Raw genomic sequence first — 72,089 nt, 5'->3', positions numbered from 1 at the left:
GAGTGAGTGATTCATTTTACAAGCTGGTTGCACAGGCAGTGTTAAGTGCAGACAACATATTTCATAAATGAAATACATGCTTAATGGCTGTAAAGCAGTTTATGAGGGTACTTAAAAGTCTGCTCTCTGAAAATGTTAGTGTAATCGTAAGGGTGCTTGAAATAATATTTTTTTTAAATACAAACAGGTTTATTTATAAATTGATTTGTAGACTATTAGTTGTACATTCGTTGTATGATGAGCTTCGTGGCACAGATACAAACCTTGCTGATGTCTCTGAGAGTTTACCCAGTACTATATCATGTTTACAGCTCAATTATTTAGACGTAGAACCTTTAAGTATTCCTTATATGAACCCTCAGTTTGGAAAGATGGGACTCCTCTGAAATACATTTATAATTCCTTTATCACAATCAGTGGAAGCATGGCCACGTCCAAATCTTAAGATTCGTGCTTGCTGCCATGGAGCCAACATAGAAGCTGTGCCCTACCAATTTCACAGATTCCCTCAATTTCAAGGACTTTGCTGTTATGATGATACACTCACAACCCTGGACTTCAGGAGAGCAGACTTTGGCTCTTCAGGGACCTGCTTGGTAGAGTACCATGGGACAAGGACAAAGCCCTGGAGGGAAGTGGGTCCCAGAAAATTGGTTAATGCTCAAGGATCACCTCCTCCCAGCTCAGGATGGTGGATCCCAACAAAGAGGAAGTCAGGCAAAAACGGCATGGTCTACATGGATGAACAAGTAGCTCCTGAACAAACTCGCACCCAGAAAGGAAGCCTACAGAGAGTGGAAGCAAGGACAGGTAGCCTGGGAGGAATACAGAGGAATTGTCTGAACAGCCAGGCATCAGGTTAGGAAAGCTAAAGCCCTGATAGAATTAGATCTGGCCAGGGATGTCAAGGGCAACAAGAAAAGCTTCTGTAGGTACATCACTGATAACAGGAAGACTAGGGAAAATGTGGGCCCTCTCTGGAAGGAAATAGGAGACCTGATTACCCAGGATATGGAGAAGCCTGAGGTGTTCAAAGAATTTTTTCCTTCAGTCTTCACCGGCAAGTGCTCCAGCCACACCGTCCAAGTTGCAGACAGCAAAGGCAGAGACTGGGGGAATGAAGAACCACCCACTGTAGGGGAAGATCAGATTCGAGACTATCTAAGGAACCTGAAGGTGTACAACTCCATGGGACCTGATGAGTTGCAACTTTGGGTCCTGAGGGAACTGACAGATGAAGTTGCTAAGCCACTATCCACCGTATTTGAGAAGTCATGGCAGCCCGCTGAAGTTACCACTGACTGGAAAAGGGGAAACAGAACTCCTGGTTTTAAAAAGGGTAAAATGGAACACCTGGGGAACTACAGGCCATTCGGTTTTATCTCTGTGCCCGACAAGATCACAGAGCAGATCCTCCTGGAAACCATGACAAAGCACATGGAAAATGAGGAAGTTGCTGGTGACAACCAACATGGCTTCACTAAGGGCAAATCATGCCTGACAAATCTGGTGGCCTTCTATGATGGTGTTGCTGCATTGGTGGATAAGGGAAGAGCAACTGATGTCACCTGGATGTCATCATTAAGCAAGTGGAGGAAAAGAAGGTTATCAGGAGTAGTCAACATGGATCCACCAAGGGGAAATTGTGCTTGACCAATCTGATATCTTTCTACAATGGCATAAATGGCTGGGCAGATCAGGGGAGAGCAGTGGAAGTCGTCAACCTCGACTGCAGCAAGGCTTTTGACACTGTCTCCCATAACATCCTCATACGCAAGTTCAGGAAGTTTGGGCTGGATGAGTGGACAGCGAGGTGGGTTGAGAACTGGCTGAATGGCAGAGCTCAGAGGGTTGTCATCAGCGGCACTGAGTCTAGTTGGAGGCCTGTAACTAGTGGTGTCCCCCAGGAGTCAGGACTGGGCCCAGTCTTGTTCGACTTATTCATCAATGACCTGGATGAAGGGACAGAATGTACCCTCAGCAAGTTTGCTGATGACACAAAACTGGGAGGGGTGTCAGGATACAGCGGAACACTGTGCTGCCATTTAGTTAGACCTGGACAGACTGGAAAGTTGGGCAGAGAGGAACCTGATGAAGTTCAATAAAGGGCAAGTGCAGGGTCCTGCACCTGGGGAGGAACAACCCCATGCACCAGCACAGGCTTGGGGCTGACCTGCTGGAGAGCAGCTCTGCGGAGAGGGACCTGGGAGTGCTGGTGGACGAGAAGCTGACCGTGAGCCAGCAGTGTGCGCTGGTTGCCAAGAAGGCCAGTGGGATCCTGGGGTGTATTAGGAAGAGTGTGGCCAGCAGATCGAGGGAGGTTCTCCTCCCCCTCTACTCTGCCCTAGTGAGGCCCCATCTGGAGTACTGCATGCATTCGTTTCACACGAGGAAGATCTTCTTCACTCTGAGGGTGATGGAGCACTGGAACAGGATGCCCAGAGAGGTTGTGGAGTCTCCTTCTCTGGAGGTATTCAAAACCTCCTGGACGAGGTCCTGTGCAACCTGCTCTAGGTGACCCTGCTTTGGCAGGGGGGTTGGGCTAGATGACCCACAGAGGTCCCTTCCAACCTGCAGGATTCTGTGATTCTGTGATCTACCTGGACTTCAGCAAAGTATTTGACACTGCCGTTCATGACATTCTTGTGTCTAAATTAGAGAGACATGGATTTGATGGATGGACCACGCAGTGCATAAGGAATTGGCTAGATGGTTGCACTCAAAGAGTTGTGTTCAATGCCTCAATGTCAAAGTGGAGACCAGTGACAAGCAGTGTTCATCAGGGATCAGTATTGGGACTGGTGCTGTTTGAAGTCTTTGTCGGGGACATGGACTGTGTGACTGAATGCACCTGCAGCAAGTTTGCCATTGACACCAAGCTGCATGGTGCAGTCAACAGGCTGGAGGGAAGGATGCCATCCAGAGGAACCTCGACAGTCTTGAGAGATGCGACAGTGTGAAACTCAAGGAGTTCAACAAGGCCAAATGCAAGGTCGTGTGCCTGGATCAGGGCAATCCTAAGCACAAATACAGGCTGGGTGAAGAATGGATTGAGAGCAGCCCTGAGGGTGAGGACTCAGGGGTACAGGTTGATGAGAAGCTCAACATGACCTGGGCAATGTGTGCTTGCAGCCCAGAAGGCCAATTGTATCCTGGGCTGCATGGAAAGAAGCCTGGCCAGTAGGTAGAGGGACGAGATTCTGCCCCTCTACTCTGCTCTTGTGAGACCCCACCTGGAGTGCTGCGTCCAGTTCTGTAGCCCTCAGCACAGGAAAGACATGGACCTGTTGGAGCAGCTCCAGAGAAGGACTAAAGACATGATGAGAGGGACGGAACACCTCTCCTGTGAGGAAAGGCTGAGAGAGGTGGGGTTGTTCAGCCTGCAGAGGAGAAGGCTGTGGGGAGGCCTTATAGGAGCCTTCCAGCACCTGAAGGGGGCCTACAAGAAAACTGGAGAGGGACACTTTACAAGGATTAGGACAAAGGGTAATGGCTTCAAGCTGAAAGATTAGATATAATGAAGAAATTCTTTACCGTAAGGTTGATGAGGCACTGGAACAGGTTGCTCAGAGAAATTGTGGATGCCCTGTCCGTGGAAGTGTTCAAGGCCAGATTGGATGGGGCTTTGAGCAATCTTGTGTAGTGGACGGTGTCCCTGCCCATGACAAGGGGTTTGGAACTAGATGATCTTTAAGGTCCCTTGCAACCCAAACCATTCAATGATTCTATGATTCTATACATGAAGACATGGCGTGATATGTAGAGGATATAACACATTTATAAAGCTATGCAAAACCAAAAAAAAGCAACATTGAAAGGCAATAATTACTGATGTATCTCTATGACTGACTTTCTCCCTCCTTCCTTTTCTTATGCATACACTGCTTGGCTGTGCTGTGCCTCTGCTCTCCTCTTGTCCCTGCTCCTTACAGCCAGGAACTGTCACTTACCATGGAGTCACAGAATGGTTTGCATTGGAAGGGATCTTTAAAGGTCATCTAGTGCAACCCTCCTGCAATGAGCAGGGACATCTTCAACTAGATCAGATTGCTCAGACCCCCGTCCAATCTGACCTTGAATGTTTCCAGGGATGGGGCATCTACCACTTCTCTGGGCAATGTGTTCCAGTGTTTCAACACCCTCATCATAAAAAATTTCTTCCTTGTATATATTCTGAATCTATCCTCTTTCACTGTAAGATCATTACCACTTGTCCTATTGCTAGAGGCCCTATTAAAAAAACCTGTTCTCATCTTGCTTATAAGCATCCTTTAAGTATTGAAAGGCTGCAATAAGGTCTCCCTGGAGCTTTCTCTTCTCCTAGCTAAACAACTCCAGCTCTCAGCCTGTCCTCATAGGAGAGGTGTTCTATCCCTCTTGCATGGCCTTTCATCTCTGTTGTGATGGGAGACTATTGGGATAGAGCTGGACATTAATGAGGAGATGAGACAGACCCCTGCTCTCAGCGATAACCCTATAAAGCCTTACAGATGAACCCAAAGTTTAATAATATCACAATACCTGGAGATACCATGAGAGTGTTTTTAGAGTTGGCTTCCATGGCATCTCTGTCATGGATAATTCAAATGATGCTGCTCATCCATGCTGGTCCATACTGTCTTAGCTCATTTCCACTATTACTACAAACTCCAACATTGAAATTGCAGGTTAAAAGACAAAAGTTGCTCAGAGACCAGAAGGAATGAAGTCTGGTTTCGTGCAGGCTTCTAGGCATTTTACCACTTAGCTCATTTCCACTATTACTACAAACTCCAACATTGAAATTGCAGGTTAAAAGACAAAAGTTGCTCAGAGACCAGAAGGAATGAAGTCTGGTTTCGTGCAGGCTTCTAGGCATTTCACCACTATCTCCTTCACTACAACTATCATGGCTGTCTGCTGTAGTGGTACTGCTCCTCATCAGTAAGAGACAGCGCTCTGTCTCTGGTGATTGCTCTGCCAGCTGACTGCTGCCGCCAAAAAGTAGAACACACTGTCTTTGTGGTTTCCTTTTCATGTCATTACTTACACAAGCTCTTTCATCTACTTGATCATGAAGCTTGTTCAGAACTTGCTTACATTTAGAACTGTAACTTCCTTCTTCAAATTTGGTCAGAAATTACAAATTAAAAAACATTATATCCATATGAGGCCAGACTAATAAACAACTCCAGTGTCTACCTCTACTTTAATTGAGAAAAGAAGCAGAAGGTCTGTTGTAATTCAGGAACAGTCCCATGGAGCTGTGTAGAAACAAAGACTGATTCTTGTGCTAAAATACTGTTTCAATATGTGACAGGGTATCTCTTGCAATTCTATTGCAGACTCTTGCTGTCACAAGTTACACAAAACTCTGTATTATCTTGTGCCTTCAGGCTTTAAGCTGAGTAAGTATTTAATCTACACAGATTCTTGCAAAAAATAATATTGACATTGGAGTCAAAGCTTGATGATTCATGGATACTTTAAAAATAGGAAAAAAGAAAAAGGAAGGTCTCCAGAACATACATGAGTCACATACAATATAGTTTGTGTTGCATGACGTATTTCTACATTTACTGCAGTGTATCTGATTACAGGTCTGAACGCCAGCCTTCCTTACTCATAACTTCTGAAATACTGGCTTTTATGGGTGGGTGTCAATGTTTATTCCAGAACAAACCCCTAAACAGCATTTGAATTCTCAGTTCAGTGTCTTACAGTTAGATGCTGTAAGATGCTGGTAAGGTCACTGCGCTGATAATATGAATTGGTCAGTATGATGTCTGTGTGTCTTGATACACATTCAGGAATTGCTGCATGGTCTCTCTCCTGGGGTCAGGCAACTACAAATGGCCTCCTGGCCTTCAGAGTAAGAAAGGTGCAGACTGTAAACAACTCATCATTGTAAAAACAAGAGGACAGTGCAGCATTTTGGGGCAATGTACCCAGGGCAGTCAGAGAAAGGTCTGGCATGCTGCATGTGCAGCTGATGCATGCAACCTAGCATCTTACAGAAGAATAGGTATATCACTTCACTGACATGCCAGACATGTCACAAAACCGTCTAATGTTATTTCACCATGTGGTAGCAATCTGTATAAATTGGGTTTGCAGTGTGCCCATGTTATATGATAGATAGCTTACCCATGGAGAGCTCAGGGGATGGCTAAGCTGTCTGTGCCTTACACATTCAGCTAAGGGACATTTTATTTCTCACACAATGCTGGTCTTGGTTCTCTGCTGTATTCTGTACCTGGTAAAGAAGCCCAGTGCACGATGGAAAGGCAACAAGTTGTATGTGTAATATGGTTCAAAGAATTAAAGGTGATTAATGCCTGCTTTTTAGACGAGGAGATATGTAAGTTTACCCTTCCACCACAACTGCAAGTAGTGCCTCCTATAGCCGAAAAGAGATACTCTGCACTAGCTACTCTTTTCTTCAGTTGCACAGAGGTATGCAGGCACCTCTTTGGGACAGTGACTTTTATCATTACTGTTGTGAAAGTCATATCCAAATAATTTCACTGCCTGTTAATCTGTCATCCTGCATTGGCGGCAAGATATATTATCTCAATGTTTACTATTTTCCCTGTTACTGTTATTTTGTTCTTATGGCATCATGTGCTGTTCACTTCTAAGAAAGCTCATTGAGGCTAATCCAGCAAAGCTCTAACTGAAGCCAAGGTTTGTGTGACCAGAGAGAGATGGAGTCGTGCCAGCATTTTCCCCTGTCAGATTCCATTGTGAGAAAAGGGAAAGGTGACTTAGAATCATAGAATCATAGAAAGTTTTGGGTTGGAAGGGACCCCTAGAGGTCATCTAGTCCAACCCCCCCGCAGCGAGCAGGGACACCACTAACTAGATCAGGTTGCTCAGAGCCCTGTCCAACCTGGTCTTGAATGTTTCCAGGGATGGGGCCTCCACTACCTCTCTGGGCAACCCGTTCCAGTGTTTCACAACCCTCATTGTAAAGAATTTCTTCCTTATATCTAGACTAAACTTACCCTGTTTTAGTTTAAAACCATTACCCCTCATCCTGTCACTGCTGTCTCTACTAAAAAGATTGTCCCCATCTTTCCTATAGGCTCCCTTTAAGTACTGAAATGCTGCAATCAGGTCTCCCCGCAGCCTTCTCTTCTCCAGGCTGAACAAGCCCAACTCTCTCAGCCTGTCCTCATAGGAGAGGTGCTCCAGCCCTCGGATCATTTTTGTAGCCCTCCTTTGGACCTGCTCCAACAGTTCCATGTCCTTCTCGTGCTGAGGGCTCCAGAGCTGAACGCAGTACTCCAGGTGAGGTCTCACCAGAGCAGAGTAGAGGGGCAGAATCACCTCTCTCGACCTGCTGGCCACGCTTCTCCTGATGCAGCCCAGGACACGGTTGGCCCTCTGGGCTGCCAGCGCACATTGCCGGCTCAAGTCCAGCCTTTCGTCTATCGGTACCCCCAAGTCCCTCTCAGCAGAGCTACTCTCGATCCTTCCATCCCCCAGCCTGTGTTGACACCGGGGATTACCCCAACCCAGGTGTAGGACCTTGCACTTGGCCGTGTTGAACCTCATGAGGTTCACACAGGCCCACCTCTCCAGCTTGTCCAGGTCCCTCTGGATGGCATCCCGTCCTTCTGGTGTCTCGACCGTACCACTCAGCTTGGTGTCATCTGCAAACTTGCTGAGGGTACACTCGATGTCGTTGTCTATGTCATTGATGAATATATTGAACAGCACCGGTCCCAATACGGACCCCTGAGGGACTCTGCTCGTCACTGGTCTCCATCTGGACATTGAGCCGTTGACCACTACCCTTTGGCTGCGACCATCCAACCAATTCCTTATCCACAGAACGGTCCACCCATCAAATCCGTGGCTCTCCAATTTAGAGAGAAGGATGTTGTGGGGGACCGTGTCAAAGGCTTTACAAAAATCCAGATAGATGACATCCATAGGTTTTCGCTTGTCCACCCTTGTTGTTACTACTTACTGTAGTCCTAAATAGAGAGCAGCTCCAAAAATTACATAGTCCAAAACAAAGGAGAAAAAAATCCAGCAAGAAGGAGAACAGCTTGTCTGGTTGAAATCGTTCTTAGCTCTTTGTCCAGTATCTATGATTATGTTTTCTAGCTTCTTTTGTTCAGTTCTTTCTATTTTGAGAACGCTGCCCTGACAACTCCTTTAATTGTTATTAAAGTCCATGAGCAATGATATATAAGAACTCTTCGTTTAACTCTTTTATTTTTCCCAGTTGGTTTATTGTAGACTTGCTTACGTATACTTTGTGCTGCAAAAGACCTTGAACACCTGTTCCTTTAAATGAAGTCTCCTGCTAGTTAACACACTTATTAGAGCTTTGTCTACATCTAACCCAGGCTAGTTATTTCTCTTTCCTATTCCTGTTTCTTCATCTTCTCTGAAGTAACATTTATTTCTTAGATTTAATCAATTTTAGGTCACAGACGAAGTGACAGAGCAGTTTCACATAAAAATACTCAGAGATAATGGCATCTAACACTGTCCTCTGTGTTTTAATAAATAAATCAACACAAAAAACAAATGGTGACTTAAGCAAAATACCTTCAATATAGTATTTCCATTCATTTTCATTAGAAATACTCAATGTGTCCATCTTGAAAAGCTCTGTATAAAACTGGGGGGGGGGGGAGCGTGGTTAAATTGCATTTAACTGCAATTACAGGGAAATTAATACTTCCTCTTAGGTAAGTTTTCTCTGTTAATGGCTAGCCAAAATTTCATGCTGATTAACTTCTGTATAATTGCTTAGACCAATGCAAGAGGAAGCACAAATAGCATCAAATCCAAATACGTTTGAAAGTTTGTATGATGTTGATGGAAATTACTACACCAAGTGCAAGCTGTTTTGCAAAGGCTTTTAATCCTGAATGAAAAAATCCAAACCAACCAACCAACACCCCCCTCCCAAAAAAAAACCAACCAACAGTCTAGTCTGTTCACGTTTCCAATCAGCTGTGCAGCAGATTTTATCTACTGGACTCCTGTAACAAAATCATGACTTTAGTTACGTTAGTGGGAAAGTTCTATAAACTCATTGAAAGGTAAGATTTGCCTGTGGAACAGTTTCATTGCAGCTGATCTAAATGTCTGTCTCAAAGTCTGTTAAACCCAGTGATGGTTTGTCATTGCTTCAGATGATTTAATGTCCAGAGAGACCGTTCATCATCAAATCTGATCTCCATAGCCAAAACCCCATAATTTCTTTTTAGAATCCTTTCAATTTTTGGAATTGGAAATTATTTTTAGCCTGGTTTTACCAGCTTCAGGGAATAAACCAATCTGTGGCTTGTTGCAAGAATTAACTAGTCATCATTAACAAGCAATTGCCCAAATGGAAAGAAAAGCTCTAAATAGAGACACACATTTAGTGTAGTCAATTGGTGCTGGACAAAAGGGTTGATAGTTACACAGTGTTTTGCTGGTTCCAACTTGTTACCAACATGTTAGACCCAAGTATTTAACAACAGCATACCCAGAAGTGATGAGATCCTGGCAGCTTTGCAGCTACTGGTTATTTGCATTCTGACATCAATAGTGATTTTGTTAACAGAAGACTTCTTCCCAAAGGCTTTGCCAAATGGCTTGCTTTGAAAAGCTAACCCTTATAAGCAGTTTCATTTAAATAAAAGTGGGCATAATAAATTATGTGAAGAATCAAAGAAATTGAATTGTTCAAGGAGATGTATAAAAACAACACAGTGGAAAATCAAACTGTGTCTTCCTTCCTTTGGTTTCATACTGATTTTAAGGAAAAGCAGCAGCAATTTACTTTCCTGGTTTTCTTGCTCATAAATTCTCAGTTTTCCTTAACAATTAGAGCCTTGCTCCATTGCAAACAGGGTTGGTTTATTTATGGAAAATTTAAACTCATGGAGATAAATGGGTAGTTGCTCCCAACAATTAAATTTTATTTGAGAACTTGTGTTAATATATCCGAAGTCTTTCTGCCAGTCACTTGTTCTGATGCACAAAAGAGCACATACTTTTTACCTGTAGGTCCTACACCAAAGAAAATGTTCACATGACATGGCATAAAACTGAAATGACTCACCAGTAAGTGTCCTAGCCTTGTGTCAGTCTGCAACCAACAGTTACACTGATGCTGAAATGGGACGGATGAGGGATTGCTTATGTCCTTGATGGTAAGAAGAAGCAGAGCATATGAAGGACTGACACAGAAAGGAACAAATGTCAGCCTTAGTTCTCTAAATAACTGGAACTGCACCCAGAAATATACACAAAATTAAGTTCCCTTCTCTTCTGTCTAGTTGCTTCATCTCTGAATGCTCTGTTGGCCCATATACAATGGTGACAGACAGCTTTAATTAAGACATTAAACTTTAAGTTGTTCTGATTATTGTTTTCCAACTACTGGATTTTTTACCTGATTCCATCCTTTTTTGCATTTGATTGTTTCCTGCAATGTAGTCTAACAATACATCCCTGCTATAACAGCAGCGTTGGATGGCTAAATAGATTTTCCATTAGTCTGTACAGATGGATGTCCTACAGGCAATCATGTCTACTGTTTTGCCATCAGTACACTAATTGTAGTGGGAGAGGGATCTTCATCACACAAATGGGAAAGGCTTTAGGATACCTCCTGGTACCTCTCTTCACAGAGGCCTCCAAACATTTCTATTTTTCTGCAGTCACCACTAATCTTACTGTGACCACTACTGTTCTTACTCCTCTGCAGCTACAGATAATAAGTATGAAGAGCAAGCAGAAAATCCTTTTTCCTTGCATCACAAAAGACAGCAGAAAACAATACAGCCTTAGTATCAAATAACATCAATAATCTCTGGCATATCTGTGCAGTAAAAAACTGGGAAACTGAAAGCAGTTCTTAACATGACAACCTGTGGTTGCAGGACCTTTAGCTACCCACTATATGGTCTTTGCTTCCTGTTTATATCCACGCTCCAGCTGCAAATGGATCATTGTGGCCATCTGGTTAACTCTAGCAGTGAAGGCACCACAGGGTAGGCTTCAGTGCAAATTGCTTGTCTCTCATATAGACTCTCCCATCTATCCTCAGCTGCTGAACTCCTGGTGCTCTTTCTAGTCCAAGCTAGCTAGATAAATTGCTTTAACCCGCTTAGAATCTAGGACATGAGCATCACACTACCTTTCTGGCATGCAGGGCCGGAGAGACATGATTTGCTTTCTAAAGATCCATGGTCACAGAAATGCAGAATGGCTGAAGTTGGAATGAACTTCGAGATCATCTGGTCCAATCCCCCTACTCGAGGAGGGTCACCTAGAACCAGCTGTGTGGTAGCATGTCCAGACAGCTTTTGAATATCTCAAAGGATGGAGACTCCACAACTTCCCTGGACAACCTGTGCCTAGTGCTCAGCTACCCTGACAGTGAAAATGTGTTTCCTGATGCTTATGAGGAACCCCATGTGTTTCAGTTTGTGCTCATTGACTCTGGTCCAGTCACTGGGCACCACTGAAAAGAGCATGGCTCTGTTTTCTTTACAATACCTTCAGGTATTTATATACATTAATAAGTTTCCCCCTGAATCTTCTCTTCACCATGCTGAACTCTCCCCTTACTGGAGATCCTTCTGACTCTGCTCGATTTATAACCATTTAAATCAATCAGTGATCTTTCTTTTGGAATAATCTCTTCTTCCAAAACTTTTCAACCTGCTTGTTCACATTGTCTGCATTACTGTTCTGGTTAATAAGAACAGTTGTGTGAATAAATCTTTCCCTCCCCTAAAGGCATATCTGCTCAAGCACCTTTTTGGTTTTCATTCTGCAATAACTATCTTTGAATTATGGAATTACAGTGAGGAATTGTTGGTGTGATGATGATGAACAGAAAGTTTGGATTTCTGGAGAAGCTGGATGAACTCTGAAGGTGTTTATGTCTTCATCATATAATCCTAAAAAGCAAGTAAGCAAGCTGAAAACTGAGGAGTAAAGAAAGGGGAAGTATTTTGTGTAAAGCAAGTTTTAAAAAAATTTTTCAGGAAATATTAGTGAAGGGGGACATTAGTGAAGTTTGTGAAAGGCCATTTGGTTGTTTACAAGTAAAATTATATGTCCACTGTAGATTGAGCAGTTTCCTCTTTCTTGAAATGTCTTGTAAGTGATGCTAACATGCACTTAATGCAAACAACTACGATGAAGACTTTAAAAAACTGGATCATCTAAATCTGCACTGAAGCACAAGCCTCATATTCAAAATTACTTTGTTCAGCAGTTCCTCTCCTAGCAATCCTCATATTTAGCCACTGAACAAACACTTTGGCATTAATATTTTACCCCATGCACTCACAAACAAGCAGCTGAAGTGTTCCCTAACCTGTATAGATTTACTCTAACCACGATTGCTTGAAATCTGGGGCAACCTGCATTCATGTCCCACTCTCCACTTGAACATTTTCACTTTATCACCCAGGAAACTGCATTTGGACTTTTTTGATAAAAGGCTGTGCTACTTCTGAGGCCTTTTATATAGTTGATCTCTTGAGGTTTTTGAATCATAAGGAGATTTTGAACAAGGTGTTTAATCCATTCTAGTTCGGCATGGTCTCTGTCATGATCTTGTGTTGTGTCTACATAACAGACCTTATAGCCAGTCTATAAATAGCTTGTCCCAGTCTTGAATGTACATGTTACCCCTTTATCACTGATGGTCAGGCAGCATCTTAATATAATCTTAAGAAAACATTTCAAGTATCTTTAATTGCTCTTACTTCAAGGCTACAGAACCAGTACTGTTTAGGAGTTTGTGCCTTTAGAGGCCACTCTCTCTATGGCCTGATAATCATGCTTACATCCTTGCACAGTGCTAATTTCCAATATTCAGGTTGCAGGCTTTATAACAAATTTAAATTACAAACAAAGCAAAGTGTTCATGAAAAGAGCATTAGCTGCATAAGCTAGAAATGCAGAAACTGAATATGTGACATGCAAATTATGGAACTGCAAGTGCTTTCAAATTAAGCCACTAATCTGCAGTGTAAACATAGTGAAATGCTGCAAAAAACTTCCTTCGAATGTAGCAGGAAAATGCTGTATAGCTACTATATAAAGGGCTTTACTTCTTATTGTGTCTACTGAAAACAGGAAATAGAGTTGAGAAGGCTGGAGAATCCTTAGCAAGGAATCAAACACCTGACATTCATTTAGTTTTGTGGCTTGTGATCTCTTTGGTATGGAACTACCAATCTTTGCATGAAAACCAAGATTTTGCATGTTACACTTTACTCCATTTGGTTAATTTGGTAAACACCAAGTTATCTTCAAGGTTCTTTTAAACATGGTTCTAAACAAATCTTTGCATAACCACTGAAGTACCTCTATTCTACAAGTGGTTGTGATCTCCTGTTTGCTGAGACACAGACTTGCTGCTAGGCCTCTGCCCACACAGAATTGGGTACTGCACACAAAACTGCCATTTTCTTGAACTTCACAGTGTGAGGACAAGATCCTCTAGAGCTCCAGAAAATGGACAAAAGGTAGTTATCATATCCTATTAGATCCTCAGCTGTCCAGGGTCCTAACAAGATGGTGAAACCTCTCCTTTACATCCTTGAACATGCATGTTTTTGCTCATTTATGACCAAGACACTACTCTGACCCTGCAGCGCTAGATCCTGGTGGGAGAGCAGCAGATGTCCCTCCTGGCCCTTCTCTTGCCCTCCTGGTCTTCTTTTAATCCAGTTGGGAAATGCAGCTGTTACTAGTAAAAACAGTGATAGGCAACACTGCCTGAATGAAACTAAGGCTCTGACCATCCTCTAGGCATTCAGGCAGAGGAAGAAGGCATCTGTGAAATGGACTGGCTGCACAGAAGAGTACCTGAGGAGGTTTACTCCTCTTATGCCTGTAGTACGGCAGTAGCAACAACTTATGCTAACAAATGGTGCCATTTTGAAAGCTGTTTCCTTCCCACAGCAGAAAGGAAAGTGGAATAATGGCAGAATTTTCCATTTGAGATCATTAGTAGTTATTCTAGGCACACCAGAATGTCCTATGTTACGGTAAATAGAATTATTTTGTAATTATGTCAAAAAAAAAACCAAAACAAAACAACAGAGCATTTAAAATGAAATATGAAAATACTTTGAAAACTCTGGATTATGTATTTCTCATGCAAAGTCAATTTGATCCATTTCAATAACATAGAATTGAAATAATAACTTTAAAAAAAACTTTAATGCCTAACTGTAAATTTGACCAGGCTTATTCAAAATGAACCTGAGTCAATATCCCTGCTATCAGTAACAGAAGTTTTCTAGATTCGGCTTGTATGTCATGCTGTCCATTTTCTGCGGAAAAAAATATTTCATTTAAGACATCTGATACAAATCCCATTCACATTAATGGATGGATTCTCTCTGACATATAAATTTGGGTTCAGGCACGGAAGGACCTACCACATCCTTAATTGGCTGGAGAACTGATTAACAGAGCAAGGTGATGGAATGAAAAAATATAGCAAAACAGAATGATGCTTTACTTTCACCCCTGGAACAAATACAGCTGTGGAAATGCTGCAACAGTGATTCATTGTTGTTCCAATGTACTGAGAAGTCAAAAGTCTGCAGTTTGGCTTAGAAACATTTACTTCTTCACAGGTAATTCTTCTTGGTAGCACTTGGAGTACCAGAAAATTACACATTGAATTAAACCAGTCATATTCATGTAGCTGCAGTAAATGGATGGTGTTGCACTGGAGTACAAAGAATTACACAGTGCAAGAACTTCCTTAATAAATTTGTTTTAAAAAATCAGTGTTGTATCATGCCCTTTATAATAAGTGGTATCTGAATGCTGCCTCCTTTGATCAAATATAACTGTGGGCCCAAATGATGTGTTCTGGAAAATCAAATGTGCCAGTACTTGGAGAACTGGTTTCTCTGTTGAAGACCATGTACAAATTACTATTCATACAGTGGTACTACTGCCAGAAGGCCCCTTGCAGAATGTGTAGGATAAATTGCAAGGTAGTGTGAATGGCTATATTATGTCACATCAAAGTTGGCTTTAGCCCAATATCCTGTTTCTGATGGGGCCTGAAAGGAAATAACAAGGTAAGCATTCATGGTAGTTCCCCTAACTGATTTCAGTCACCGGTGTTAATAAACATTTCAGCTCCTGTCCTTGCTAGAAAGGAAGACTTCTGTATGATGACTTCTCCTGTCTACACAAGAATAAAAGTCAGAGGCCTCTTTGTATTGAAGTTCAATCATGTCTCAGTTAATTAAATAATATTCTTTAGTTAATTAGACTCCCTTGTGCTGGCATGGCTTGAACATGAAGGTAGATAAGGTCTTTGTCTGAAATATGCTTGTGTGTACACTGTACATTTTTGGAAGATCAGTCATCTGCAAAAATTTGTGCCTGAGGAGTGAGATGACTGAATACCTAGGATCTGGCAACTACAGATATCTGTGAGTAAGGTTAGATGATGGACAGACAGTCCTGGGGAAACAGGGTTTCAAAAATTGCTAAGGGAGCAGATCACAAACTGTACTAAATTGCAATGAGACTTGCAGTGTTAAATCGCAAAGGATCTGTACGTTTGCACAATTTCACATAGCTACTTTTCAATACCTTTTACCAACTTTTTCTTTTCCTGGCAATTATAAAGCTTCTTGAATGTGGAGATTAAGTACCATGATCATATTATAATGATCAATTTGCTTTTTATTTCTGAACAGGTTTTACAGGCCAACTGTAATCTGAGCATTTTAAAGCTTTTCCCTTGAAACATGCCATCATTACATTCATTAAAATATTCCCTGTGGAGTCAGCTTTTATCAAGTAAATTACAGGGACTACCATCCAATTGGCATTTCACAACTTTTGATCATATATTTCCTTATTCAGCATTGTCAGGAAGAATTTATAGATGTTATGTAAGATTGTACTTCACCAAGCTGCTGTTTGTTAAAACAGGCTGAGTGTATCTCCAGGTAAAAATAAATTGCATTCAAGTTAAAGAAAGAGGGATGTGGATTTTAAAAATGTTATAGTGAGCTTAGAATACAGTACACACTACCTGCTTTTTAATTGCCCAAAGAGCACTAGAATAAAGGTTTGTGAAGCGTTTGTGCAGGTGTGTGATGAGAAAAACTACTCAAGATTTTGCTTGTCTTAGAAAGATTTCATTGCATACAATGAAGTCATCTGTGTTGAAAACAAAGTGGTCTCTACCCTTTTCTGAAAACTTTGGTGGGTGATATTCTTGTAGTTGAGTTCACAAACTTAGCTCAATAGTCTTTCACTTAATAATCTTTCCCCCTCAGATTGCTTTCTCCAGCCATCAGCTGAAACCTTTGTGCTATATGAACTTGTAGAAACACGTATCTAGAATTGCCGTCTCCTTGATACCTGGAAAGTCAGTCAGAATCCTGAACATTTCCTTGTTAATTTTTCCCTGGCCAAATTCAGCTTGCTTGACCCTGCATCCTACCAATGCCAGTGAACATACTACATGCAACAGTACCGTTCACACCTGGGTAGCAGTTAGTTTGCATTTGTGGATGAATAAAATGTAAGATTTGGCTTCTGCACTGTAAAACAGGAAAATTTTTTAGGTTTGTGTATTTTGCTACGTGAATGTAAATGTTCACTATTTACAAGTGTCAGGAATACAATAAAGAATGCTTTTTGGTTACGTGACCAAAAGACATTGCGTACAGGTGCAGCATAAGCTTATTGAATCACATAACCTCTGGCAACTCTATTTCACAAATAAGCATTTAATAGGGAGTGACAGAAAATGAGTTGTTACATTATAATGTGAAGTTCAACCTTGTAACCCTGACCTCTGGATACAGTGGAACATGAATTGTAGTGTCATTTCATTTCTCAGTATCAGATTGCCAAGAAATTGAATATTGTCCCTACAACCTCTTTGAAGTTAGCTGCTGTTTTAAACGAAACTGTAAAAACCCACTCTACTCAGAAAATGCAGCACATAGCTCTTATTTTCTATCTTCTCTGACTTTTCTCAGATGACAACGGAACAAATATAGGACTCCTGTTTCCCCCTAGTCCATCTACTCCGACCTAGAATGGGAAATCTTTTCAGGTTAAACTCCTAGTTAAATATACAGTGCCAAGTGGGACATACAAAGGAGGATTTTAGCAAATGCTGATGAAAAGGAGGCAGCTGCAGGAGCAGCAAACTAGCTCCAAGGAACAGGGATCCTGTTTTCATGCAGATGTTTCTATTAATAAGGAATGAAGAAGAAAATCACAGAAAATCATAATTTATGTAAAATGTCTCTAAAATGTTTTTATTCTTTGAGATGTCAGCAACTCTTCAGTGCTTGATGCCTCCCTATATGGGTATTGCAGTATTACTCACAGCTACATGTATTTTTAATACCCATAACATAGTAATTGATCTTTCTGATTACATCAGTGTGCTTTAGTATAACATGCTGAGACAAACACAGAAATAAGCTTGATGGCAAAAAATGCTCTGAAGACTCAATAATTGACTGTTAAGCCTAGAATTAAACAAAAGGAGATCATAAACCAGCATGATAAAATATGCTAAATGATTGCAAAGAGGTTTGAGGAGGTAACTTCTAAACAACTTTGACATTCCTCTGGGTCAATTCTGCCATCCTCAGTCATGCTGAGTAGTATTTTGTTCCGCTAATGGCCCTGATCTGGTCAGTGGGAATCTGCAAAATAAGGCACAACTTGGTGTGAGCCAACATGGCAAAAATGGGTCCAAGCTTTACTGTATTTATATGTTTATAAGCTTATTTGTAGTTACCTGGGGAAATGGTTTGTTGGTACTGACTTTTTGATACAAAAAAATGAATTAAACCTGAGTGTATTTTTCAAGAACCTGCTTCTTCCACTGGGATTTCTTTGCATCATGAGCAAAAGGATTGCAGCCTGACTAGATATCCATATGATCTTCATCAGTCTGATGTTTAAGGCCAAATAAGTATGAATTCCTTGGAAAGAAAGGAGTATGGTTCTCACTTGATAGCCAAGGAGCTGAGGCACACACTAGATGGAAGATTTGAAGAACAAAAGACGTTGAGGCAAGGGGAAAGGCTAGTGTCCTACACTTCTAGAGGAGGCAATTTTCTTTGGTGTTATAGTCAATTTTTATTGTCTTTTGCCATGGTGAGGATTAAAATGCTTACTCAAAGGGCTTTGAACTTTTTCGTTTCATCAGTCTGCAGGCACAATCTAGTTCACTTTTATTAATCTACATCAGTTGACATACTTAAGAAACATGAACTTCTGTTATTCAGAGTTCATTGCCTTTCTGGTAGTTACAGCTTTGCTGTAAAATCCAGTAATTTGTAAATGATCTGGATTTCTCTCTTGTTTATTCTGAAAACTAATGATAACAATCTAGTGCTCTCTCCATTGAGCTTGGTACTGTAGGCCATATTATCAGAAAGATTTTCATAATAAAAGCGCTTATTCATAGTTGTTTGATCAAATAGTGCTTTTAAAGAGGTAGGAAAGGGTTTTAAGTGTGATAGGAAATGAGAAAATGAGAAAATAAGTGTCATACTTGAGGAAGGTCCTAGTTTAGTGTGACACACAACAGACCTTTTCACTATGCTATTACAAGGCACACATTGATCCCTAGCTTGTCACATTAGCCTGTTGATGACTTTGCCTGCCTGATGTATCAGTTTATTCTTTTTTATTATTATTCTGCATTTCTTTTTAATCCAGTAGCCTGTGTGGAAAGGTAGACACTAGAGTCCAACTAGAGTCAGTGCTGCTGATGACAACCCTCTGAGCTCTGCCATTCAGCCAGTTCTCAACCCACCTCGCTGTCCACTCATCCAGCCCAAACTTCCTGAGCTTGAGTATGAGGATGTTATGGGAGACAGTCTCAAAAGCCTTGCTGCAGTCAAGGTTGACAACATCCACTGCTCTCCCCTGATCTACCCAGCCATTTATGCCATTGTAGAAAGCTATCAGATTGGTCAAGCACAATTTCCCCTTGGTGGATCCATGTTGACTACTCCTGATAACCTTCTTTTCCTCCACTTGCTTAATGAAGACCTCCAGAATGAGCTTCTCCATCACCTTTCCCGGGATGGAGGTTCCCTGGGTCCTCCTTCTTGCCCTTGTTGAAGATTGTAGTGAGATTGGCTTTTCACCAGTCCTCAGGCACCTCTCCTGTCCTCCAGGACGTTTCAAAGATGATGGAGAGTGGCTCAGCAATGACATCTCCTAGCTCCCTCAGTACTTGCAGTATTTCTGAATGTCTGAAGTCATATTTTGGTCTCTCAGCCTTTGCCTGGCCTTGCAGAGTAGGAATTTAATAATTGTCAGCCACTCACTGTGCTGTAGATTTGACAACACTTATGTTTCCTCCTTTCAGTAGTCTCTCTTCGAGCAACATTTCCAAAGAAAGTATTTTTATTTATAATATCTCTTTTTTTTTCCAATGCTTTGCTAAAGGTACTACACACACACTTTTCTCCAAGTTAAAGAGGCTGATCTTTAATGGACAAAAATGAAACATGCTGAAATCTATCCCATGGTGCGTATTTTTCTCCTGCAGGAAATTGTGTACTCACATGTTTTCAAGGAAGCATTCTTTGCCAGCACAGACTGGCCCCAGATCATGTCTAGCCCATCAAATCCTTTGCAGATCTCCCTCTCTTAGGTTCTTTGGTTTGGACTTTCAGGTGAAGACTGCCAAAGATACTTGATGCAGGATTGAAACCGCAGGTTGCAGTTGTATTTACATACTCTGTGTGTATATAATAGATATAAAAATGAACATATAGATAGATGACACATATAAACATACAAAAAACCCTTATTCTGTGCCAGGGTGTTAACTGTGTGTTATGGACTGTGTGTTGAAATACTCTTCTCTCCTCTCTTAGAACAACTCAACAGGTCTCCTCAGAAGGCTTGTGCACAGAACACCTGGTGATATGCTTCTTAAGTGCTCCCCATCTGACCTGTACAATTGTCATAAAGTACAATTGTCACGATCATTCATTAAATGTCAAACCAGATTGACCTGAACTGCATGTTGGCACAGCTCAGGAATTGATCACTCTCTGTATCATCTTCAATGTAGATAACAGTCTCTGTTACACCAAGAACAGGAATCTACCATGAATCCCATCCTTTTTTTTCTAATCTTATATTAGCTTCAGACTGAGAGAACAATGTGAAGAAACACTTTTTGCTGGCTTCGGTGTCTTCTCCTCTTCTGTTCATTAGTAGAAAGTTATCTGCAAAGAGAAGAACCTGTTAGTAGGTAAATGGGCAGCATGTAATGCTCAATGTAATGAGCATGACATGACCTGTAGCTGCCAACTTGGAAAAGCTAAACTCAGAGATGTGCCTGAAACATTACTTATCCCTGAGAAATGGGACTATACTTTAAAAAAGGTAATAAGGAGAACCCTTTAAAAAAGGCAATTACCATTTAAAAAGAGTAATAAGGAGGACCCTGGGAACTACTGACCAATATGCTTCACTTCAGAGCCCAGTAAGATTATGAAACAGATCCTCCTGGAAGTTATGTTGAATCATATGGAACACAAGGAGGTGATGATAGACAGCCAACAGAGCTTCACAAAGAGCAAATCATGCCTGACCAACTTTGTGGCCTTCTATGATGTAGTGACTGGTTTGGTGGGTAAGGCAAAAGCTGTTGATGTCATTACCTGGACTTCTGTAAGGCCTTTGGTACAGTCCATCACAGCATTCTTTTATTTAAATTGAAGAGAAATGGGTTTGATGGATGGACAATTCAATGGATAAAGAATTAGCTGGATGACAGCATCCGAAGAATTACAGTCAGTGGCTCAATGACCAAGTGGAAAATGGTAATGAGTGGTATCTCTCAAGGGTCTGTATTTGAACAAATAGCATTTAATATCTTCATCAATGACATAGATAGTGGGATTGAGTGCACCCTCAGCAAGTTTGCAAGTGACACCAAGCTAAGTGGTGCTGTTGATATTCTTGAGGGAAGCGAAGTCATCCCTTGACAGGTTGGAGGAGTGGGCCCATGTGAACCTCATGAAGTTCAACATGACCAAGTGCAAGGTCCTGCACTTCAGGCTGGGCAACACCCACTGTCAGTACAGACTGGGGGATGACTGGATTAAGAGCTGTGCTGCAGAGGAGGACTTCGGAATACATAGTGTATGAAAAGTTGGACACAAGCTGGCAATGTGTACTTACAGCCCAGAAATCCAATCATATCCTGGGCTGCATCAAAAGAACTGTGACCAGCAGGTGGAGGGAGGAGATTCTCCCCCTCTATTCTGCTCTCATGAGACCACACTTGGAGTATTGCGTCCAGCTCTGCGGTCCTCACTGCAAGAAAGACAAGGACCTGTTAGAGTGAGTCTAGACAAAGGCCACAAAAATGATCTGTGGGCTGGAACAGCTGTCCTGTGAAGAAAGACAGAGAGTTGGGGTTGTTCCGCCTGGAGAGGATAAGGCTCTTGGGAGACCTTATTGTAGGTACTTGTATTGGGATTACATGACAAGGTTTTGGTAACAGTGGGGCTGCAGGGTGGCACCCATCAGAAGATGACAGAAGCTGCCACCATGTTGGACAGAGCCAGTTCCAGCCGTCTCCAAGACAGAGTCACCTTTCACTAAAGTTGAGCATATCAACAATGTTGCTAGGACCTCTGTGCTAACATGTTTAAGAAAGGGTAAAAACTGCTACACAAGAGAAACTGGGAGAGAGGAATATGTGAGAGAAACAACTTTGCAGACATCAACGTCAGTGAAAAAGGAGGGGGAGGCACCAGAGCAAAGATTTCCCTGCAGCCCCTGATGAAGACTATGCATAAGCAAGTTGTCCCCTTGTAGCCTGTGGAGAACCACAGTGGAGCAGATATCCACCCTGCACCCCGTGGAGGACCCCATGCCAGAACAGGTGGATGTGCCCTGAAGGAGGCTGTGACCCCATGGACAGCCCACACAGGAGCAGACAACTGGCAAGAACTGCAGTCTGTGGAGAGGAGCCCATGCCAGAGCAGGTTTTCTGGCAGGACTTGTGACCCCATGGGGGACCCACATTGGAGCAGTCAGTTCCTGAAGGACTCTGCCTCATGGAAAGGACCCAAGCTAGTGTAGTTCTTGAAGAACTACAGACCATGGCAAGGAGCCTTGTTGGAGAACTTACTGAAGGACTGTATCCTGTTGGTGGTACCCTATGCTGGAGCAGGGCAATAGCTTGAGGAGGAAGGAGTGACAGAGACAAAGCGTGATGAACTGACCACACCACCCATTTCCCATTCTCCTGCACCGCTCAAGGACAGGAGTTAAAGACATCCAGAATGAAGATGAGCCCAGAAAGAAGGGGTGCGGGAAAGGTGTTTTTAAATTTTGTCTTATTTCTTGTTATCCTACTCTGTTTGAATGGCAATAAATTAAATTAATTTCCCCAAGTTGAGTCTCTTTTGCCTGTTACAATAATTAGTAAATGATCTCCCTATCCATGTCTCAATTCATCAGCCTTTCATAGTATCATCCCCTGTCCAGTTGAGGAAAAGAAGTGACAGAAAGGCTTGATGGGTACCTGGTAGCCAGCCAAGGTCAACCCACCACACTATTCAATACTTGTGAGGGCTTATAAGAAAAATAGAGAAAGACTTTTTACCAGGACCTGTAGTTAAAAGATGAGAGGCAATGATTTTAAACTGAAAGTGGGTAGGTTTAGAATGGATTTAAGGAAAACATTGTTTACCATAAAGGATGTGAGATACTGGAACAGGTTGCCCAGAGAAGTTGTGGATGTGCCATCATTGGAAGTGTTCAAGCTCAGGTTGGTCAGAGCTTTGAGCAATCAAATCTAATGAAAGATGTCCCTGCCCATGACAGAGGTGGGTAGACTAGGTCATTTTTAAAGGCCACTTCCGATGCAAACCATTCTACGATTCTGTGATTCTGTCATTTGGAGGTATGGATATGATGGCGGTGGGAGCCACAGAAGAAATGGAGATAAATGTATTATGTTAAGAGAAGAAGCCTGTAAAACTATGCTTTTTTACCTACCTCAGTGAAGAGTTTCATCTGCAATTATCAGACAGAAGTTACACCTTCCTTTGTGAAGACAGAGAAGAAACTGTTCAGCTATATAAGAATGGGCATCTGTCCCCTTTTACATGCTCTAGAGGATCCCACATGGCTTCCAGAAGCCCCTTCAGAGTCTACAGGTCTCCCTGAAAACCATCTACAAACTTGCAAAGACATCTTGATACCGAAAGATGGTCAAAATAGTGTTACACACCTATGTTTACTCACTCTCAAAATACTCTGTGCTGTACAGGCCTCAGCTACTTTTCCTTCCTCAAATATCTATCACTCCTCCAAAAGTCATCCAAGTCCAAACTGCTTCTTTATGTAAAACTCTTGAGTCATCCTGTCAGGAGACAGGATCAACACAGCAGGGTTTCATATCATGTGAGTAGAGCTGCAGCTGGTGAACCAACACCTTGCCAAAGAGGACAGTTTGCAAGTCATTTACAAACCAGTGTTTATCAGACAAATCAGTCTAATGCACAAACCCATGCAAGTCCTGATCCATTCCTAAATAATCTACACTGACAATAGATGCTAAGCTTGATGAATTAGAAAGACAATGAATTCCATGTTAAGCCTGATAATGTGGATAATTCACTGTCAATATTTTGACAGGTGATATTGTAAAGTATGAGATTTTTCTGGCTAATACATACCCACTGAAGAGATGTCATATAGATAACTCAAATTATCTACTTTTACTGCAGAAGATCTTGAGCACAGTTTACTAATAGTGCCCTTCCAGACATTTGAACAATGGGTGCTGGCCAGAGCCATCTATTTAAAAAAGCAGGGCCTGAAAAGGCATAATTAACCTGCTGAGCATGTCACCATGGCCCACTCCCTCTCTCTGCTGTGTAGAGAAATGACACTTGCAAAAGCATCATTAAATCCAATTACATTCTAAGTAGGACAGACTGCTAGAAGACTCTCTTATTCAAGATTTTTCCTCCTTTGTTCGTCCACAGGATGTGTTATGTCCCAGTTCTCCAGGTCCTGAACAGGTTGTTTTCATACATGGGCAGAAAAGTAAAGGGGTTTTTGCATAATACATTATCATATCAGTATTATTAATACTTAAAATGGCATTTACATTAGTAAGCAAGCTGAATAATTAAAAAAATGTAAATTTAGACTCCCAAGAAGCAATAACTTTGAATATAAGTTTTATGAGAGACATTTTAATTCTTTATTTATAAAGTGGTGACAATTAAAATGAGCAAAATTTAGTAAAAAAGTGTAAGAGATGACCTACAGTCATTTTGTTTTGAGTAAATTTTGATGTGGTGACATAGCACAGCTTTTATATAGAAGTAAACTTGCATTAGCGCTCTCTGTCATTAGTAGATCGAGCTATTATCTGCAGTGGACTGAAATTTAAATTACTTCTATAACCCTCAGGTGTAGAGGATAATAGTACTGTAAGCACGCCCTTACATTTATAAGATGGCTTCTGTACAGCAAAGAGTGAGTGGTGTACTTGCCTTGATGTGAATTCAAAGTCAGGGTGAGCAGCTTTTGCAAAGTTCAGCAATCTGCAGGCTTGGACTTCAGAAGAAGTCTGGGATGGGATGAATAAGTGTGGGAATAAGAGCAAGAAAGGATATAAGGGCATGAGGAAAAGGGACCATCTTGTTCTTAATTTTTTCTTTAGCAATGGTACAGAAACTTGTATGGGACACTTCTGACTGGAACATTTGGTGAAGTCAATGGAACTTTTATCAGTACTTCTTTCTCTCTCTTTGAGAGACTGTTCACCTTCATTCCCTTGTTCTTCAGAGATAGATGGGTGGCTGCCAGTACCATTGCTGCGACTTGGAAGGAGAAGGTTTCCTGTGCTCTGTGCCTCTGAGAAGGGAGATGACATTGGTCTGAACATGATAGCAGCAAACCATTGAATTTTGCTGAGAATCTACTGCACTTCCATGCTGGCTTTGCCTGTCACTCTGCCTGTGTGCTGATGGAGTACGACCAGGCCAGCAACCTGATATATACTTCCACTTTCATGTCAAATGTCATATGTCAGCTTGAGGGGAATCTGCTCTAGATGTCCTCGTGGTGTTGTTAATGTACTTTCCCTGCAGATGCCAGCTCCAACCACAACCTCTTACCATTTCTTACCCAACTGTTCAAGTAATTAAAAGACCCACAAGTAGAAAATAACCAAGAAAATAGGTGAAATTTCTTTGCTAGTCTGGGCTTCCCATGGGAGGTCTAATTGGCTCCCTCTGTAATCCCGGTAACAGCTCCCACTGATTTCCAGAGCTGGATTTGTCTTTGTATTTCCTCCTCTTCAAGGAGCTACTGGGAGGAATCCCATGGGCCAGGGCTCTCGAAGGCAGGGGGGTCCAAGAGTGCTGGTCGCTCTTTAAACATCACTTCCTCCATGCTCAGGAGCTGTGCATCCCCCTGAGAAAGAAATTGAGCAAAGGAAGCAGGAGACCTGCATGGTTGAACAAGGAGCTTCTAGTGGAGATCAGGTGGAAGAGAAAGGTCCATGGAATGTGGAAGGAGGGACAGGCCACTTGGGAAGAATACAGGAATGTGGTCAGAGCATGCAGGGATGCGACGAGAAAGGCCAAGGCCCACCTGGAATTGAATCTGGCAAGGGATGTCAAAAACAACAAGAAGGGCTTCTTCAACTACATCAGCAGCAAAAGGAAGGCTAGGGATGATGTGGGGCTGCTGCTGAATGAGGCGGGTGTCCTGGTGACGGAGGATGCTGAGAAGGCAGAGCTACTGAATGCCTTCTTTGCTTCGGTCTTCAGTGCTAAGACTGGCCATCAGGAATCTCAGGCCCCGGAGATAAGAGAAGAAGCCTACAGAGAGGACGACTTTCCCTTGGTCGAGGAGGACTGTGTGAGGGATCGCTTAAGCGATCTGCATGTCCACAAATCCATGGTCCCCAATGGAATGCACCCACGAGTGCTGAGGGAGCTGGCGGATGTCATTGCTGAGCCACTCTCCATCACCTTTGAGAGTACCTGGAGGACAGGAGAGGTGCCCGAGGACTGGAAAAAGGCCAATGTCACGCCAATCTTCGAAAAGGGCAAGAAGGAGGACTCAGGGAACTACAGGCCGTTCAGCCTCACCTCCATCCCAGGAAAGGTAATGGAGCAGCTTATCCTGGAGGTCATCATCAAGCAAGTGGAGGAAAAGAAGGTTATCAGGAGTAGTCAGCATGGATTCACCAAGGGGAAATCATGCCTGACCAATCTAATAGCTTTCTACGATGGCATGACTGGCTGGGTAGATGAAGGGAGAGCCATACATGTTGTCTACCTCGACTTCAGCAAGGCTTTCGACACAGTCTCCCATAATATCCTCCTAGGGAAGCTCAGGAAGGATGGGCTGGATGAGTGGTCGGTGGGGTGGATTGAAAACTGGCTGAATGGCAGAACTCAGAGGGTTGTCATCAGCGGCGCTGAGTCTAGTTGGAGGCTGGTAACAAGTGGTGTCCCTCAGGGGTCAGTACTGGGCCCAGCCTTGTTTAACTTCTTCATCAATGACCTGGATGAAGAGTTAGAATGTACCCTCAGCAAGTTTGCTGATGACACAAAACTGGGAGGTGTGGTGAATACACCAGCAGGCTGTGCTGCCATTCAGCATGACCTGGACAGGCTAGAAAGTTGGGCAGAGAGGAACCTGATGAGGTTCAACAAAGGCAAGTGCAGGGTCCTGCACCTGGGGAGGAAACACCGCATGCACCAGTACAGGCTTGGGGTGGACCTGCTGGAGAGCAGCTCTGTGGAGAGGGACCTGGGTGTCCTGGTGGACGACAGGTTAACCATGAGCCAGCAGTGTGCTCTGGCTGCCAAGAAGGCCAATGGGATCCTGGGATGCATCAAGAGGAGTGCGGCCAGCAGGTCAAGGGATGTTCTCCTTCCCCTCTACACTGCCCTAGTGAGGCCTCATCTGGAGTACTGTGTCCAGTTCTGGGCTCCCCAGTTCAAGAAAGATGAGGAGTTCCTGGAAAGAGTCCAGCGGAGGGCTACAAGAATGGTGAGGGCACTGGAACATGTCTCCTATGAGGAAAGGCTGAGGGAGCTGGGCTTATTCAGCCTAAAGAAGAGAAGGCTGAGAGGGGACCTAATAAATGCTTACAAATATCTGAAGGGTGGGTGTCAGGAGGATGGGGCCAAGCTCTTTTCGGTGGTGCCCAGTGACAGTACAAGGGGCAATGAGCACAAAGTGAAGCACAGGAAGTTCCATCTGAATATGAGGAAGAATTTCTTCCTTCTGAGGGTCACGGAGCACTGGAACAGGCTGCCCAGGGAGGTTGTGGAGTCTCCTTCTCTGGAGATATTCAAGACCCACCTGGACGGGGTCCTCTGCAGCCTACTGTAGGTGACCCTGCTTTGGCAGGAGGGTTGGACTAGATGACCCACAGAGGTCCCTTCCAACCCCTACCATTCTGTGATTCTGTGATTCTGTGATTTGTTTTTTTTTTGCAAATCTTGGCGAAGTTCAGCTAGTATGGCTTTAAACTCTGTAGTCATATAGTGCTTATAATGCATGAATGCATATGTGTGTGTATGGTTATCAAACTGATGGGCTAATCATAATTTTTGAGATATGTCTGTCAGTGGAAAGAGAAGCAATCCATTCCAGCAGGACTGGCAGGAGTGTGTTTGGGTCCCACTGGAAACTCAGCCTGATGGGGACCTGAGGAGTTTCTGTTCACCCATGTCTCCAAAACCAGAAAAGCAAACCCAGCTAGTTTCCCCATGGAGCTGAGCTTCTCTGGGACAGGGAAACTATCCCTAGTAGTGCAGCTCTGCCAAAGCTGGGCTCCTTTGTTGCTTTCAGCCTTCTGTTTGCCTTTTTTTTTTGTTTTGGAGAAAATAAGCACAAAAAATTTAACTCCATACACAGCAGACTGAAATTTCCAGTAATTGAAGGCATACTCGAACACACAAGTCTATCCACATAAGGGGCTGAGACAGCTCCTTGAGGTAGATTTATTTATTGTCACCATCCCTAAGAGACAAGATACTTTAAGAAGAGAGGGGGGAGAAGCACTGTCTGATATTCTCCCAGATGGAAGAAAACTAACACTTTATACAATTTTTATGGATTTTCAGAAACCTGTCCAGATGACAGATTACCAGGATGATCTTTCAAGAATACTTAAAGATTATGTGCATAATAATGAGTTTTCAGTTCTTTTTGGCTTTACATTATCAAAGACACATCAATGGCATGCCATACAGGTTGAAAAGTACTGATTTTATTGCTGTCTTTTGATCTCTGATGCTTCTTATGGGGGAACGCAATCATTTGAGGCAAACTGTTTGCAATTCTGTGTTTGAAAAATGTGTTTGTTCTCTTGATGTCCACAAGATCACATTGACTTTATATAATTGTTTTTGTGTACATGTTAAAAGCTAAGCAATATCCCTATTTGTAAGAGAGACAGTTTTCTTAAAGCATGTCTGCACAGTGAAGAGTAGGTGACTGCATGTTAATTCAGTCTATGCTCTGAATTGTCAGGACTTGAACCTGTTTCAGATCCAAAGAAGCTATGTTATTTCAGTGCAGTACAAGTCCTATATTAAGTTGTTTCTGATGGGCTTGGTACTGTGAGTAAAGCCATGCTTTAATATCACAACAAGGAGGTATTCCAGCTGGTCTGTGCTGCCATGGTGCAGGGTGTGGACAGACCTGGAGCTAAAAATGTTGCATATGGCTGCATGGACATGCGTCTCTGTGTGCACCCTGCATAAACAGGGCTGGAACGTGGAGGTGGAAACTCCTGAAGGTACTAGTCAGATACGAACTAGAATTAACATATAAAGAGAAAGATTCAAGTTGTTTAGGACAGATATTTCTGGAGATGCTCTGTCAAATGAAAAACAAAAGGAACAGTCTCAATATATTGCAAAGAGTGAAACAAATGAAAGAAGGATAAATTCTACTTCTGTTTTAAGAAGGGACATAATTTTGGGTGTGGCATTTTACATGGCTTCTGAGTTCTCCTGTGCAGTCATACCAATGCAGCCAAAGTAAGGTTCTTTCTACACTGTACTAGTGTAGAAATTAAAATTAATTAAATTTTATTAATTATCTTTTTGTTAATTAACTTGAGCTGGTATTAAACTACATGCTCTTTTTCTGTGCTGCTGTGGGTATGCTGCTGATATTCATGCTAGCTACTCCAAAGGCATCTGAGATACCTGCATTACAACTGAGTTACTTCTCACAATGTGAGGGAGGCATTTCTGAAATTCAGAATACCATTCGAAATCCTTGCCGTGCTCTGATTCTGGTGTCTCAGCCTTGACTCCTGTTACTTCTTTGGTATTGAGACCCAATTAGTAGGCTAGGCTTCAGAAGATGGCCCCTGAGGAGATGATCAAGGTGGTAACTTTGAGGAGATCTTCAGAAAAGTTGAGTGCTTTGCACCTGATACCTCAGCTTGTAATGTGACACAAATGTGAGCAGTATTTCAGAAAGGACAGTAGTGGCCAGCTAGGTGGTCACCATTGGGATTTTGTGAGGAAAGGCTTCAACAGTGGTCTGGTAATTTGAGTTTCTTGCTTTTACATATGATTTCTAGTTTTTGGACTCAAAGGGTTTTGCAACCAGGGAGGAAGTACCTGTTAGAGAGTTAACATAGAGTTATTTTGCATTTCTGAGAGCTGAAATCAAATAGTTTCTGAACATGGCCTTGAGCTATTCTTTGTGTATTTTCCCTAAAAGGACCCTTAGGCACTTTGAACCTAGCATTGGTTGCTACCATAAAGACTTGCCTGAGGAACTCTACCTATAATAATACATTGCTACCTGTACTGGGTTTGCGTGGCAAGGTTTCAGTAGCAAGGGGGAGGGGATACAAAGGTGGCTTCTGTGAGAAGCTGGAAGAAGCCTCCCCTATGTCTGACAGAGATAGTGCCAGCTGGCTCCAAGATAGTCCCGCTGCTGGCCAAGGCCGAGCCAATCAGCAGTTGTGGTAGCGCGTCTGTGATAATATTTAAGAAGAGAAAAGAAACCTGCATAACAGCATTTTAGAGCAGGAGAGATGAGTGAGAATACGAGAGAGAAACAACTCTGCACATCAAGGTCAGTGAAGAATGAGGAGGAGGAGGTGCTCCAGGCACCAGAGAAGAGATTCCCCTGCAACCTGTGGAGAAGACCATGGTGAGGCAAGTTGTCCCACTGTAGACCATGGAGGTCCATGCTGGAGAAGATATCCACCTACAGACCATGAAGGACACCATGCCAGAGCAGGTGGATGTGCCTGAGGAAGGCTGTGAGCCCATGGAGAGCCTGTGCTGGAGCAGGCACCTGGCAGGTACTGTGGACCTGTGGAGAAAGGAGCCCACGCTGGAAGAGGTTTTCTGGCAGGAACTGTGAGCCCGTGGGCGATCCACACTGGAGCTGTCTGTTCCTAAAGGACTGCACCTAGTGGAAAGGTCCATGCCGGGGCAGTTTCTGAAGGACTGCACCCCATGGGAAGGACTCACATTGGAGAAGTTAGTGGAGAACTGTCTTCTGTTGGTTGGACCCAGCGCTGGGGCAGGGCACGAGTGTGAGGAGGAAAGAGCAGTAGAGAGAACGTGTGAGGAACTGACTGTAACCCCAATTTCCCATCTCCCTGCACTGCTTGGAGGAAGGAGATAGAGAAAATTGGAAGTAAAGTTTAGCCGGGGAAGGAGGGAGGGGTAGGGGGAAGGTGTTTTTAGGATTTGGTTTTATTTCTCATTCTCCTACTCTGATTTGATTGCTGATAAATTAAACCCATTTCCCCAGGCTGAGTCTGTTTTGCCTGTGACAGTAATTGCTGCATGATGTCTCTCTGTCCTTATATCAACCCACAAGCCTTTTTTCATATTTTTTCTCCCCTGTACAGTTGAGGAGGGGGAGTGATAGAGCAGCTTTGGCGGACACCTGGCATCCAGCCAGGCTAAACCATGACACTACCCTGTTTCAGCGTTGTGCAAATTAGTGTCTGTAAAATGTTTGCAGTGCTGTGGATGAGGAGATTGGTGTGAGCCCAAAGTGTTATTAATATTCTCTCTACAGAGGTCTTTTCACTCTGACAATTATTGATGTCTGGTCTGGCTCTTCCAGTTTTGCATTTTTCTCTCTTTCTCACTCTTCTTTTTGTAGCATCCTATTTAGAATGCCATTAGCCCAGACCCTGAATTGACTGATAATTTACAGGCATTTCAAAGTAAAGGCTTTGTTCCATACCAGGAACTCTGTGCATATCATTGGATACCTTCTGTAACACAGCAGCCCTATCTCACTGTAATGGCCGATCAGTCTTCTGTTTGAATAAATCAGCCCTCAGATCATCCAGGAACAAAACCGGCATCTGAAATATATCTTCTGCAAGTACTCTTAAGAATGGGGAGAAAATAGCAGGAATGTACAGAAGGCTAAGTAGAAGGAGAAACAGTATGAGCACATGAATCCAACAACTCAGGTCCTTCTTCCCCGAAGAACAGCCTTAATTATATGATTTCAAAAGAAATTTGATGTATGAAAAGAACCCTTTGCGCATTAGAGAGGTCTTTCCACTAATACTCCCTACCTGGGCACACACATTGCAGGCAGCTCCATGTTACCTGCTTGCTGTTACCTATATACTGGCCCCATTTGCTGGAGTTTTCACCTGTATCTTGACATCCTTGATAGTGGACGGTTTACTCCATTAAAGCCCTGCCAAAATCAGTAAATACTGGTGGAGTTAAGGTACATTTGTTATATTGAAGCACATGCACAGTTTTATGCATATGAATGAAACAATTGATCTTAATGGGATCAAAAATGGAAGAGAATGTTTTCTAGCTGACAAGTAAATTACAAAGGAGAAGCTAATTTTAGAATTAGTTTGGGAAAGCAAGCAATTCTGGGTTATGGGTGTGACAAACTCTAATTAGGATCTGTGAGGAATTAGAGGAGATTTGTAGAATAAAAGTTCACATGCTGTTCATACTTTAAATAACAATTTGGTTGGAGTGTAATTATAAATACGCTTCGGCTTCTCATTAATTTTCTACTTGATTACTAAAGCCATTGTTCAAGTATAGAGCAGAAGAAACTGTTAGAAACTGTTTACACTTTTCAAATGATAGCAGAAATTATAGAGGAAATGTATATTAATGAATAAAAGGACATTGATCTATGTGCCAAAAAATGCTGTGCCTGATTGAGATTAAATTGTGCTGCTTATTTTAATACATAACCAGGAATAAATCAATGAACTGCTGGGCAGGCTGGAACAACTGCTTAGTGATACTTTTGCAAATAATTGTTTCTGTCTGTCTTGTCTGGATATTATTTTTCACCCATGATACTTGCTAGAACACCTTATTTGCAAATCTCTCCTTTAGGCTTGGTAATTGCCAGTTAGGTAAAGCTACTAAATATGTAATCTTTAAACTTCTTATGTAAAAGTATTTAAACATACTTTAAAGCCAAAAATGTGGGGTTTTTTTAGTCTTTTCTTGCAAAATTTGGAGAAAACTTTAAAATAGTTCATGAATCATGAGATTTCTCATCCTCATGGCTGCATGCATGAACCCAGCCACAATTTGCTGTTCTCTCCATAAAGCTGTATACCTGTATATTATTTGACACACTGGCGTAGTCAGGAAAAGTTGGGCAAATATGAAAATTCGTCTCCATTCCATTGTAGACTACCAGTCGAAACTGATGGTAACAAAGTATTCCCTTGCAATTCACATTCTTTGTAAGGTCAGTGCATTTTATTAGGACCCGGTTTATCGTTTCCTTCATAACCACAATAGCTGGTTAACACACATAGAAGCATAGAATCATAGAATCATAGAATCATAGGTTGGAAAAGACCTTTAAGATCATCAGGTCCAACCATCCGCCGAAGAACACCATGTCTACTAAACTAAAGTGCCACATCTTTACGTTTTTTGAACATCTCCAGGGATGTTGACTCAACCACCTCCCTGGGCAGACTGTTCCAATGTCTGACCACTCTCTCAGTAAAGAGATTTTTCCTAATATCTAATCTAAACCTCCCCTAATGCAACATGAGGCCATTGCCTCTTGTCCTATCGCTAGTTACTTGGGAGAAGAGACCACCACCTGCCTCACTACAACCTCCTGTCAGAGAGTTGTAGAGAGCAAGAAGGATACTTACGGGTACTTCGCTTTAGATAATGCAGATATATGGTGATCTAATAGATTAGAGTTTGCTCCCTCCTAAATGCTATACAGTTCTGTACATTTGTTCCTCTTAATTCCCATTCTACCAGATTACTTTTTGCAAAGTGTCCCATCATCTCAGAAAGTCCTTTTCCACTTCTCTCCCTGGCATTACATAAGAAAGCAGTTGCCTAGCAAAGTTATGAATTTTATCTGAAGGGTAAAGGGGCTTGGCTTTGTCTTTTAGAACCACCTTTCTCCTTCTTTGGTTGTGAACTGAACAGTGAAGAGTGAATGAGAAGTAAGACAGGTTACCATAGGCTTTTGGTAAGAAAGATCTCACATGACTTTATGGTACATTCTCCTCCACATCCTCCCATGAGAGAGCTGCAAAAACTACTACATTCATAATGAGCTTCTGGGCAAAGATTCAGGTTCACAATAAAAGAAAAAAAAGCCCCACAACAAGTAAAATTTTCTTTCTTTAGATGCAAAACCTTCTCCCTTTCTTCCTCTCCTGCAGAAAAAAAAGTGGCATGGAAAATCTTCGCGAAAACAATCAAACATTCTACATAGAAATCAATGCAGGTATGATTTTCCAAATCTCTCTACTTAGGATGCTATTGTGTGAATGAAAAAGTTTAAATTAATTTTAGATATCTACAGTTAAGTACAGTTAACAGGCTACTATGTTTGTTCAGCCAGTTGTCTTTCACATCTTTCTAAGCTCACAGATCCCAAAATTAACTTAGATTTTAAAATGCATTGCTCGCTTTAATCTCTGGTATGATCAGATGCTCTTTTGCTGCAGAATTTAAGATATATCCAGGTAAGGGGGAGTTTAAATATGAGTTTAAAACTCTAGTCCATTCCAAAAGTTAATTCTGCAGCTTAATGTTTTGCAAAGTCACTCCTTTGCATCCACATAAGCAAAGAATGTAGCATGGTTTATGCACTTCCAAATGTAGTATATAGCCCTTGAAATCCTGATTGTCTTTCTCTTTCTCATGACAGGAGAAGCTCCAGCAGGAAATCACTGAATTCTCTGATGTTGCTGAAAATCCCGCGGAAAGCAGAACTGAGTAATTTTGCATTCGTGCATTCGAGTGGGATGGATGTGAGCTTCGCCAGGGAACTCTAAGATGAAACCACTCATATCTTTAGTGTTGTAAATACAGCGGGACAAAAACCCCCAACTAACCCTCACCCCCAACATTATTATCATCTAGACTAGAACATAACAGAGAAATGGTTCAATTAAGTCTTCGTTCAAAGCAGGCTGAAAATCACAGGTTACTGGTGGAAATGATTGGTCTTTATTACCACACTATTTTACAGACAGGCATTCAGTTATAATGCCACTTAAATTCCAAGAAGATGAGGGGTTTAAAGCCTGACATATGTGGGAGAAAAGTGGGGAGGGGAGAGGAAGTGGTTTTGACAAAACAGGAAAAGAATTCATTTTTTACATCTGAAGTTTCAGCTTCTGTTTTGAATTTCAGCCTAATTAAACAATTTTCACCACAATTTCCAATTAATCAAGGATCCAGCACTCATCATCTCTCAACAGTCTTTCATTCTGAACACAAAAGAACATCTTTAGGAATGATTCAGCAGGTGATCTTAGCCAAGTCTTGAGAGTAATCTCGTTTTCCCTCTGAATGAGAAAATCACTCTAAGTGGTACCAGCTGTCTGTATGGGTGTGAGAAGACCATGATTCTTGCATTTCCAAGAAAGGTTTGTATTATATACTTTTTTCTCCTTCCTACGTACCTTCTATTTCTTTTTATTTGGTTGGGGTTTTTTTGTTTTGTTATTATTAACTGGTTTTATTTTCTTTGGTTGTTTGTAGTTCATCTTGATTTTAGTTTATGTTGGATCTGTCCATCTGTTCCCCACCACATTCCAAAGGACAACTGAGCATCTTCTCACAGTCACCGACACTAAAGCATACTATTAGCTTTCCCATAATGTGGTAACAAAAGACAGTGTGACTGATATGAGGAAATAAAGATCTTGTAACAGCATTCTGTGAGCTCTTAACTACAGTTCTCTGTGTTTCTCCATGATTAGTGTGTTCTGTACAGTGTGTTATCTGACAACATCAGTTTCAAGTATTACTTTCATGTTCACTGTTGTCTGGTCATTTAATCCCCTGGCTATGAAGTGTGTGCAATGTATAATTACAAACAGAAGAACAAATTGCTTAAAATGTGCTAAGTATCTTTGAATTGTTCCTACTCACAAAGGAAGCAGAAGAAATAGCAAATTAGTTTTACCCCTCACCCATCAAAATGCCATTGTCTATATGCATGAAATATCTAGGGGGGGAAGAAAAATGGAAGGGTGTAACTGTAGCAAAGTCATAACAAGCTGAATTTTTTTGTCACTGCAAACAGACTGTCTAAAGGCTGTACTGGGAAACATTAATATTTAAAGATATTCTTCAGGACATTTCCAGCATCTCAGTGTGAAACTTCTTTGTCTACTTAACATACAAATATTTTAAGATGTCAGTATTTTGCACACATAGAGAAATACCTTAACTCACTGCAGGGAAATCAAGGGTAAGTGTCTTCCCATGCTTACCGCACTGCTAAACTATTGGATTTCTAGGAGATATTTCAGGCATAGGAGAACTCACAACAGTTGCATCTAATTTCATTTCCAGTTCTAAAGTAGCCTTGACTTTTAAAAATTCACTCTAGAAAGTCTGTATCTGCAAGTCTGGAGCAAAATTAACAAACCTAGGAGCAGAAGACCTAACATGAAACTAAAGAAAATGAAACAGACAAGTAACCTTTTGAGCAATAAGGTACAGCCATTTTGTTTCTTTGGTAATTTATTTATTTTAAGGAATAATGGGGCAGACATTTTGTGGCAACTTGGGACACAAAGCATCAGTCACAAAGACCAAGTGGTCTGTAAGTTTTGAAATTCAAGACTCTTTGAGTCCTAAGTTGTATTTCTTCAGGCTCTGCTACCCAGGAAGAAAGGGTTGGATGTGCCATATATTTGACAATCTGAGTGGTGTGCTTAGTCTATGGATTTCTTCCTATCAGTCTCTTTACAACATTAATTCAAATAGCTGAAACATTGACAAGACATGTCTATAAAATGATTGTTTCTATTATTGTTGATTAAATACCTCATTCAATCACATCCAGTTGTGGAAGTTGATGCAGCCTTCACTGACATTGTAATTAGAAGGATATGTTTATGTATTTTGACATTAGAGAACAAATCTTCATTATGTTTGCCTGTTGGATAAGAGAATGTTAGCTTTTACTTTCCTGTTTTCTGCATGTATAACTTCCACTGGAAGAATAACCAACAAAAAAATATCGGAGGTGGAGAACAGTACTTCAGGGAAGGATACGGGACTAGAGTGAGTCACAAGTTGAATATAAGTCAACAGTACCTTGCTTCTGTTTGATATGGGAGAAATTGCAAATGCCTTCTTGGGATGTAGAAATGGAAGAATCATGCCAGCAACATGGAGGAATTTGCTGTAGTCTTACTGAGGCATTAGTTCTAGGACTTTTTATGCTTATGGACATCACCCTTGGAGAAAGATTGGGAATGGTTGGTGTGAGAACAGCAATGAGAATGAACAGTGATCTAGAAAATATGACCCAAGAGGGGAGGCTGGAGATACAGGAGTTTCTCCATCTAGATCAGAGAGAAAATTGGAGGAGGAAGCCTTCAGGTATTAGAAGAAAGTTTAGAAAAGTAAGTAAATTTCATCTTTTTCTGTGCTCATTCTGGGGAGGACAAGGAGTAGCGGGCTCAAATTAAAGCATAAGAAAAGAAGGTAGGCATTAGGAAAATATTTTCAGCTCTGAAACGGATTCCCTATGATGCCTTCTGACTCCTATCATTGAGCAGGTTTAAAAATAGTGTTACAAAAATGTCCTTCAATAAAGATTGAGATAGCCTTAGGCAAAAGGATGGGTTAGGTGACATCTGAACAGCCCATTCAGTCTTTTTTTTAATATGGTTTCATTGACTGGAAATTCAGAACTAAAATCAAGGTCTAGGTTTTTTACCTGTCTGCATTACTAATGCTTTGTGGGTGCTGTCTTCTATGGTTTGAAGTGGCCTGTGTTTGGTCAGAGTAAGCTCTTAATATTATTCGGTTTCCATTTGCTCAGTACCAACAAAGACATTTTTGCAAACAGTGGGTTAGGCTTTTCAATATTTAGTTCCACAGAAAGCCTGGAGGATTTTCTCACTACAGAAATAATATTTGGCAGATTTAGTAGAATTTCTCTAGGATAAGGGTAAATATTTGATATCTCCCCATAGGTAATGAAACCGATCTTGACAATCTGTTTACAACGAATTCGCTGGATGATTGCTTCAGCTCAGGTTAGAAGTTCAGAAAAATTTATTTTACCTCTCTTTCAAAAAGAATAGGTCCTCCTTCATATTTATCTACTCAGTTTTTAGCCTAGTTTCTCTGTTTTACCACCTGAAAGACGAGTGTCTACATCACTTCTATCCAAGCAGCTAATTACAGGATGTGCTACTGAAGGGCTGTATAAATAGTTAATCACAACTAACATTTCATGTTAGGGTGGAGGCTCATTGTTGTCAACTCAGGAGAAATGACAAAGTTAAGAAAAGTAATGTACATGCCTGCTTGAAAATACTGCAGAAAGTCAGAGTCCATTTGTATCTTAGTGGGAAAATTCACTTCAGGGTAATATCTTTTTAGATATGAACAGTCAGTATCACTCTAAGCATGAAAAGTAACTGTAGTTGCTATCACGTGTGACAGTTATGAATTCCATCTCAGAACAGCTTCAGAATGAGAAATCCAAAGAAGAGCCAAGCAATCAATTGGGGTCATTGGAGCTCCTCTGGTCAATCTACCCTGAGAGTCTCACCCTATTTGAGGACATGCTTGTTAGTGGCGGTGAAAATGGAACTTGAAAAGAACTGAAATATCAAGACTTTACTGTTTTGTAGATGTCATTGCACCTCTTTCCCATGTATTTAATGTATTTTGAAAGCTTTACCCTGGGGATGGAAAAAGGACAAAAGTTCTTGGGGTCATGGATGTTATCAGACAACTTCAGCAGCATGAATTATGCAAACTGGCTCTTTCACACTTCCTTGAATTTTCCAAATTTGGGTTTGATTGGGTTCAGCTTCTGTTATGCATGGGAGGTTGTGGGACTCCTAAGGGATGTTCTTATAAAAACTCATCCTTCTTTAATGGCCTGAATTTAATTCAGTAGAGATCTGTAAAGGATGTGATTTTGAGCACTTGTATTTATGGTTTATTCAGTTGCTGTAATGGAGTCAATATTGTTGACATTGTTTGTATTATGCTGTGGACACTACTTTGATTAAACACCACCAAACTCAATTAGAAGCAATTAATTCTCACTATTATTTCAGTAACAGAAGTATATGAATATAATGAGAATATATTGAGAAGCTCTGAAAACCTGGGTAGCCGTTATCAGTTAAATGCATGTTAGTGTGGCAGTAACCTTCTGGATTTCCCTAGTTACCCCATATGGTCTGCCTAAGTGTTCTAGAAAGACTATTATCCTTGATTAGTTTGGAACCACAGATAATTCATTACCCCTTAGGAAGCCAGACAATGTTTAAAAGGTTTTAATAGCTCTCGTAAAAAGAAGAATAAAATTAGAGGCCACCATGAAAACACCGAATAAGTGACCAACATATTCCTACCAGTCGGTGGAGTCTTCAGAATTATATATTGACAGACAATACGAAGAACAACTGGAGTTAGTTTCCTTTTAATGGAGTGCATAGTGTATCCATGAAGAGATGCCACTGATTGTGCTTGGAAGTTGCAAGATGAAGCTGCTTTCAACAAAAGAATAATACCAAGAAACCTCACAGATATAAAAAAAGATGATTTAAAAGGTTATTTCATTTACACAACATGATGAGTGTCTCCAATGTCTAATTTAGATAGGATCATTGATTTTGTTGTATTTTACTTAAACTGGGATTAGCTCAATCTTTGATTACAGCTATGCAGATTCTCCTTAAGCTAGGCTACAGTTCCTTGAAGATAATATATCTCAAAAAGTTACCTTTTCTTCAGGTTGATGAATTTTCCTAATAATGACATGCAGAAAGAACTTGACCCAGGTTTCATGAGCTGCATGTAGGACAGCTATTTAGCAATGCTAGGCAGCCTTATATCACCTTCCTTGTTCTTTATTTCCTAAAAGAAGCTTTAGGGAAAAATCAAATAGGAGTGTGAGAAGTTGTTGTGTAAGGAAAAAAGCAGGTAGAACTGGCTGCCTGCATTAATCTGTGTGAGAACGAGGAAGCACTCTGCTGGTTGATCAGTCCATGAGAATCTGAAATAGCTGCTGGAAAAGACGCTGGATTGACAGAACCTCTGTTCAGAGATGGATATATAAAGCTACACATTAAAGTTTTCTTTAGTGATCAGCAGAAGGGAATTTTTAGAAACTGGACCAGTCAAGATGCTACATCACCTCTTCCTGCTTCCCCCTCTCCAGCTGCTCTGCTGTCTCCCTCTTTTTCTTGTAGTTACCATAGAGGACTCCCTTTTTCAACCCCTAAGTCTGTTCATTCTATGTGTTGGGGGATATGGGGACATGGAGAACAGGGAACACAGATATTCCCGGGATGCTAAAGGTACATAAAAGGTCCACCCTGGATGAGATAGAAAAGCAGAACAAAATGTCCTTACAGTTTTAGACAGTTCTTTTCAGGTTTTGGCATGCCTGTTGAATGAGTGCATGATACTAGCAGTCATCTCTGAGTTTTTCTCTATGTGTTGCCAAGAAGTCTTAACTACTTCCAAATATAGGCATCTCCACTGGTGGTTCATGTTCCTGAAGTGGCTTGGAAGCTGAATTAAATGGCTTTGGGCACCCCCAAAAGGAATCAGGATATTTCAGAAGATAAGTAAAAGCAGTTCTGGAATTCGTGACTGAATTCAGAGTGCCCCTGTGGTACCATCATGGAATTGCCAGCATCCTTCCCTGTTTCTGAGGAGAACAGAACTTTATTTACATGTGATGCCATATTTGCTCCCATCTTCATAATGGTAAGCATATGTCCTTGTCTATGCAGTGATTAAACAGGAGGAAGTGGGAGAACTTACTGCATGCACTTAAACATTGTGCAGTGTGCTGGATACACAGAACACCAATGTTGTTTAAATAAATTACATCTCGGGGCTTACAGATGGATGAGTAAATTCCCTCAGGGCTTCTTAGAGGTCGCATCTGTGTATTTTGCCATTTGTTCACTACAGTGGTACCATTTTTGAGACAAAAAATATGGATGCTCGATGGACTTGCATTGCAGGTAAAAGAAAAAAAAAACTACTATTGCTTGCCTCTAGGCTTTGAGTTCCAAGATTAACTTTTAAACTATACTGATATTCTGGCTGCTGTAGGGTGCTGCCTAGTTAGTGAAGTTTTCTTACATGAAGGTCCAAGGTTATGAGGTCAAATTCATTGTTACCTGAGGAAATGGAATTCCTCCTGTTAACTTAAACATCATTATGTATGTGAGCCAAAATGAAGAGTTCAGGAGTAGTGGTACCATGGAAAAGCAGGAGAGCAGGGAAGTAGGTGAAAGTCCTAAGAAGATTTTTTCCTGTGAAGCTAACTATAGCCATAGGGGAAGGAACAGAGAAGGTGTTGCTGTCATGAATTCTGTGGAGCAGGATGTATCACAAGCAGTAATGCAACTCATACAAAAAGCCCAGAAGGGGACGTTTATACTGCATAGTTAACCAATGTGCATAAAACCTTAACTCAGGACAGATATCCACTCCGGTAATTGGTAGTCACACAATCGTTTTTCAAAGAACACAATGTAATATCAGAGATCTTTTTTCCTGTCTTCTGCTAGTGAGTGGTAGTCTTGGAATGGCAGGAAAACAATCTTTCAAAGTCATTTATGTGTCTGCTATGAAGTGAATGAGGCAAAACCGTGAAATGAATTGAAACTTGTTTTACAGCTGATCAGTCTTTCATTCATCATCTTCCCTTTCAGGATAAAAGGCATGGACTGAAATATGAAAGGAAGGAGACAATTAAAGAAGTCTAAGCCAACAATCAGCTCCCATCTATTGGCCCTGCTGGTGGAAGCAGCATATGACGACAACACATAATCCATCAATGCTGTAGCAATACTATTTTGGAAATGGGGTGCTTGCAGTTATTTTATAGCCAAAGAAGAAAAAATGTCCCTGCAGCATAAGATGAATGAAAATTAGTGTAGGGATGATCAACATAAGAATGAATTAGCATGTTCTTTTTCATTGTATTTTAGACGTGAAATTAAAGTATGCAGGACCCTTGTGTTATACTCTTACACCTGAGATTATCTGATGTCATAAAAGATGATGACACAAATATTGTCACATTTATGTCACTATAAAGTTAAGTTTATAGTGGTACAATCATTACTATCATTTATGCTACCTAAGCTCAGCCTTACTAATTGTATCACTATAAAGCTATTTTATAGTCGTATAAACAGTACAGGTAATGCTGTCAGACATCTGTATTAATGTTGCAAATAAACCTACAAACACTTTATCCAGATATCTTTTATGGTGCTAATATGCAAACACTAGGGCAAGCCCACCTTTGTAATTTGTGATCCTGTGGTCAGTTATATTATTCACTGGAGAATGAGAAAATGGAGTGCCATTGCACTTTCCTCTGGCTGAAATATTTCTTACCACATTTGCTTTTCATGAATGTGTGACTATTGCATCTCCAACTAGGGATGTGCAGCAAGTACACCTCTAAGGGCAGGTCACACCCTGGGGACCTGCAAGCAGAAGTGTAGTTTCTGGATGAGAGACTGGTATAATTCTGTAGCTCCTCTTTTTGTTGGAAGAGATAGCAGAAATCTAGTTGGTAAAGTAATCTTTTCTGCTACAGAACACATTTTGGTTTTGTTGCCTCCTGAGCATAGCAGAAAGTAAGAAATGAAAGAGCCTTTCTGTGAGAGTTAGTAATGTGCCTTGTTGCCATTCTTCCTGTCTCGTCTATTGCCTCCCCCACCCTTTCTGGGGTGGTAGAACACCTCAGACCTAAGGATCTAATGGAAGAACAAAAGGGAAATTCTTGTCTCTCACACACTTTTACTATTAATTTGCAGCTCCTAGTCATAAAGCTGACTTAAAAAAAAAAAGTGTCCAAAGACCTTACATACATACAGCAGCAAAGGCAGTGAGAGAATGCAGGGGTGCAGATGATTATTTTATGGTGCAAGGGCTAGTAAGCTTGGGAATGGATGGTATAGTTGCACATATAGTGTGATCACATATGCCTTTTTTCTGTAGAACATCAGGATGAATGATATTACAGGAAAAAAAAAGAAAAAAAAGACTAACACAGGGAGGTCTGCTACAGGTATTGATTGATCTTGCAGAAAATCCAAAGTTCAAGTGTTTTAAGGCCTGGGTCATACTGAGGGAAACCTCAGGTTTCTTCCTCAGGATTCAGACAGGCATCTGTTTTCTGAGACCCTTTCCTCAGATTCTCCCAGAGGCTCACAAGTGCTGCAAGGGCAAACCAAGTGGGGCACCGCTTTCAGTGCTGTGTTGCAGATGGGCACCAACTTAGTGCAGTGAGGATGGGCTGGCACCCAAGTCAAGATACTTTGTCACTGTTGATCCTGGCTAGCAGTAGGAAGAGCAAGTTGAAGCAGGGAAAGGAGAAGTGCTCTGAGACCCCAAGACAGGTGACGAGACTCAGCAGAGATGATTGTCTCTTGTCAGGGACTGTGCTGAGAAGTTAGAGTAACAACTTAGATGAGATGCTTCTTTTTTCATACGGCTAAAATGCAGAAGAAGAAATCCTCCCTTGGTATCTGAGTGGTTCAAAAATTGCACAAGCAGAACCCAGCAGGCACTTGCAGTGTTGGTCCTCCTTCACTCCCAGTGCTCAGAGACAACAAGGGTAGCAAGGAGAAAGCCATTCCCCCTCCAACTTTCTCAAGTGACAGTACAGCCTCCCTTTACTTCAGCAATGTAATTTAACTCCCAAACTCTGCCTCAGAAGACTCTTGGAAATTCAGGCATTTCCAAAGTTTTACCTGTCTGCAGTTCTGTCCTGGACTGCCAGGTCCCTTTTCAAACTCTCTCTTATGAAAAATTGGAAAGGGCTTTTCTAATGGATGCCTAAGCGGCACTGCAGAGGAAAAAAAATCTCTGCATTCAGTGTCACTCCTGTTTGATATGTTTCATAAAAAGTGAGATGATAAAATGACTTTTTTTAACTGTCCCCCAGTATTCTGGGTTTGTGTTCTGCTTTATACCAGAATGGCTGGATGGTGTTCAAACAAGAGTATTTCAAATTTTATGAAGCATGTACTGCATTAAAGTGGTAAAGTCAAACCTGCAAATGGTAAGAGCAGAAAGATTAAGATCTCTTGACCCAAGATTTTGAAACAGTGAAATGCAATATATTAACCTACTCCAATTTTAACCAAAAGGGGAAGTGTCCTACTTAGACTGGTCTTGGAATACATGGGCAAAATGTAGTGAAGCTAAAACATTAGTCAGGCTGTGTGTTGAAAGCAGGATGACTTGCTCAAGACAACCTAGTGCATGCTACCACGTGTGCAGCCCAGCTGAAAATTCAGGGTATTTTTTTAAAAATTCTAAATGGGATGCTGTGAAGACACAGTAGCATGGGCCCCACAGTGCTCCTTACAGGGCTGTGACCCTCTGGACACATAAAGAAAAAGTGAGGATCTGTAAAGTCATTTGGGATTCTCTGTGAAGTCCATGGTACAGGGAGAGCATTTTGTGATCATAAACACAGAAAAATCCTCTCATTAGAAAATAAGATCAGCTTTTAGTCTAGATCTATTTCCCACATTTTTATATGGCATGTATTTCAAAATTTGATGAATATAATAAAGCAAAAAGCAGCATTGTTTTTATACTTCAATTCATATCAAGTCAATTTATTTTTTATAATTGACTTTCTTTAAAGTAAGAAACTATACATAGAAGGAATATGTGTTATGTCTTGACAGGCTGACAGACACAACATAAAACTTGCCTTAGGTGCTATAATTTTATGTTAGCTACCTTGATTATTCTTTCCAACAAGGTGAAGTTAACTAAAGACGCTCTCTGAGTGCAATTTAGTCACTTACACAATCGTGAAGCACTTCTACCTTGAAGAGCTCAGTTTCCTCTTCTGAAATGAGTAGTGATGTTTTGAGCTTAATATGACTGACCATCATTATGTCTAGACTCTGTGCCCAAGATTTTTGGTCTGGTTTGAATGAAATGAATTTTCCAGACTGAGACCAGAATATTCAGCTTCCCAAACAGATGAGGAAATAATGCTAACAAATTACCCCATAATATTAAAATTTTTGTATCTTATTATGAAAAAAAAAGGTAAGTATAAATAATGTAAATATCTACACACTGAAGTACCTGAAGACATCAAGCTAATGCTTTGAAGATCAAGAGATGCAAGCCAGAATGAACTAAGCAGGCTTGATAACATCAGATGATTATAGGACATCAGAGGGCACAAGGCAATTTGTGCACTGAGAATCCAGGTTGATATCTACAGTGTTCCTTTAGTTGCATGCGTATACCTACTCCACACTAATGATTTACAGACTATATTAAGAGCCCTTGATTCTGGAAAATAAGTGGTTCTTCTGCTTGAGCTTTGGTAGAAACTGTCTTTTTATGGCTTGTAAAAGGAACATGTATGTCAGCAGAGTCAGTTTCTGAGTTTTCCAAACATTTTAGTGTGTTCTGTTTGGTGTTTTGTCTGACATGAAGTCTCTCTAGCTGCTGTAATTGTAAAGAAATCCTTGAAAATATGACCTGAAGGTAGACGATGCAATTACATATGCTTGAGTATGCCAAGCGCCTGAAGCACTAACTGTGAGAACAGGCCCTTTCAGCTTCACATATTAACTCAGATGGCAGTGATGACACTTCAGATGTTAATAATGTTAACTACTTACTTGTTCATTGAAATATGGAAAGGAAACAATGGAAGCAAAGATCTGTGTGACCTACTCCAAGTGAAAACTCTTGCTTGGATGCAGCAGGAGAGCAGTGCTTGGTAGATATCCACACTTAATGTCTTCCCTGGCAAGAGAAGGTAGGACTTAAATGTTCAGCAAGATATGAGATCTACTGAAGAAAAGGCAAAATCAAAGGAGCACCCAGAGACACTTCTCACATCTTGAATATTCAAGCAGTCTGTGCAGAACATGTTAGTTTGATTTCTTTGAGGACGTCTCATTTACTTAGTTTGACTAAGCAGGCAAAGATAAAGCTGCACATTATTTTGTAATTCATCATCTTATCATCTGCCACTGGTATCTCAATTTATGACTTCCACAGATTGAGGTATAAAAGATGGCACTGAGCAAGCACATTGTCACTGAAGCCAATCGAATGGTTTCTCAGAGCTTGATATTTTTCCTTACTCTTTGTCAGATTCTTCTGGTTGTCAGAGATGTGAAGAAGTGTCCCAGGACAGGGCTAGTTCACGTAGTAGACAGAACTAGCAACAAGACTGTCTGCTAAGGGCTTGCATCCATTTTTAGTGGTGTCTTTTCAGGGAGACTGATCAGGAGCTGAGGTAACACAAGGTTGGGCAGTTGTGTAAAAGGTGAGCTGACCCACTATGTTGTTTGGTATGTATTTGTGAAACACATTGGTTTTTGCTTTAAAACATGCAACACTTTCTTCTTTGCTGAAGAGGGTGCATTTCAACTTTCAGACAAAAGATGCTGAACTTCATTACTTGAAGATAAGGCCTCTTCATCATGATGTTTTTAAAGTTGTACTAGATGAAAGCTAAGCACTTCTCCTGAGCGTAGCATCAAAAAAAAAAGTGAATCAGAAATCCCACAAAGCCTAGCAACCTCTGCAAACAAAAACTTAGGTTTTCCCTCAGCTCTGCAGTATATTTTCCTCAAAGCAGTGAACAAACCCTCTTACACCAGAAAAGAAAGCGGAGCAGTAAATACTATATCAGCTTAGGTTTGATATTCCTTTCTCTCTCTCAAATGAATTACTTTTCCAAAGTGCCAGGAAGTGCAAGGGAGGAGGCTTCACCCCCCATGCTGACACGTTGCAAAGTCAGGTCCTTTCTTTGCGTGGTCAGCTCTAGGACAACTGTGACCTTTCTGCCTTGGGGATCGGTCATGACATAGTCATCAGAGATGTTTAGCACAGCACTTTTAATCCTTCTTGCTGACTCAACTGCCTGAGTTTCCTCCTGCTGTTCCATCAGTCTCCTCCTCCATGTAGCTATTGATTAGAGTGATACTTGACCCTCTTTCCAGCACCCCCTTACTCTGTTCATCTTCACTTTTCTATTGTTCACTCACTGTCTTAGTTGTTTTACTCTGTCCTTATTAACAGTGTTGTTCGGGGATCTTTGGCCAGTGCAGCTGCTCCCCAGAGCCAAGCATCAGGTTGTGTTAATTACTCTTCTAAGTGCACTTCAGAGAATCAGTCAGCTTTCCCAGGCACCCTGTGCAATAAGAAAGGATTCACGGCAGCAGCTGAGCTGCTTCACAGAAAGCTGGAAAAGTGAAGTCAGGAGCTGAGTTTGCTCAACATGATTGAAGAAATCCTGTACAAGCAGAGGCAAATACAGACATATGGGTTTGGGCCTCCACAGCACATGGTCTAAAGACGTATATTTTATATGTGGGATTGCAAGGTCTGATTTCAAGAGGGTTCACATGGGATAGCTCCATCTCAGTTTTTCATTAAAGCTCTTTCTTATGAGGATTGGTATTTACCATTCTCACTAACCCTGCATCTTCTACACTTAGGAAGTGAAGGAATAAGGCAAGAAAAAACAAAAAAGGCAATCAAAAAGTGAAAGTACCTGATTAAGTTAATGAACTTTCTGGCAAAGGGGACTATGGTCTACACCTTAAGAATGACAAGGTGTAGAGGTACTGGGAAGCTTATATGTGAGTTCTACATCCAGCTGTGCTGAAGAGAGGAAGGACATGGGGTTTAAGGGAAAGGCAAATTATGATCATGAATAAGGAAGAAAACAGCAAAAGACTTTATTCACAGTGGATGATATTACCAGCTTGTTCAGTGTGGCATTGCAGACAATTTATTTTTTTGTTGATATGAGAGAAAGCGATCTAAGTAGATCTTTTCTTTTTTCCTTTTACTGAAGTGTGGAGGACGTGTGTTCTTCTCTCATTGATGTGAATTTCATGGTGCCTCAGTTTTTCTCCCGGTAAATTTGAAGGTCTTTTAATTATTTCTAGGTTTTTATTACTAGCTGAGAAGTATCTCAGTTCCTGTGTTCTGTCTACCAATCCTGGTGTATGAATGGCTGTGACCACTTTTTGTGTCTGTGTTCTAGCTCATCTTTAACCAATTAACCACTTCTTTGTTGCTTGGTGATTGCACTAGTATTTCTCCGCAGTCTGTCTTGCCTAAGAAGGGACCATACAGGTTTTGGTCAGAAAGAAGTCACCCTGCAGCTGGGGCATGACACTTCTAGGATTGTTGCCTTGTTCACCATCTAGAGAAAGCTCCCATCTTGCCTTAAATATTTGTTTATTTTCAGAAAGACTGTTTGGCAGGAGTTGGGACCCATGAGAGACCATAAAAATAAACCTAAGGTCTTCCACTACTGATCAGAAGAGCAAGAGCTGGGGAAGTGACAAGTACACACAGCCCCAGAGACTGGGGTGGAACAACACTTCTGGGGGAAGCTGAGGGAAACTTGGGGAAGCCATTCCAGCCAAACTAGATGAAAATTGTTTTGCTGGTAAGAATTTTCTAAGGACATCCCATCTCATTCTCATTGTAGTGTTTGAGCACCTTTGAAATCAAACAAAGGCTATAGCTAAACCTGCAGGTTTTCAGAAATTCTCTGGAAATTCTGTCTGAGAACTCTCTGGAACATTTTGGAGAAAGACTGGGTTATTTTTTCCTGTCATTTGCTCTGACTCGACTGGATAGGTCTACCAAGAGTTAGTGCAATCCAAAATAACTGAATTAAACTAGATCACTGAAGTGTGTGGACATTGTCACTATGTCAAAACATATCATCTCCTTTGAAAATCTACTGTGTCTTTTGCTGTCATCACTGGCCACTGATGGAATATACCAGGCTGGATGCATCTTTGCTTTGATCCAATGCAGTTAAGCTTATGCCAGATAGCAAAGAGTAAGAATGTGAAAAAGGCAAGTACTGAAGCAGACAACCTAGGGAGACTGTATATTCTTTCCCTAAAGACTTCCACTGGCAGGCATCATTTAGGAATGATATAGTTCAGTCTACCTAGGGAAGGATGAGTTGACTTTTGAAAGTTCCTTCCAGCCCAGCTAAGAAAAAATGTAATCAATCACAGCTCAACAGAAGTGTCCATTTTGGGGGGATTTTCAGATAGGAGTCATCTAACTGTGCCATTAGGCTGTCTACTGGGGTTATCTCCAGATCATCACAGCTCTTGCTTCTTTCAGATGCTGACAGTAACTTACTATGTTGGAGAAATGGTTTCTGCTGAGCAGAAGACTCTCCCAGGAAATGATTTTGTAGATCAAAACATAATTGAAAGAGTAGCTTATGTGTAACCTGCTAAATTCTGGAGCTTCTGGCCAGCACATGAGGCTGTGGCAGCAGAGTGGAGTCTGACAGCTATGCTGGGCCCTTGATCTGGGCAGGATGTTTATACCCCTGTCAGTGAGAATGGAGGAAGCAAGAGCACATGTACATGTCCACGAGGAGAGCAGCTGAAGTAGGATCATGCCTTCCAGGAGCTAAGGTCCGAGATGTGACCAAGAGGGTGCCACAACTTGTAAAGGGCACAGACGACTATCCGCTGTTACTCTTTCATGTAGACACAAATGTCACCACAAATCGGAACCTTAGCAGAATTAAGGAAGACTTCAAAGCCCTGGGTGTCCCAGCAAAAAAATTAGTGCCCAAGTCATCTTTTCCTCCATTTTACCAGCTGGAGGAAGGGGGTCAGCCAGAAACAGATGCATTACGAATATTAACTCCTGGCTTCGTGGCTGGTGCCATGGTGAGGGTTTTGGCTTTTGTGACAATGGAACATTCTTCAATGATTATAATCTGTTAGGGAGGGATAGGATCCATCTGTCTAGAAGAGGCAAGGGGATCTTCGGCAGCAGGCTGGCCAACCTGGTATGGAGGGCTTTAAACTGAAGGACTCGGGAGGTGGGGGGCAAAGTCACAATGCTCAAGCCATCCCATCTAGCTGAGGAATAAGTGTGGCCAATTAGAGCAGTGACAAAACTTCCTTAGCTGCATCCCAACCTGACAAGCAGAAGTCCAACAACCTTAAAGGTGGGTATGGACATGGCAGATTCTCTTGCACCCCTCCAGGAAAATCAGCATGCTCAAGTTCCTTCCTGAAATTTCTGTACATCAATGCACGTAGCATGGGGAATATGCAGGAAGAACTAGAGATCTGTGTGCGGTCACAGGACCATGATCTCATTGTAATTACAGAGATGTGGTGGGACAGCTCACAGGACTGGAATGCTTTCATGGATGGCTGCGTACTCTTTAGGAAAGACAGGTCAATAAGGCAAGGTGGTGGAGTTGCTCTGTATGTGACGGAGCAACTGGAATATATTGAGCTCTGCCTGAGGGTGGATGAAGAACAAATGGAGAGCTTATGGGTAAGAATTAAGGGACAGGCTCATACAGGTGACACTGTTGTGGGTGTTTACTACAGGCCACCTGACCAGAAAAAGGAAGCTGATCATGCCTTCTACAGACAATTGAAAGTAACCTCACAGTCACAGGGCCTGGTTCTCATGGGGGAATTCAACCACCCTGACATCTGCTGGGAAGACCACACAGCCAGGCACACGCAGTCCAGGAGGTTCCTGCAGAGCATTGATGATAACTTTTTGGTGCAAGTAGTGGAGGAGCCAAGGAGGAGAGGTGTGCTACTGGACCTTGTACTGACGAACAAAGAGACACTGGTTGAGGATATGAAGGTTGGGGGCAGCCTCGGCTCTAGTGACCATGACATGGTGGAGTTCAGCATCCTGCATGGAGGAAGCAGGGAAATAAGTAGGATCATAACCTTGGACTTCAGAAGAGCTAACTTTAGCCTCTTCAAGGACCTACTTGGAGGAATCCCGTGGGTCAGAACTCTAGAAGGCAAGGGGGTCCAAGAAAGCTGGTCACTATTTCAACAATATTTTCTCTGTGTTCAGGATCAATGCATCCCCCCGAGCAAGAAATCTAGCAAGGGAGGCAGGAGACCTGCATGGATGAGCAAGTAGCTTCTAGTGGAACTCAGATGGAAAAAAAAGGTCTACGGAATGTGGAAAGAGGGACAGACCACTTGCAAGGAACACAGGAACATTGTCAGAGCATGCAGGGAAGCAACGAGGAAGGCCAAGGCCCACCTGGAATTAAATCTGGCAAGGGATGTAAAAGACAACAAGAAAGGCTTCTTCAAGTACATCAGCAGCAAACGGAAAACTAGGCAAAATGTGGGGACACTGCTGAATGAGGTGGGTGCCCTGGTGATGGAGGATACAGAGAAGGCTGATTTACTGAATGCCTTCTTTGCCGCAGTCTTCAATGGTAAGGCTGGCCCTCAGGAATCCCAGTCCCTGGAGGTAAGAGAGGAAGCCTGCAGAAAGGATGACCTTCCCTTGTTTAAGGAGGTTTGTGTGAGAGATCATTTAAGCAATCGGGACACCCAGAAATCCATGGGCCCCAATGGAATGCACCCACGAGTGCTGAGGGAGCTGGCAGATGTCATTGCTGAGCCACTCTCCATCACCTTTGAGAGGTCCTGGAGGACAGGAGAGGTGCCCGAGGACTGGAGAAAAGCCATTGTCACACCAGTCTTCAAAAAGGGCAAGAAAGAGGGCCCAAGGAACTTCAGATCAGTCAGTCTCACCTCCATCCCGGGAAAGTTCATTCTGGATGTCATCATTAAGCAAGTAGAGGAAAAGCAGGATATCAGGAGCAGTAAACATGGATTCACCAAGGGGAAATCATGCCTGACCCATCTGATAGTTTTCTATGATGACATGACTGGCTGGGTAGATGAAGGGAGAGCCGTGGATGTTGTCTGCCTCAACTTCAGCAAGGCTTTCGACACGGTCTCCCATAACATCCTCCTAGGGAAGCTCAGGAAGTGTGGGCTGGATGAGTGGTTGGTGAAGTGGATAGAGAACTGGCTGAATGGCAGAACTCAGAGGGTTGTCATCAGCGGCGCTGAGTCTAGTTGGAGGCTGGTAACAAGTGGTGTCCCCCAGGGGTCAGTACTGGGCCCAGCCTTGTTTAACTTCTTCATCAACGACCTGGATGAAGAGTTAGAATGTACCCTCAGCAAGTTTGCGGATGACACCAAACTGGGAGGTGTGGTAGATACACCAGAAGGCTGTGCTGCCATTCAGCGTGACCTGGATAGGCTGGATAGCTGGGCAGAGAGGAACCTGATGAGGTTCAACAAAGGCAAGTGCAGGGTCCTGCACCTGGGGAGGAACAATCCCATGCACCAGTACAGGCTTGGGGCGGACCTGCTGGAGAGCAGCTCTGTGGAGAGGGACCTGGGTGTCCTGGTGGACGACAGGTGGACCATGAGCCAGCAGTGTGCCCTAGTTGCCAAGAGGGCTAATGATATCCTGGGGTGCATCAAGAAGAGTGTGGCCAGCAGGTCGAGGGAGGTTCTCCTCCTCCTCTACTCTGCCCTAGTGAGGCCCCATCTGGAGTACTGTGTCCAGTTCTGGGCTCCCCACTTCAAGAAAGATGAGGAGCTACTGGAGTGAGTCCAGCAGAGGGCTACAAAGATGATTAGGGGAGTGGAGCAACTGTCCTTTGAGGAAAAACTGAGGGAGTTGGGCTTATTTAGCCTGATGAAGAGAAGGCTGAGAGGGGGACCTTAGAAATGCTTGTAAATATCTTAAGGGTGGATGTCAAGAAGATGGAGCCAGACTCTTTTCAGTGGTGCCCAGCGACAGCACAAGGGGTGACGGGCAGAAAATAAAACACAGGAAGTTCCGTCTGAATATGAGGAAGAACTTCTTCACTTTGAGGGTGACGGAGCACTGGAACATTCTGCCCAGGGAGGTTGTGGATTCTCCTTCTCTGGAGATATTCAGAACCGTCCTAGATGAGATCCTGTGCAGCCTGCTCTAGGTGACCCTGCTTTGGCAAAGGGGTTGGTCTAGATGAACCACAGAGGTCCCTTCCAACCCCTACAATTCTGTGATCATGTGATCTGCATTCAATGTGCACAGCTGCCATGGCTGAACCCGGCAACTACCAACTAGAACCAGACAGCTATTCACTCACTCCTTCCGCCCCATCAGTGGGACGGGGAAGAGAATGGACAAAATGTAAAACTTGTGGGCTGAGTTGAAGACAGTTTAATAAGATAACAAATAAAGGGATAACAATAATAATAATAATATTAATAAGGAATATGCCAAAGAAGCAATACACAATGTAATTTTTCTCACCGCCGATGACCAACTGTCCAGCCAGTCCCTGAGCAGGAATTGTGGAACTTGCAGAACTCACAGATTTTGTGGAGCTTTAGGATTTTGCGGAGCTCCTTCCCCCTAGTCAGCTGCTATTTATATACTTAGCATGATGCCTATGGTATGGAATATTCCTGTTGATTAGCTTGGGTTAGCTTCCTGGCTATGCTCCCTCCCATCTCTGGTACACCTGCTCTTTAGCCAAACACAGGAAACAGAAAAAAGGTCCTTGATTTCCTAGTTACAACTAGAAACATTAGTGTATTATCAACATTCTTCTCATACTAAATCCAAAAAAGTAGCAGCTACTGGGAAGAAAATTAACTATCCCAGCTGAAACCAGGAGAACGACGAAGCAGATACCTTGGTGTTGCTCTTCTGACATCAGTGTCACAGGGTTGAAAAAAACATGGCCAACCGAGAGCTAAAGATTAGTACTGTGGCTACAATAATTCCAGCACCACTTAGCACAAATGGGAACCAATTTATCTTTGCAGCGTGTCTTCAGAATACGTATGAAAAATTAAGTCCTTGTCTTGCTGAAATCAGTGAGAGATTTATTTCTGACTTTACAAGAGCATGGTTTCACCCAGCAAAATATAAATCTTTATCTTTTTTTTGTAGATGATTTAGAAATACATGATAGAGGGTGGGCATAAGTATTGGTATCTGTCCTGGAGATGGGTATACTTCTCTAAATTTTGCATGCAGTTTAAGACTCTTATACAGTTTTTTCATTTGACTGTAAAGAGAGCTCTTCATTACAACTTCCTCATGTTTTCCTTTGAAATTTGTTATAAACCCACAGATGAGATTTAAGGCTTATATATTCAGGTACCAAGGACATATATTCAATTCTTTTTGACTTTTTGCCTCAGACATGGTGCTAAGATGTTGATAAAGGGGAAAGAAATGTGCTTGTTCAAGTTGAGATGTGGTGACTGTGAATTTGAAAATAGGAAATAATCAGACTTCTAGTAACAGGGGAAGGAAGGGTATATGAAAATGTCAGGCATATGCGCAAGGGGAAAAGTCCTCTGGGATTTCAGCCCGATCAATTGTTAACTTTAACAGGCTCTTGGACTCCCTCTTGCACAGATTAATATTTTCTAGCGGAAATTGGAAGGACCTTTTAAAGATTTTTGCAGATATTAGTTGTTTTCTTGCCTTTCCCTTGCAAATTCAAAGACTGGTAAAAGTTCTCTCCGAGACATCCAATTGGTAACCTTTTGACCATTATTCATCTGCTCAGATCCACAGCTGCAGCAATATAACGTGTGTGGATATTTTTGCCTGGATCTCAAATTCAAAAGACTGAAGAAATTTCAGCAGGCAGTGAAATCCTAGTGGTGAAAGGAAGCCCGGCTTTTGCCTTCCCGTCACTATACCTGACAAAGTGTACTTTTATATATGCCTGTGTGTTTATTTACTGTTACCAAAGGCTTTCATATAATACCACACTTCAGATATCCAGAGTCAAGAAGCTGCTTCTTTGATCTGGTATTTCTACAAATTAATTTTCTTGTGTCTAAAACTGAGTTGGATTTCTCTGTCTTATAGAACTGGTAAGTTCTCTAGCCACTAGCCATGTTAATGGTCTACATCGTAATATTTATAGAAGGAAATTGTAGCTCGATTAAGCAGAGGCACAGGAGATTTGTATTAGATGGATGGTTCTGATACATGCCTCCTCTATTCTTGAGCACTAGCTATTAATCTTGTTGTGTCTCTATAAAATGGCATGAATGGTCTTTTCCTGAACATTCTGTAAGCGCTTAATTAACGTTTGTAAATAATTTTCAAGTTACTGAGACTATGGACTGTCAAAAAGGCAGTATGCATTTGATTATGAGGATGGTGGAACATGTGGTAATGTGAGTGAGCCTGTCTGCAAAATGCCATCCCTCCCCAAGGACCACGGCCAGAGAGACTATCCAGGAGTCGGTATTTTTCATGAAATAGACAAGATACCCATTCCGCTATGTTGTGCATCCTTAGCTTTCCAAACACTAACTAACTAACCACCCACTGAAACACAGAGTGCGTGAGCCAATTGAATCAATAGAAATGCTTTCCAAGGCTGGAAATACAGATTTCACTAGTGAAACACAGGGCATTTCATGCTCTGCTCAAGACAGCAGGGCTGCTTGTGTAAGATTATCTAAATTTTCCCCCTGCTATATTTAAAGCAGTGCAAAAGTGGTACGAGACCGTAAATTTTAGAAAGGTGATGCTGCCTTTTGTATCCTGGAACTAGAATCTTTGCTTTACATGCCAAATCCCTAAGGTCAGAGCACTTAATCACTGCTGAGAACAGTTTTCTCAAATTCCCGTAAGATCAGTCATTATGCTGCTCTACTTTTCTGTTCTTCTGATTCCATTTATTTGAGTTCCAGCCACACAAAACTGGGGTAAAGCAGGAGCTAATCCAGCTCATTGAAAGGACACTTCCTTAATTACAGAAAACAACAATATGTTTACCTGGGCTTAAGGTAAACTTTCTGCTTTTTTCAAAAGTTTTGTATGCAAGCCATGTGTGCTTCCTCACCTTTTACAGCATTGTAACTTTTTTTTTTTTTTTTTTTGCTTTAGAAAACTTATAGAGGAGACCATACTGCTTTCTACAACTACCTGAGAGGAGGCTGTAGTGAGGGGGTTGTCTGTCTCTTTTCCCAGGTAACAAGTGATGGGACAAGAGGAAATGGCCTCAAGTTGCGCCAGAGGAGATTTAGATTGGATATTAGGAAAAATTCCTTCACTGAAAGGGTTGTCAAACACTGGAACAGGTTGCCCAGGGAAGTGGTTGAGTACTATCCCTGCAGGTATTTCAAAGACATGTAGATGTGGTGCTTAGGGACATGGTTTATTTGTGGACTTGGCAGTGTTAGGTTAATGGTTGGACATGATCTTAAGGGTCTCTTCCAACCTGAATGATTCTATGATACTATGGTAGTGGCACAAAAGTGATGCTGTGGACATTTGGAGCAGCTATGCTGCCAGTTTATCACGGATAAACAGTGGGAAATGGGGAGTACTAACACTTCCTTGCTAAACAGTGTATTTCAGTCTGATTCCTTTGCAAGCATCTCTTAGTTCAGTAGTTATGTCAGTGACATCTGAGATTGAAAGTGCTTTGCTGACAAGGTCATTAAAATTTTAGTGTAGTGTTTAAGAATCTATAGAGGAGTATTCAGAGCAGCTTTCTGAGACTGAGTGCTCAGGAGGGTTAAGAATGGAACTTCTGCATCCTTGAATCCTTCTGAGATCAAGGTACTTTCCTTGTCCTTGAACAGGTCTATTCCATTAGTTGATGAGATTTTGATTTCTTTCTTCTGCACTTTCCTTTTAGTAACAGTTTATCATAGGACTATTCAAACAGTAACTAGCATCCTGTCTGCCTCCATCAAGCAAGCTAGCTGTTGTCTATGTAGTGATTTATCTCATGAATACAAAGGAAGGAACTGTAAGATTGTGAATGTGATTTTTTAAGAGCATTAACATAACTGTGTTTGTCTTTTGGATTTTACTTCCTCTGGTTTTACAACATAACCAGCTGAGCTGTATAAGAGAAAATAGCTTTCTCTCCTTCATAAAATCATAGAATGCTTTGGCTTGGACGGGACCTTTGGAGGCCATCTAGCCCAACCCCCCTGCAGTGAGCAGGGATATCTTCAACTAGATCAGGTTGCTCAGAGCACTGTCTAACCTGGCTTTGAATGTTAGAGACAATATGAAAGTCTGCATGGGGGCAGGAAGGAAATAGCTGAGCTCAATAAATGAGCTCATGCTTTCATTTGACACCATTTTCAGCAAAACTAATCTCACCCCTCAGAGCGGGAAAGTCATGTAGTCCACGCCACGTCCTGTCAGCAGAATCAGCTCAATCTAAATGGCTTCAGGGAAAGGTTGATGTTAAAATCTTGCAGAGTGACACTCAACTTCACAAAGAAATTTTCATCTATCTATAGATATGTAAGTCAATGACTGCCTACAGCTAAAACTGATTTAAATCAAAACAGCATGGAGGTGCGTACACATACCTGATTGGAGAGTGACGACACACGTATTCCTAAACCATCACAGCAGAATGGCAAAAACTAATGCTACTATAATTTAGTGGAAATTTTGTATGTTATAGAGACAAAGCAGAAACAAAAGTATCCTTCGGTTCAATTACCCTGCAGATTATACGTATGTGAAGGTAATGCAGTGAAATGTTTACTCCTGAACCTTCTCCTAGCATTTACTTCCCCTGACTTAAATTTCCCTCTTCATCTGCCATGCCCTTCCCCTTTCCTGACTTTGTGTGGAACATGTGAGGTGGTGGTTATATGTGAGAAAATGTGAGTATGTTGGTGATGCCATCCCCACATGGCATGCTGTGTTGTCTCCTGATCATCTGCTGTAAAAGGTAGTTTCTGAAGTGTTTAAAAAGTGAATGACAAATGGTACCTCTGTTTGGAAGTGATGAACCAAGCTGACTTGGTACCTGGAAAACATACAGGTGAAAAAGTACTAGGAAAGCAAATGGAAATGGAGACATTTCAGTTGCAGATGAATCAGAAGAAATGCAAGAGAAGTTTATAAAATACTGTCTTGGAAAAAGGGACCAGACACTTAAATTTACCCTTTTTTACATAACTAGAAAAATGGTGTTAAATTGCAAGACCACCTATTTAGAACTAATTGGATTATTTGAATGTTAGAAAGGTAACTAAAGGAACAAGACACTACTGAAATAACAACATCAGGATTAGATATTTTGCAAGTGTTTAATATATTCACAATTGTATCAGATAGGCTACAAGAATAACAAATAGACTTACATATACTCAAGAGTTTAAGTAACCTAGAAGTAACCAGAAGCTAAGATGAAACATTACCTGATAGGCAAGCCACTTCATGAATATTTAGAGGACTTTTCCCATCTGTCTTTATGGTAGTCAGTACAAGCCTTTTTAAGCGACATGGCGGTTCATTAAATATCTCTGCATCTCTGCACTGACCAAAAATTGCTTTGTTCTTCACTTCTCCTCAAACCTTCATACAGGGCCATATTTGCCACTTCCTGGACAGCTTCATGGAAACTTTGCATCAGAAAGCTCCACATTTTCATAAAAACTGGCAGTAAGCTGCTTCTGTACATTACTTGTTTCTGAAAAGACAGAGGAAAAGCCAGTGGCCTGTGGCACTGGATGGATCCTTGGGCTGTATTGCAGCCAAAATGTGAAAATTAGCATGTTATCCAACTGGGGTTACTATACGGTCTTCTTTTTTTAGAGCCTCTCTTTATAAATTTTATTAACAGTGCTGGGACCTTCCAGTTAGAATGACTCCAGCATCACTTGTGCTCGATACTGTGCAAAATTATTCTAAGTAGTAACATTTTTTCCAACCAATTTACAAGATGAGACCCGCTAGACCTATTTCACATTTTACCAAAGTTTCCCTTTCTCTGTCCACTTTTATGCACTCATTTGTCTATTGTCCCTGTCTTCTCTCATTTTTTATTTTTTCTGAAGGTGCATGTTCTTTGAGGTGAAAACATTTTCTGCTGTCTTCCCTACAGTTCATAAAAAAAAGGGCCAAATCAGCAACAGAGTTAAATTTTATTTTTTGTGGTGAAAATAGGACTGGAAGATTTTTCAGAGGTTGTCTGCTACTCAGATGTTACAGTTTTTTTCCTGTCAGGACCTTCTTATAACAGCAGACAAAGAGAAATGAAAGTTCAGAGAGGCATGCTGCTCCATTGCAGAGGGAGGCCAGAACTTGCATCTGCCCACAGGCGTGCATTCCTCATTAGACTAATCACCTCTCCCTGTTGCAAATAACCTATTCCTCCATTTTGCCTCTTGTCTGAGTTTAGCAGCAGAGCACTGCAATTGCCATTCATCTGTGTTTAGCTTTGTGCTTCCATCTCAAATTGTGAAAGTCTTATTTAAGGGCTGTTTAACACAGTGTTCCAATGACAGACATCGACAGAAATTGCAAGGAAATTTGTAACCGTGTTTACTTTTTGTCTAGTCGGAGTCGCCATTCATCACTGCATCTAGCTTGGAAAGTTGTTCAGCTTGATTGTCCATAATGAATAGAGTTCAATACTTTCTATATCTTGAGAGGCTTTGTTGTCAAATGCAAGTTCATCAGTAATATTGGAGCACTGTGGAGATCAGAGTAATGAAATGTTAATGGATGTTTCTCTCTGTGAAATTTTTTTTTTCCATTTTTTCAAAGTGAAGGTACAAGTCTACACAAAATCTATGAGCAGAAACTTTTCAATTGGATTTGCATCCCTAGGCTGGCAGGTGCAGAGTCTGGATTTTCATCAGGTGGGAGTCATCCAGGCTTCACTGAGCCGGGTGAGAAGCACAGAAGCGCAGCTTTGGAGGTGCTATGCCACAGCAGCCTACTCCTCTGCCAGCCGTGTTCTCTTGCACCAGCCCCTCTTCATCCAGACTCAAAACAGTTCCTTTTCCTTTCTACTCAGCACCTACGTAGTGTCATGAGCAGCTGGGCCTCTTCAGGCAGTTGCTGAGGTGAGATGCTCACTAGAGCATTTCACGTCAGCTGGGAATTTTCAGTTAGAGTTTGGGTCTTTTTGCAAGGCAAAAATTGAAGAAAAACAGTTCAGTGAGTCAAAACCAGTCTCTGTTTTTGCCTGCCAGCAGTCTCACAGGAATTGCAGCTTGACTTTATCATGCTTCTAGTAAGCCAGGCATCCCACAATGGGCTTCCCTTCGGTCAGCACTACCCTTGCTTGTGTCCATGGTGAGAGATACCGGCTACCCAGGGTTATCAGACACTTCAGCTCTTATAAGCCCTTGCTTAATAATCCCTAAATAGGGACTCAATTTTCTGCTATATTTGCAGCTGACATATAGATGAAAATAAGCTATGGGGTGATATCTTGTGTATCCTACTAGTGTGATCTAGTACAAATAAAATAATTGGGGCTTTTATAAAAACAAATCTTTTGCAGGATGAAATTTTCTTTCAGATGGCAAGATTTTTGCCTGGTACTCATCCCTTTAGTGACTGACCAGAGCTTAATTTCCCATCACATTGGGCAGGGGGAAAGCATCTTACCCTGCCTGAGCATCACTGTATGCACTGGGAAAAGTGGCAATGAATTTCAGCTGCAGTTCAACATCTTTGAACAAAGGCAGAAGTGACCTCAATTTGGCTGTTTCTAAACACAGGTGTGAAAGTAAAGGCAGATGGGAATGAAATATTTTTGATCTAAAAACAAGACATCTGGAACATATGATCATTTTGCACGTATGTGTGTGGCTGTGCAGTAGCCCCCAGGTTCTGGGGAAAAAATTAATTTGAAAGACAGATGAAAGGTATGCACTAAATATTGAAGAGGATAGCTGCACCCAGTAGCCAGTAAGCTCCAAACAGCAGGGCAATGTTCCTTTCTTTCCTTTCACCTTTTGCTCTACATGAGCATAAATTAAGGTCAGGGAGGAAGATAGGAAAGCAACGAAGAAGGGGGAAATTTGTTTACATACCAGATCTTTATGTACAGCTGGTTTAATTCCTTCTGTCCATTCCATCTTTGTATCAGGTTAAAGTATTCCTTATTGCCTCTGCTGTTTTGTTCCTTGGAGAAGAGTATCTTTATTAGCCATAGAATCACAGAATCACAGAATAGTAGGGTTGGAAGGGACCTCTGTGGGTCATCTAGTCCAACCCCCCTGCCGAAGCAGGGTCACCTACAGTAGGCTGCACAGGATCTTGTCCAGGCGGGTCTTGAATATATCCAGAGAAGGAGACTCCACAACCTCCCTGGGCAGCCTGTTCCAGTGCTCCGTCACCCTCAGAGGGAAGAAGTTCTTCCTCATGTTCAGACGGAACTTCCTGTGCCTCAGTTTGTGCCCATTGCCCCTTGTCCTGTCACTGGGCACCACTGAAAAGAGCTTGGCCCCATCCTCCTGACACCCACCTTTCAGATATTTGTAGGCATTTATAAGGTCCCCTCTCAGTCTTCTCTTCTTCAGGCTGAACAAGCCCAGTTCCCTCAACCTCTCCTCGTAGGGGAGATGCTCCAGTTCCCTCACCATCCTCGTAGCCCTCCGCTGGACTCTCTCCAGTAGCTCTTCATCCTTCTTGAACTGGGGAGCCCAGAACTGGACACAGTACTCTAGATGAGGCCTCACCAGGGCAGTGTAGAGGGGAAGGAGAACCTCCCTCGTCCTGCTGGCCACACTCTTCTTGATGCACCCCAGGATCCCATTGGCTTTCTTGGCAGCCAGGGCACAGTGCTGGCTCATGGTTAACCTGTCGTCCACCAGGACACCCAGGTCCCTCTCCGCAGAGCTGCTCTCCAGCAGGTCCGCCCCAAGCCTGTACTGGTGCATGAGGTTGTTCCTCCCCAGGTGCAGGACCCTGCACTTGCCCTTGTGGAACCTCATCAGGTTCCTCTCTGCCCAGCTTTCCAGCCTATCCAGGTCACGCTGAATGGCAGCACAGCCTTCTGGTGTATCTACCACACCTCCCAGTTTGGTGTCATCAGCAAACTTGCTGAGGGTACATTCTAACTCTTCATCCAGGTCGTTGATGAAGAAGTTAAACAAGACTGGGCCCAGTACTCACCCCTGAGGGACACCACTTGTTACCAGCCTCCAACTAGACTCAGCGCCGCTGATGACAACCCTCTGAGTTCTGCCATTCAGCCAGTTCTCTATCCACTTCACCGACCACTCATCCAGCCCACACTTCCTCAGCTTCCCCAGGAGGATATCATGGGAGACTGTGTCGAAAGCCTTGCTGAAGTCAAGGTAGATAACATCCACGGCTCTCCCTTCGTCTACCCAGCCAGTCATGTCATCGTAGAAAGCTATCAGATTGGTCAGGCATGATTTCCCCTTGGTGAATCCATGCTGACTACTCCTGATAACCTTCTTTTCTTCCACTTGCTTGATGATGGCCTCCAGGATAAGCTGCTCCATCACCTTTCCCGGGATGGAGGTGAGGCTGACCGGCCTGTAGTTCCCTGGGTCCTCCTTCTTGCCCTTTTTGAAGATTGGAGTGACATTGGCCTTTCTCCAGTCCTGGGCAGCAGAAGTAGGCTTCACCCCATCATTTGCTGACTCTTTGTGTAACACCAAACCTGTATATCACAGGCATACTACTGCAGCATGTTCATGACTGGATGTGCATGTTCAAGCCTGGGCCTAGATCCGGGGAATATAAATTGTGCAAGACATTCCTGATGAACATTATAATGCTTCTAGGCATGCTGGAAATCGACAGGTGTGACACTGTAGGTGAGGAAGCATCCCTTTGAAACAGAGAAGGACAGTGCTTGGCTTGTACCTCAGGCTTAGCCAAGAGGAGAGGAGAAACATGTATACGACACAGATGGACCAGAAGTCTAAGACAGTAAACCACTTCCTCACTCTTGCCCCTTAATTTTCCATCAGTTCTAAATCTGCTGTTGGGGGATGAGACTATCTGCAATTTGGTTTATATAGCAGAACAGTGGGAGGATATTTTAAAGTGTTTTCTTTATTATTACTATTCATAGACATGATGGGAGGGGGAAGCAAAAAATACCTGAAAGTTGCAGAATACTCAAATTATTAGCTTATGACTAAACATTCAATCTTTCTGGTCCTCTTCAGGAGGTTTGCTCCCAGGTGTGGTCTCATCCATGTGGAAGGATGAATTAGCATATCCAGCCAGCAAAGCACCAGCATTTTCTATTTTGTTTACATGTTGGAGGAACTGACAAATTAAGTGGGATGTTTTCAGCTCAGGTGACATACAGACTACTGAAGTCTGCTCAGAACATAGCCAACAGAGGTATTAGCTAGGCCTGATCCTGCCTCTGCTGAAGTCAATGGTGGCTTTTAAAGAGAACAGAAATCTGTCCTTTATTTGTTACTGCACAAAAACAAATCTGTAGTAGATAACAATATTATTTCTCAGTTGAAGTAACTTTTCAGTCCTGCACATGATAAATTCAGAGAATCTAAAATCCTCTTGCTGCTTCAGTACCTCTTTTTGGTTTTACACTTCATAAAGAGTCCAAGGAAATTACTGAAATCATGCCCACTGATTCAGCTAATACTGAAACTGCTGGAATGCTGGTATAGACAATGCTCAGGCAGTGTACGCAGGGTTTAGCAGCGCCACATGTCCCTCTTGTGCATTCTAGCTTCCTTTCTGGTTCATTTAACCAAGTGAAAGGAGCTGAACTGATCAGCACAGGTCTCCCAGGGAAGCTGGAAGTTAGAGAAGAAAGCATTGTGTAAATCTCCAACACGGAAACAACCATCGATTGCTAACAAAGCAGGGGCCTGTCGCCAGTGATTCAGAGTGCCTGTTAGGCTATGAGCAGTCTGATCATGTGTATTTGGCACTCAGGTGAAACCTCAGGTAACTTTCACCTTATCAGCACTGCCCTGATTTATCTGCATTCAGATACAGTCAGATACTGTGGCAGGCAATTTCTGGCAGTGAAGTTAAACTTCTAGCAGCTGGCATTATTCCCCAAAAAACTGTTGCACAATTGGATTTAAATTAATGAGGTTGTGATGGTTTGTTCAAGCTATAAAAGTAGTAGCATCTAATATAGGCATCCTGTCTCAAAGTCTACCCATATGCTTTACATACAGCACAGATTACCACTCCAAACTGCAGAAAATGCAGCTGTTGCTGGGGGCCTGATATTTTACCATGTTTTTCCAAGAAATAACTTGTTAAAATGGATAGAGCAGTTCTTGTTAATTCTCCTTATCCTTCCTGATTACACAGATGGTCCAGAGCCAAAGATTTGGATTGCTGTTCTCACTCTGTCTTTTGTATTATCCACATCTTACCTTTCTTGAAGATTGGAGTTTGAATTCACAAGTGCCTAACAGCAAAGTTTGACCTGCTGTATTTTGACATTAACTAGAAAAATCAGCTGCTTTTTATTCCTTAACCATGTGCAAATAAAAAGTAGCAGGTCACTGGTAGGAATGGAAAGGTATATCTGTCTTGCTGCCTGTCAATCAGCAACATGCCCTGTGGCACAGTCAGGGGAAAATATTTGATTTAGTACTGATGTGCTGTCCAAAGTATTAAATTATCATGTGTCTGAGGAACAGAAAAGTAAGCATATTTTCTAGGTACCTGGATCCAGCAGACAAATGTGTAGGAAAGCTTGCCATTGTGGGGACTGGATTGCTCACAGCTTTGATGTTTAATCTGTGTAATTTTTTATCTAGTGTCGCAAAATCCTTGTAGGTCTTAATATATTTCAGCACAGTAAACAAGAATAAATAGAAGAAAGGTCTTGGTTTTACTGCGACGTCCACAAGAGCAGACCTCTGTGATCATGCAGCCTATCATAGGAGTTGGCAGCTAGGACAATGCCTTGCATGGCCTTGAATTTGATACAGGCTAAGCAAAGAGAAGCATTTTAAAAAGGAATAGAATAGAATAGAATAGAATAGAATAGAATAGAATAGAATAGAATAGAATAGAATAGAATAGAATAGAATAGAATAGAATAGAATAGAATAGAATAGAATAGAATAGAATAGAATAGTTGAAAGGGACCTACAACAATCACCTAGTCCAACTGCCTGACCCCTAATTTAAACCACTTCAGATGTTGTTTGAAAAAACCTTGCCTATGCTCTCACAGGGCTCATACCATGGCTGCACTATGGGAATAGAGTTTATGCCTTAAACCAGAGTTTTCTGGCAGTTCTCGGTTCAGCTGGGGTAGGGTCACTTTCCACAACAAGACAGAAGGGGACACAGCTGGGATGACTGACCCAAACTGGCCAAATCGGGTATTCAATACCATGTGCCATCATGCTTGGTGCTGAGTGGCGGAGCTGGCTGTGGGGAGGTGAATCACGGCTCGGGAGCCACTGGGCATCGGGTGGTGAGAGAGTTGCCCTGTGTGTTTCCTTCTTTTTGTATATTCTTTTTATCAGTATTATTGTTGTTGCTGTTTGCTTCCTTTGCTGTTCTGTTATACTGTCTTTACCCTGACCCACAAGATTTGCCTTTTTCTTCCAATTTTTCTCCCCACCCCAGCGGGGGGAGAGGGGCGATAGAGCGACCACGTGGTCCTTTGTTGTCAGTTGGGGCTAAACAACTACTCTGTCCCTTCCCAAACTCTGAGTAGTATCAAAGGCTATGACTCAGGTTCCCTTGAAAGGTCTATTTAATATCTGAATCACAGAATCACAGAATCACAGAATAGTAGGGGTTGGAAGGGACCTCTGTGGGTCATCTAGTCCAACCCCCTTGCCGAAGCAGGGTCACCTACAGTAGGCTGCACAGGATCTTGTCCAGGCGGGTCTTGAATATCTCCAGAGAAGGAGACTCCACAACCTCCCTGGGCAGCCTGTTCCAGTGCTCCGTCACCCTCAGAGGGAAGAAGTTCTTCCTCATGTTCAGACGGAACTTCCTGTGCCTCTCAGTGTCATCTTGAACTCAGTGTCACCCTGTAGCAGAGACTCACCTGTGTCACTACACTGTGAGATGCTTCTGCTCTACCAACTGGACTTTAGGCAGATTTCTGTGAGCTCCAGGGACATGTGTGGAGTTAGACTGGGAAGCCAAGGCTGGACTGGTGGGACTCACTGATAGACTTGAAGCCAAAGCAAAAGCAATCATGATCAGATAGCTTATTACAGGCCTGTATGGAATGAGCTTGTGGCCTTGCTTGGGGTCCTCTTGGGAGTGGTGTCCCATCACCCATTACACATGTTTTTCTGCATTGCCTGTTCCTGTCTGGACATTGTTCACGGGTTGAATTGGTGAAATGGTGACCAAAACTCCATATGCTCCCCATAAGATCTTCTCTCCCTTTGCAAGAAGCACTGAAGCAATCATCACCCCAGTTGGGTCACACAAACAGAAACTCTTATGGGAGTACGGGAGAGGTGTCACTGCTGGCAGAGGCGTTCAGGTGCACCTGTGCCTCAGCTTTTCCTTGCTTCCATGTGTAAAGCTCCAGGGGCTCTGGATTTTACTAGATGCAGCTCTGGAGTAGGGCTTTTGATCCCCACCATTCTACTGGCGTTGAGAATCCACCCTTGCTTTCTTTCAGCAAAGTCAGAAAGCTCTGTTCCTGGCCTCAATATGTCAAGAGACAGCATGGGCAGATCTCCCGTTTGTCTGCATCTGAACATCTTCTGTGCCGCCTTTCAGACGAGCAGATCTGTATGTGTTTGCTCCTGCTTAGGGCACAGAGGGGAGCACCTGCACATGCAGGTGGCTTGTCAAAGCTGAGCAGCTGCTTCAGCCTGCTCAAAGGTGACCAACATCAGCAAGGACTGGGAGGATGTGAATCTGAGCGGGCAAAATCGGAAGGCCGCAATAAATGAGGTGTAAGTGGGAATTTTTGCCCTGCTCCTCAGAAAATACTCCTGCATGTATCCCAGGGATCTTGCCTCTGTGTGTGTGTTGGTATAGAGCAGCAGCATGTATAAAACCTCATCTCTCCATGGCTTTTAAATCCTGCTAGGCTGCCTGCATGATTTGATGCCATATGCATATCAGCAGGCTGGGTATTCAGTCCTGGCACTGAGTTCTTAGCTAAGCTCTTGCAGAGGCTTTTGACAGATTTGTTGCGGCGAAATATATGGCCTGTTTCCTGCAGAAATACCTTTCTGCCACAGCTAAATACAGTTGCAGTGATAATGGTGAGATACGGCTGAAGGTTCTGCAGGAAAAGACAGGTGTTTTTTGTCCAGCTGAAAAATATGTGCATGATGGAGATTCCTTGACTCTCCGAAGAACGAATTCTGCTGTATAGGAAGCTGATATGGCTCCACCTGCTGGTTTCAGGCAAGGAAAGACATTTTTCATTTTTCTGAGGAAAAATCTGAAAAGCAATGGTTTTGCAAACACCCTCTCCTCCTGAAAAAAAAGCCCTGAACAACAACACACACACAAAAAAACTAAAGAGAAAAATGCATGCAAGCCTTCCCTGAAATGAAAAGGGAACATTGTTTATACCCTGCCAATTAGGGACTGTGGAAGAAAAATGTAATATAAGAGAAGGAATTAAATAGTTTGAATAAACTACCAGTACTTTATAGTTCCAGGCTTAAATTTAAATAAAAATGTGGACAGATAAAGATTCTGTTAATTTGGGTGAGATAGCAGGTTTTTTGGCCACAATATTGCTTAAAAAATAAAATTAAATAAAAAAAAAAAAAAAAAGACAAGAGCTTTTTTTCCAGAGACAAAGCTGAATGAAATTCTTCCAGAGGCATTGCTAACTTCAGAGACATTTGGAAGCAATGCAAGGGAAATTTATCATAGAATCGTAGAATCATAAAATCACAGGTTGGAAAAGACCTCTAAGATCATCAGGTCCAACCATCCATCCAACAACACCATGCCTACTAAACCATATCCTGAAGTGCCACATCTACACATTATTCGAACATCTCCAGGGATGGTGACTCAACCATCTCCCTCAACAGCCTATTCTAATGTCTGACTGCTCATTCAGTAAAGAATTTTTTCCTAACATCCAGTGTAAACCTTCCCTGAAGCAACTTGAGGCCATTGCCTCTCATCCTATCGCTAGTTACCTGGGAGAAGAGACAAACACCCACCTCACTACAACCTCCTGTCACGTAGTTGTAGAGTGCAGTAAGGTCCCCCCTCACCTTCCTCTTCTCCAGACTAAACAGCTCCAGTTCCCTCAGCCGCTTCTCGTAATACTTGTTCTCCGGACACTTCACCAGCTTCATTGCCCTTCTCTGGACACGCTCCAGCAACTCAACGTCCTTCTTATAGTGAGGGGCCAAAAACTGAACCCTGGATTCGAGGTGCAGCCTTACTAGTGCCAAGTACAGGGGGACAATCACTTCCCTACTCTTGCTGGCCACACTATTCCTGATACAGGCCAGGATGCCGTTGGCCTTCTTGGCCACCTGGGCACACTGCTGGCTCATGTTCAGCCGGCTGTCGATCAGCACCCTGAGGTCCTTTTCTGCCGGGCAGCTTTCCAGCCACTCTTCCCCAAGCCTGTAGTGTTGCATGGGGTTGTTGTGACAGAAGTGCAGGACCCAGCATTTGGCCTTGTTGAAACTCATACAGTTGGCCTCAGCCCATCGATCCAGTCTGTCCAGATCCCTCTCCAGAGCCTTCCTACCCTCAAGCAGACTGACACTTCCACCCAACCTGGTGTCATCTGCAAACTTATTGAGGGAGCACTCAATCCCTTCATCCAGATCCTTGATAAAGATATTAAACAAGACCGGACCCAAAACTGAGCCCTGGGGAACACCACTCGTGACCAGTCGTCAGCTGGATTTAACTCCATTCACCACCACTCTCTGAGCTCAGCCATTCAGCCAGTTCTTTACTCAGCAAAGTGTAGACCCATCCAAACCATGAGCAGCTAGTTTCTCCAGGAGGATGCTGTGGGGAACAGTGTCAAAGGCCTTACTGAAGACTCGGTAGAAAACATCCACAGCCTTTCCCTCATCTACTAAGCAGGTCACCTGGTCACAGAAGATCAGGTTGGTCAAGCAGGACCTGCCTTTCATGAACCCATGCTGGCTGGGCCTGATCCCCTGGTTGTCCTTCACATGCCCGGTGAGTGCACTCAGGATGAAGCTCTCCATAATCTTCCCCGGCACCGAGGTCAGGCTGACAGACCTGTAGTTCCCAGGATCCTCCTTCCGGCCCTTCTTGTATATGGGTGTTACTAATAAATGATGGAGAGTGTCTTGGCCAGCTCCTCCGCTAGTTCCTTCAGCACTCTTGGGTAGATATTTGTCTCTGAATGAATGTCTGTTTTGAAAGGCCTAGTTAGCTGTAGTCAAACTCCCTGTTAAAGATTCAGTGACAGAGTATTCTAGCTTTTGATTGGATAAGATAAACACATCCATTCTCAATTAGGAGGTAAAGCCAACTGCTCTCTAAAAGCTTATTACAACTTCTAGGGCTTGTGAAAATGCTGATTATGATGATTGCTATCCAAATGCCTTTCAATTTACTAGTAAAACAGTGTGATAAGTTTCTAACACTGTTGCCATCTGTTCAACACTGAGGATAGACAGATGAGTTTGGGAGTTCTACTTCTGGGTTTTTTTGCAATAACTTAGGCGCTGCTTTCAAAAACTGTCTAAATTCCAGCAATGTATTTTCCATCCTCTTTTCCAGCTTCTGTGGGACAAAGGAGGACATGCAAAGAAGGAAGGTCTTACATGTAAAGAAAATCAGTTTCAGGACTGTAAATTCAGAACCTTGGTCTATCGTAGATTTCCTGTTGGATTTTACTGAGGAATGAGGGACTGTTATAGTCCCTTTTGGTTGGCGATCCGCGTTTGCTTTAGAAGGAAGGTTCTGGGAAGCATTACCTACAGTTTGTCTGTCTGCACATGGCTGCAGCAGAGATACCAACAACAGGGAATGCTACAAGACACATGGTAGGATTGAAAACAGCCAGAGCACACCTCTACTCTCCTTTGCATAATGAGGAAGTGACTACAGGCAGTAATTGCAGTCAAAAAGCAGCAGCTTTGCAGGAATGGATACTTCTGTATTGGTAAGCCTGCATATGACATATGGATTAAGAATGGAAAAAAGATAATCCTCTACTCATGTTCCTGTAACATGAAGGCCTTGCACTGTATCTGTGTCATTCTGTCTGGCACTCTTCTTTCCAAGCTTTTATATTGGCACAGACATTTCAGAGAGTTTAAACACTGCGCTCTCAGAGAGCTTTTCTTCCAACCTGTTGCAGCTGGAGCTTCAAAGGAGGAGATTTTTCCCTTCAAGAAAGGAATAATGGTGTCATCCCTGCTGGCCTCGTTGACTCCACAAGACTAGAACAGCTTTTATCAGTAGCTGTTTCTTCATGGGAGACCATCTCAATTCATCACGGAGAGAAAATTAAAAGCCTGGACACTGATTTGGTTTGGTCTGCTGTTCTTCTTTGCCCTTTCCATTGATCAGCATAGCACAGCTGGAATGTGGCTCTAATAAGCTTCAGACAGTGTATGCAAGCTCGGTTTAGGGCTTAAAAGCATTTGGAGCTCTATACTTGCAGCAAATGATGTGTAAAGACAGAATGGTATTTTCCTTTGGCAGGAGAGGATGACATAGGAAGGACTGGGCTAGATCCTGAGGACTTGACCAAACCGCTTCTGTATCAAGTCCCATGACTTATTGCAACATCTTCCCAAAAGGGAAGCCAGTCCTGAACTGAAGGTTTTGGCAGTTTTAATTCCTCCTCTTCACAATCTGTTCCAGTGCAGTAAAATTGTTCATAAAAAAAATGTGTCCTAAATCTCATTGGATCAGAACGACTTTAGGCTTGTGGTAGTGATCTTTTTCAGTGGGAGGATTTGGAAGCAATTTTTCTAGACAGTGTGAATATATTAAAAAAATATGTTTTACTGAATATAAAATTTCTAATGATATGACTCAGGCTTGGGTGGAAACCTATCTTAGTTTCAAGTGAAACTGTTGAATATTGTGGAGTTATAGTTGCATGTTCATTTAAAAATTGATTCTTATCTCTTTCTATACATTTCCTCTGCTTTCATCCCCCACAGTGGGGAGATGCAAAATTTTTTCCGGTTACAGAGGAATCTCACTAAGCATTTCTTCAATGCTATGTCTGCTTCCATGTAGAAATAGGCTCTGATGACTGATATGTTCATGTTTAAGCTCAGAAGAACACACCAGAGTTCTACCAATAAGGTGACCCTTTAATTATTTAATTATTTTGTAGTACAGATGACATTGAATATACAAAGTCAATACTTTCAATGAGGCATGGCATTCAATACATGAGGTCCAAAGGGATTTAGAAACTAAGTCAGTATCACGGGTCTGCCTGAGGCTGTGATCTGATTGCATGGAATGCTGCTCCTTAAGAAAAAAAAAATTCAAGCAAGGTTTCAAGTGCATAGAAATTAATGGAGAAAGTAGCAAGCATAATCAATTTTTTAATAAAGTTCATTGATCTCAATATGGATTTAGTATGATGTATTCAAGTTATCGATTTTATGCTTTCACAGCTGTTCTTCATAATGTGAAACAACTACTCCACTGGGTCACACAGTAGTGGCGCACCACACTTGTCACTCCTTTCTCCCACTCACTCAGCTGTGCTTAGTGTATGTGTGGCTCAGTGTATGGAGGATCTATAACATGCCATCTCTTATATATGTGATTTCACAGGGTGAGTGACAGCTCTCCTGAATTCAAGTTCTGTCACTGATATCTTTACCTCACAATGTGGCACTTACTCAATATGATTTCTTTTGAAGCTCTGTCCTTAAGCTTCTATTTTCCCTTTTTTTAATTTCTCTTCCCATAAAATAACTTTTACACTAGCTGTCCAGCCGTTACAGAGATGTGTGAATGGATAACCGTAGTGAGAGAAGCCTTGATAATTCTCTCCATGCTTTGACCAGGCGATCAGCTGTATGAACCCACCTTTAGGCTATTGATTGTGGTGCCCCTATGGTAAACCTTTTACACCTTATCACAAGCTGCTCTGCCCTCAGTCTCATGTTTCTCCTGCTACTCAACAAAACCGGCAACACAAAGGGACTCTTCTGCAAACTGCTCTCTCATTCCTTTAGATCTCAAATCCAACAAAAATGTTGCAACAAGTATAGCACCTGCGACTTCTTTGGCTTGGCCCACTGCCATGGGCTGTCATACAAGTTTCACAAATTGGAATGTTTGTATTTGTAAAAATGTAGACATTTGTGCATGGTTTATAATTAAACAAGACATAGCAAGCAATGCATTATAGTGCAATAACAGCTGCTCTCACTGGCTTGTATTGTCAAGATGACAAACTGGAAGATATAGTATCTATCACACACTCTCATCTGTAAATGTTAGTCCTCGTTATCATTACTAGATGCAACTCAAATACTAAATGAAGCACAATCAGTACTGGGAAAGCTCTCAGTGCTTGATATGTTGTCAGTTCTTGGGGTTATGTGTATTTTAGGCTTCACTATCTTTTCTGTAACACAGAAAACGTTTTCCACAGGAAATTCATATGTTGGGTTTTGGAGAAGGGATGGCGCAGTGGTGTCTTTTTTTTCAATTTTCAGAGATAATACATTAATTTTAATTGCATAAATTAGAAGAACTCAGATAAATATGCAGTCTGTATTTTCTCTTAATTATATCAAACTCATCATGAAGAACAGATATGTATTTTTAACATGACATATATCACTTCGTGATCCATACTAATTTTTTGTGTGTGTGTATGCATGCATGGGCGTACATGTTTTGATGTGTACATGAAAAAATTAGATCCTAACACATCTGTATGCAAGTATACAGACTGAGTGCCTGAAAGTTTGTATACCTGCTGGGCAAAAAATCTCTGTTCCTTTAGTTTATCAGTGGCATGTGAAAATATTTGTTAACATGCAGAGTAGCTGC

This window comes from Opisthocomus hoazin, chromosome 5 (genome assembly GCF_030867145.1).
Source record: "Opisthocomus hoazin isolate bOpiHoa1 chromosome 5, bOpiHoa1.hap1, whole genome shotgun sequence".
Classification (NCBI taxonomy): Eukaryota; Metazoa; Chordata; class Aves; order Opisthocomiformes; family Opisthocomidae; genus Opisthocomus; species Opisthocomus hoazin.
This window is presented reverse-complemented; position numbering follows the sequence as displayed.